The sequence below is a fragment of the Oncorhynchus tshawytscha genome, linkage group LG21 (genome assembly GCF_018296145.1).
Source record: "Oncorhynchus tshawytscha isolate Ot180627B linkage group LG21, Otsh_v2.0, whole genome shotgun sequence".
NCBI classification, from domain to species: Eukaryota; Metazoa; Chordata; class Actinopteri; order Salmoniformes; family Salmonidae; genus Oncorhynchus; species Oncorhynchus tshawytscha.
The window spans coordinates 25,290,228-25,362,316 of NC_056449.1; the positions used below are offsets into that span (position 1 = coordinate 25,290,228).

Sequence of the window (72,089 nt, forward strand, 5' to 3'; positions counted from 1 at the left end):
GATTGCAGCCATAACAAGTTAACACTCTGCTCTCCTGCACCTGACTTCGCCTCCTGTACACACCCCTGCCAATCAAGCTGCTTTCCACTATTAAATATTGAGCCGTTCTGGATCAGACAAGGATTACTTAACTATTTTATCTACAGTAAAGTTTGTTGCAATTTTTAAAGGTATTTCACATTTTTGTTGATCATCCCCCATTTGAAGTAATTTCTCTATTTGCTATAATGTACAATTGTATAATGGTTCCATTTAATTTTAATCATTTTTCCTAAATGTATGATTGTGATATTTACTGTAACCCATGAAACAAACAATAAGATAGCATACCTTCTTAAACATTGTATTTAATGTAGGTTAATTACGTTCAACAGTATTTCTTCAGTTCCAGCAGCGTGATTATAGCTGTAACTCACCAGCATGTACCAGTAGGACTGTGTAGGATCATCAAATCACTTTATCATTAAACATAGTCTGATTCATGTTATTTAAAAAAAAAAATTAAAGTTGATTTATACAATTGTCATCAAAGTTCAACTCTTTGAAATGGACTAATTAAACATACTGCACATGCATTCACACTTAATTTCAGAAATAAAAGAAACAAGAAAGCACAAGCCACACTGTATACATGATTGGTTAGTAACACCCCTTTAAACTAAAGAAAACAAACTAATGTATGTAAAAAAAAAGATTGCTTGTTTCTGTCAGGTTGCAACTTAAAATGGTTGACCGATTGGATGCTCCCCCTGTTCTTTCATTTCTTTCTTCTGGTTCCAGTTGTCTTGGTCATAAAGGTCACTGCAGTGTATTGGGGCCAGTCACCACTGAATCCCTGAGAAGGAACATGGAGAGAAAAATCAGCAATTCCTGAGATGAGTGAATCACTCATCTTAATTATAGAATTGATGTTAATCATTAAGATAGTAGTCACATACTTAAAAAAAATATTAACCCCATCCAGCCACCCCCCCAGCATAACAGTATGGTGCCTGCATAACAGTATGGTGCCGGCATAACAACATGTTGGGAGTGTGTGAGCAAGTTAACACAATGTCAGATGTTACAAATCCCTTTTGGCCTGACAGCTTAAGAGGGGTGGTAACTAGACCCGTAACATAACTCATGGTGAAAAAGAGAGAACGAAATAACCACAGACAACTAAATCACCGTCAAACACTCATGGTTTATTGGAAAACACACGGTAAGCTAGACTAGCCTACTTCACCAACAGCTAACTAGCCCAAAATACAGTGAGTGATCTGACCAGTTCTAACTAGTGTTTTTATACAAAGTATTCCTACGGGTAATGTATGCCCATGGGTGACTTGTCTTGGTTCCCCCTTTTCCCACCATCAAACACCATAACACAAACAATACTCACAGATGGGTACAAAGTGATCTGGAGATGCTAAAACAAACAGAACTACCGAGAGATTGAGACACAAAGAGATCGAGCTTTAGAGGAAACATGGGACAGGGTTTTTAAACCAAGGGACATGGGATGTGATAGGGTAATGGAAATAGGAGGTGTGTCTTCTGATTGATGATTGATTGGTGACTGATTGGGGAGTGATGATTGCCACCTGTGAGGAGAGAAGGAGAGAAAAGAACACAGGATACGCACACACAGCATACCTGTATCCGTAACATCAGAGATACATAAAGATAAACAGGAAATTAGAGCACTTGACTTGTAACCAGCTCACTCTTTGAATAGCTGCTCTGAGCTTATTGTCTCTAGACTGGTTGCTGAGAACACTAATAAATCAAACAAACATTGATTAGACTACAGGAAAATATTCAAACAAGTCAGTCTTTTTCCTAACTAAATTGTGTACGTAGGAAGCATGTTATTTTTAAAACGAAATGGTCCAACTTTGAATAGCCTCCCAACATGATTTGTATAAATATAATTAAATGATTTAATTGTTTAAAATTCAATGTTTCATGTAGTCAAGAAAATGGCAAATTTTAGCACCAGTTATTTAATTATGGCAAAAGTTATTAAATTCCAGCACCAGTTTAATACTCACCGTTTGTTTCCTTTTGACTTGAGTGGATGAAGAACAGTAACACAGCATTCAACATCAATGCTCCACACAGACCAATACCAACTGGAACCAGTGCATTACAGTCCATCCCAACTACAAATACATGGGGAACACAATAACAATACAATGAAAACAGCTTTTTATGATCTAATAACAAAATAATTAACAATAGGAACTTCTTTGTCCATGTCACGATCTTCGTAAGCATACTCAGATCAAACTCAGCGTGATATGGGCTCCACATTTTTTATTATAAGTGAACCGCACAATAAAACAACAAAGAATAAGCTAAACGTGATGTTCTGGAGTGCTCACAGGTACCAATACAAAAACAAGATCCCACAAAACACAGTGGGGAAAGGGCTGCCTAAATATGATCCCAAATCAGAGACAACGATAAACAGCTACCTCTGATTGGAAACCATACCAGGCCAACATAGAAATAAAACAACCTTGATTACTCACCCTAGTCACACCCTGACCTAACCAAAATAGAGAATAAAAAGGCTCTCTATGGTCAGGGCGTGACAGTCCAACCTTTTTAAAGGCTGCATTGTAAGTTCCATATATCTTAGTAGGCATTTTAATTGATTGTTGACCTCAGTTTGTTATTATGGTGCAATGTTAATCAGTTCTAAGGTTACAAGGCTTCTTCCCATCTGATCCTTTACATTAATAGTGTTCATAAAAGTACATTTGGCATCCAGTTTTGTTCCGTTGCCGACCAGGATCTCACCACATGTGGCCACAGCACAGTAGTAAGTCACAGCATCAGAGGGGCTGAGGTTGTTCTTGGAGAGGCTGAAGACACTAGCTATGTGTAGGAGAGGGAGTCTCAGGGCTCTTCTTACACTGTTAATGAATCCTGGATGGGATTCTCCTGATCTGGCTCTGAACCAGCACACACTGTGTTCTCCTGTACAGGTCTCAGAGAGTACTGTACACTGTAGAGTCACAGAGTGTCCTGGATGGACTGGGTCAGACACTGGCCTCTGCACCACGGTATGGTAGTGTGACCTTTGGTGATTCTTACCTAAATGGGATAGATGTTTCGATTCTCTAATATATCACATGCTTCACAAAGATTCTAAGAGTTCAGTTTTGTCAGCTAATTGTATACATTAATGAGGGTTTTTCTTTTGTAATAACACATGTGTATGCTACTACTGGCATTCAAACAATTCACACATCACAGTGGGTACGATGCGAGCTGTGTGAATAACATGTAAATGTACTAATGTTAATAGTATTTAGATACTATGATTACCTTTTAATAGTAAAAGAGTCCCATTGATAAAGTTGACTTCATAGGCTGTTCTCACTGCACAATAGTAAACGGCTTCATCTGTTGGGTCCGTGTTTGTAATAGCAAGTCGATACATCCCATCAGCATCAGCCTTCTCCACATTGAAACGCGAATGGTTAAAGTTCTTGTGCCATACAGTCTGTAGAAAAGGCCCATGGAGTTGGTGGAATAATCCTTTAATTCATTGCCATTTACTCAGCTGGGCCAGGGGCGCTTTAATTAGGTCAGGTGGAAATGTCCGACAGATCTCAACTCCACAAAAGGAGAAAATTGCCATCGCCTGATCTCGCTGCTTTCTCTTCCTTAACTCCATCTGATCCAGAAGTTCTGTGCGTCCATGAAGCCACGTAAGTCCACCGACTATGTTAACTTTCATCTGAATTATCTGTGGCGAGTGGGCCATTCAGTTATTGTTAATAGTTATTGCGGCTTGGAGCGCAGCTTCAAACATATTGTGTAATGTGAATTGTCAATGATCACGGCCCTACGGATCCTCATAGGCCAATTATGCAATCGATATGGTTCATGTGTATTGAAATTAATTATATGTACACACGAAGACAATTGAAAGAGTGAAATGATAAACGTCATTGTTTGCTAACTGATTGACTTTGATCATGGGGATTATAGATTGTATCACCATTCACTGTTTGTAATCTTTCATAATTTATGATAAATAGTTACGAGCCTAAATGACTCGCTGATGATTACTATTGACTTCTTAATGAACTGGACTGTTGCATTCCCTAAATTATGTTAATAATGAATGGTATGATTTGATCTTTGATTATGAATTTGATTGGATACATGTTATTTGTTTCCTTTGTGATGCAGCACAGACTACTCAGTATATATACCACTTTGTTTAAAGGAATTCCTGCCTCAGTCGCATACATTCCTCTGTCACCTGACACGTGACCACCTGTTCACCTTCACTGTCAGTCATCCTACCTGTCCAGCTACCCACACAGATTCCACTAATCTTTCAAGGCATAAAGATACCTGGTGAATAAATGAGTGGAACCGGACTTAATGAAAAATGGTAACATTTAACGTATGGAGCGTTTTTCTAAGATTAGTTTGATTATTTACTCTGCTCATCCATTGAAGGTATTGTAACTGTTCGGGCTTTTATTAACCACCCAGATGAATCAATTATCAAAGTACGCCATAGCCTAATTTTACATGGTATAATAGAAATCAGTAGGCCTACCTCTTTATATTTTTGATACCTACAATTTTCATTATTTGTTGGTCTTGTTAACCTAAAAAGTGAATGTAGCCTACATTAGACATTAGACAATCATTTGAATGTAGCTACGTTGGGCACGTTATGTCACGGTGTAACTAACGTTCCACTTCACATTTAATCTTAAATGCCTACTGCTTGCAAAATGAACATTCAACTATACAAATAATGTTTATTTGCAGGTTAAATGCCTGAATTGCTTCGCCTTACTTTTGTGGTTGTCTGGGCAAGTTTAACCATCCAATTGTTTCGATCTACAGGAGTGCACGTTTCACCATGGCACGGACCGTGGCGATACGTTGGCACATTATAATTATTAGAATATGACAAACATTACTAAATTATTGCATTATATCTGTTCGTGCTTTTACGGGCTACCGGAGACATGAAACCTGCGCAATTGGCCTAAATGGGTAATGGGAACACTTCGATCACATTATTATTATTCGACACTAGTTTTTTTTTTACAAATATAAGGGCTCTGAAAGTGTTACAATTGTAATCAATCAAGAGCGTTGAAATCATACCTTGAAAGAACTGTCTCGCCTATAATGATATCAGAGCTGTATATATAGCACATCAGTCAATCAGCCACTGAAATAGCCGCCTAGCTAACATTTAAATTATTTTCAATCACCATATTTGTCACTTTCGTCCTAAATAGGCCTGTATGTTCACCTACAATTTAATTGATGAATGATTTGTCTGTATTTTATTGCACCGATAAAAAACAACTATTGCGACACAAAAATGGCTAAATGGAAATGCACCGTAGATGACTGGCAATTGTGGAATAACATTTTCTACGTGCGACTTTTCTAAATGTCGTCAAAACAAATCAATGGACAAGTTCATGGAAACTTATTTTTTTTCGAGTAATTTAATATTATTGCAAAATAACAATTATAGTGGCTTAGTCTTCACTAAAGCAGTGTCATTATCAGACCTATATGAATATTAGGTTAATATATCTAATGCATCATTGTTTTCATTATTATAATTATTTACTTCAGTAGGCCTATATGAATTGTCACTCATGGTTGTTCAGCCCATATGCATAAGAGCCAACAGTGACCGTTTTGAAGGTATTTCGTACACTTTGTATTTTGGTGATCAATAAGGAAAAACACCACTCTTGGATTGAGAACTAATTTTAATAAGAACAAACTCTCGGATAGCCTGTAAACACCTTTGGATTATTTGCTGACTATTTATGATGCTCTAGTTTGATTATAACTACAGCTTTTGACTGTCAGAAGTAGGACGCTTTGGCTGTAACACATGGCAAATAGTCATGTGCTATTTATGCAGTTGTGAAAGCCCCATAGTTGGTGCAAGATTGCAATCTTCAGAGGGACCTACTCTGTTTACGCTATTTTACAGGGTAATTTAATTATGTATAGATATAATCCATATAGCCTGTATTCAAACAAACCCAGCATAAAGTGTTTGAACATCATCTGTCATTATGACATGGTCGTTGCCTACTAGAATGCAAGTCTGAACGAGCCTTTTTGAAGTGCAAATGCATTACAGCTATGCTGGAGTGGCAAGGACATATCCCAACATGCACCAGCTGCAGCACAGCCTGCCCAATAGGATACATTTACAGAGACCTCATTCCTTGCTTCAGGTAGAAGTGTCTGAGTATTTATTCCTGTCAACAGTGTTGGGGAGTAACTGATTACATGTACGTATAATACGATTGCAAACAACCTGAAACTGTAATCACTTACTATACCTGCACAAATATTGTAATCCGGTGACTGATACTTTTGAAAAATAGATTATTACTTTTTGGATTATTTTAAAGGCCCAGTGCAGTCAAACTTGATTTCATGTGTGTTATATTTATTTCCACACTATGAGGTTGGAATAATACTGTGAAATTGTGAAAATGATGATAATACCCATTTAGTGTAAGAGCTGTTTGAAAGGACCACCTGCAATGTCAGCCTGTTGTGGAATGGAGTGTTGGCCTGCCTGGTGACATCACTAGGCAATTAGAAAGAGCGCTCCAAACCTCTCTGCCAATAACAGCTAGTTTTCCCCACTCAGACCACTCCCAGACAGTCCTAGCAAACTTATCTTGAGAAATTGCTCTTTGCTAAGAAGCTATTTTAATGTTTTTTAATCAACGATTTTAATTGAAAAGAATCATCGTAAGGTACTTAACAATTACATTTTTCCCAGAAATTATTAGATAATGAGATTAAAACCGCTTCATTGGACCTTTTTTAAATTCAGCTACAGTCATAGGGTGGATAGCTGTAGGTTGGTACACTCTTTTGGGTGGGGAGAGATCATAAATGACTGACCATTCAGCACCGTCTACGAGTGCGTCAAGAGGGTGTTTTTGTGGAGTAGCGCTTGTTGTAAGGTAGCCTATGACCTTTGCGTCAGTAAGTACAAAATATTTTCAAAATAATACCTGGTGAATAAATGAGACTTGAGTGTATGGAGAATATTATTTCATATCCGTTTTGTAGGTTAGGCTACGAGACCATGAAAAATGGTAACATTTAACATATGATCTGGAGCGTTTTCCTAAGATTAGTTTGATTATTTACACTGCTTAACCATTGAAGAAAGTATTGTAACGGTTTCGGCTTATTAACCACCCAGATTAATCAAGTATCAAAATACGCATTAGCCTAATTTTACATGGTATAATAGAAATCAGTAGGCCTACCTCGTATATATTTTTGATACCTACAATTTTCATTATTTGTTGGTCTTGTTAACCTAAAGTGAATGTAGCCTACATTAGACATATTTCCATCGAAACGGGTTTATTCGACAAAAGCAATGTCACAATCATTACAAGGTCTAATAGAAGCGGCAGATACAGGAGAAACTTAAAGATCGGAAAGATTTGTATTCGTTCCACAGGGTGACTTTTTGTTTTGTAGCACTTTCTTTATTGCGACTAACGGAAACGGTGTTTTTCGAAAAAAAATGGTCATTGCCGAATCATTTTGAAGGTAGCTACGTTGGGCACTTTATGCCACGGTGTAACTAACGTTTCACTTCACATTTATTTTTAAATGCCTACTGCTTGCAAAATAAACATTCAACTATGCAAATAATGTGTATTTGCAGGACAAGGATTGTTCAGACTTTCAAGAATGCCTGAATTGCTTCGCCTTACTTTTGTGGTTGTCTGGCAAGTTTAACCATCCAATTGTTTCCGATCTACGGGAGTGCACGTTTCACCATGGCACGGACCATGGCGATACGTTGGCACATTATAATTATGAGAATATTGCAAACATTACTGAATTCTTGCATTATATCTGTTCTGGCTTTTACGGGCTACCGTAGACATGAAACTGCGCAATTGGCCTAAATGGGTAATGGGAACACTTCAATCGCCTCATTATTATTCGACACTATTTTTTTGCTAATATAAGGGCTCTGAAAGTGTTACAATTGTAATCAATCAAGAGCTTTGAAATCATACCTTGAAATAACTCATCTGTAATGATATCAGAGCTGTATATAGCATCAGTCAATCAGCCACTGAAATAGCCACCTAGCTAACATTTAAATTATTTTCAATCACCATATTTGTCACTTTCGTCCTAAATAGGCCTGTATGTTCACCTGCAATTTAATTGATGAATGAATTGTCTATTTTATTGCACCGATAAAAGAGAGCCATTGCGACACAAGATGGTTAAATGGAAATGCACCGTAGCTGGCTGGCAATTGTCGAATATTTTTCTATACGACTTTTCTAAATGTCGTCAAAACAAAATCACTGGACAAGTTCATTGAAACATAGCAAACGACTTTCCTTTTCCGAATATATAGACTACTCTGTCCTTTACTTTTTTTGTACCAGATTGTCGATGTTTCCCCATGCAGGAAATATCATGTGTTAAGTTATTTATTACATTATTGCAAAATAACAATTATGGTGGCTTAGTCTTCGCTAAAGCAGTGCCATTATCAGACCTATATGAATATTAGGTTAATGTATGTAATGCATCATTATATTTTCATTATTGTTATTATTTACTTCAGTAGGCCTATATGGATTGTCAATCATGGTTGTTCAGCCCATATACAAAAGAGCATAAGAGCCTATAGTGACAATTTTGAAGTTAGTTCGTACACTTTGTATTTTGGTGATCAATAAGGCAAAATATCACTCTTGGATTGAAAAATCCTTTAAATAGGAACAAACTCGCAGATAGCCTATTAACACCTTTTGATTATTTGCTGACTATTTATGATGCTCTAGTTTGATTTAACGACAGCGTTTGACTGTCAGAAGTAGGACGCTTTGGCTGTAACACATGTCAAAGCGTCATGTATTCAAACAAATCCAGCATAAAGTGTTTGAACATGATCTTTCATTATGACATGGTCGTTGCCGACTAGAAAGCAAGTTTGAACGAGTCTTTTTGAAGTGCAAATGCGTTACAGCTATGCTGGAGTGGCAAGGACACATCCCAACATGCACCAGCTGCAGCACAGCCTTCCCAATAGGCTACATTTACAGAGACCTCATTACTTGCTTCAGGTAGACGTGGCTGAGTATTTATTCCTGTCAACAGTGTTGGAGTAACTGGTTTAACGTATGTATAATTTGTTTGCAAAAACCCTGAAACTGTAATCAAGTACTTTACCAGCAAAATGAATGTAATCAGGTGATGTATACTTTTGAAAAAATAGATTAATCATTGGATTACTTTAAAAACCCAGTGCATCAACTTGATTCGTCTGTGTTTAATGTACACCGCAGTTCGAAAGTTTGGGGTCACTTAAAGTTCCTTGTTTTTGAAAGACAATGTTTTTTTGTCCATTAAAATAACATCAAATTGATCTGAAATACAGTGTAGACATTGTTAATGTTGTAAATGACTATTGTAGCTGGAAACCACAGATTTGTTATGGAATATCTACATAGGCATACAGGGGCCCATTATCAGCAACCATCACTCCTGTTTCCAATGGAATTTGTGTTAGCTAATCCAAGTTTATTATTTTTAAAGGCTAATTGATCATTAGAAAACCCTTTTTGCAATTATGTTATCACAGCTGAACTGTTATTCTGCTTAAAGAAGCAATAAAACTGGCCTTCTTTAGACTAGTTGAGTATCTGGAGCATCAGCATTTGTGGGTTCGATTACAGGCTCAAAATAGCCAGAAACAAATAACTTTCTTCTGAAACTCGTCAGTCTACTCTTGTTCTGAGAAATGAAGGCTGCCAAGAAACTGAAGATCTCGTACAACCCTATGTAATACTCCCTTCATAGAATTGCGCAAGCTGGCCCTAACCAGACTAGAAAGAAGAGTGGGAGGCCCCGGTGCACAATTGAGCAAGAGGACAAGGACATTAGTGTGTCTAGTTTGAGAACCAGATGCCTCACAAGTCCTCAACTGGCAGCATCATTAAATGGTACCCACAACACCGGTCTCAACGTCAACAGTGAAGAGGCGACTCCGGAATGCTGGCCTTCTAGGCAGCTCGTATAAATGTCGATAAATACAATTGTTGGACATGGAAATATAGATATACCTCTCCTTAATGCAACCGCTGTGTCAGATTTTTAAACTTTACGGAAAAAGCAAACCATAAATCAATAATCTGAGACTGCGCTCAGAAAAAAATAAAATTATCCACTATGTTGGAGTCAACAGAAATCAGAAATAACATTATAAATATTCCCTTACCTTTGATCTTCATCAGAATGCACTGCCAGGAATCCTAATTCCACAATAAATGTTTGTTTGATAATGTCCATTTATGTCCAAGTAGCTACTTTTGTTCGCGCGTTTAGTACACAAATCCAAATGCTCGTGCAGGTCCAGCTGAAAGTCGGACGAAAACTTCAAAGTTATATTACAGGTCGAAGAAACTTGTCAAACTAAGTATAGAATCAATCTTTAGGATGTTGATATCATAAATCTTCAATAATGTTCCAACCGGAGAATTCCATTGTCTGTAGAGAAGCAATGGAACACAGGTCACTATCATGTGAAATGCGCATGACCAGGACCTGGCTCTCTGCCAGATGAGTGACTCAAACAGCTCCCATCCGGCTCCACATTACAGAAGCCTCATTCAAGTTTCTAAAGATGGTTGACATCTAGTGGAAGACTTAGGAAGTGCAACATAATCAATATCCCACTGTGTATTCAATAGGGGCTGGGTTGAAAATCGACCAACCTCAGATTTCCCACTTCCTGTTTGGATTTCTTCTCAGGCTTTTGCCTGCCATATGAGTTGTTATACTCAAACATCGTTCAAACAGTTTTAGAAACTTCAGAGTGGTTTCTAATCAATACTACTAATAATATGCATATATTAGCAACTGTGACTGAGGAGCAGGCCTGTTTACTCTGGGCACCTTTCATCCAAGCTACTCAATACGGGTACTTACGCTCATAGCATAGCATTCAGTAGACCCCCCCCCCCACCCACTGGCTTTCCTCAGAAATTCTACAGGGGTGGTTCTCTCCAGACCAGTTTCTGGATGCCATTGAACGTCGCACACATGCTTCTCTCCCGCACCAGTCCTGCCTATAGCTATTAATGGTATATATGTATCTTGTTACACAATTGGTATGGAATTAACCCAACAGTGCGGGCTATTCCTATATTAGATTCCTCACCCACGGGGGCACCAATATGTCGTGACGTTGTATTAGTTAATGTGACGACTGTTGCTCATCGAATGATTACAAATGTCTAATTACGTGATTAACTGAATCAAGCAGTTATTTACTCATTAACCTGGGGCACCATGGGAAAACTAGTTTTATTGAGTTTCTATTTCCCAAATTAACTCAAAGAATATCAGAATATCGATTTTACAACAGCCGCTAATTAACCAGTTGCCTCTGACAGTCTCGTTCTGAAAGTCGTTTAGCCCGTGAATCTGCACGGACCCGGGTCCCACTAATGAATTCATACCACACCAATCTTAACTGAATATTTATTTACTGAAAGCTAAAATGATGATGATGATGATGATAAAAGATACACATAGACAAAACACATTATAGGCTATTGATTAGAACTTAGTATAACGGGCCAACACACTATGGGGCGTGTTACCCAAAATGGGAATTTCAAAAGAGGGAGGAAAACAAAAAGTACACAAGATAAATGTACATTTGGGTGAATTTGTCAGCTATGCTATTCTAACCCTAGCCTTGCCTCAAACTGTCGCTCTTATGGGTCAGAATACAATGATGTAATTACGTGGTGATCTCCGCTGTGGCTGACAGAAAACCATTGTTCCAAAGTCCCTTTATTTCATGTTTAATTTTCTGAGGCTGGTTCTTCATAGTGACAGGACAAAGGATTTTGTCTATGGCCTGAGATTTACCAGGGGCGTGAGGGGTCATAAAACCCCCACATCTTCAGAACCCTAGATCTCTCCTCTGTTGGGGTTGAGAGAGAATCTGTAGGGTTGTGGTCTCCTGTAACCTGACCTGATCAAGACAGTCATGACAACAGTTTGTGTATCAAGAATGGTCGACCACCACCCAAAGGATATCCAGAAAACTGTGGGAAGCATTGGAGTCAACATGGGCTAGCAATCATGTGGGACGCTTTCGACACCTTGTAAAGTTATTGCCCCAACAAATCGAAGCGGTTCTGAAGGCAAAAGGGAATGCAACTCCATATTAGGAAGGTGTGCCTTATGGTTTGTACACTTAGTGTATAGTAGTATGTTTATAATTCTTACCGGTTCAGTGTAACCATTATTTTCTGGGCCGCCATCTCATCATCAACTGTTTTCTCCCAGAGGATGTCGATGTTGTTGCCAGAATGTTGAATGGGTTTGGTTAAATACATTTGAAGTCAGACGTTTATATACATGTAAAATCAGTTTTTCCACAATTCCTGACATTTAACCCTAGTAAAGATTCCCTGTCGTAGGTCAGTTAATGATCTTTAATAATATTTTAAGAATGAAATGTCAGAATAATTGTAGATTTATTTCAGCTTATTTCTTTCATCACATTCCTAGTGGGTCAGAAGTTTACATACACTCAATTAGTATTTGGTAGCAATGCCTTTAAATTGTTTAACTTGTTATGGCTGCAGTCCCCCTATCGGGATAAGTGTCATCAACAACCGCTAAAATAGCATAGCGCTACATTCAATAAATATTTATATTCATGAAATCACATGTGCAATATAGGAAAACACAGCTTAGCCTTTTGTTAATCCACCTGTCATGTCAGATTTTGAAATTAAACTTAAACGCTTGGATTGCTTTCGCTGTAAAGCATATCGATCGCACGACAAAACATTAAGTACTTAGCATCAGGAAGCTTGGTCACACAAATCAGAAAAGCAATCAAATTAATCGTTTACCTTTGATCTTCGGATGTTTTCACTCACGAGACTCCCAGTAACACAACAAATGTTCCTTTTGTTCCATAAAGATTATTTTTATATCCAAAATACCTCCGTTTGTTACTTTGAGAAATCCACAGGAAAGAGCGGTCACGACAACGCAGACAAATTTTTAACTGTTTCCATAATGTCCACAGAAACATGTCAAACGTTTTTCATAATCAATCCTCAGGTTGTTTTTAAAATATATAATCGATAATATATCAACCGCAAATGTCTTTCACAGTAGGAGAGGGAAAGCAATAGCTGTCCAAATTCTGTTGCGTGAGCAAAACTCATGTGACCATTTTTATTTTTCAAAATAAAAGCCTGAAACTGTCTGAAGACTGACACCTTGAAGAAGCGATAGGTAAAGGAATCTGGTTCATATCCCTTTAAATCCAGCAAAGGGAGGCGTTGGAACATGGAGTTTTCAAAATAGAAGCCATTTCCTGTTTTGATTTTCCTCAGGGTTTCGCCTGTAATATCAGTTCTGTTATACTCACAGACTATTTTGACAGTTTTGGAAACTTTAGTGTTTTCTATCCAATACTAATAATAATATGCATATCTTAGCAACTGAGACAGGAGCTGGCTGTTTACAATGGGCACCTTTTTCATCCAAGCTACTCAATACTGCCCCTGCAGCCATAAAAAGTTAACTTGTGTCAAACATTTCGGGTACCCTTCCACAAGCTTCCCACAATAATTTGGGTGAATTTTGGCCCATTCCTCCTGACAGAGCTGGTGTAACTGAATCAGATTTGTAGGCCTCCTTGCTCGCACATGCTGTTTCAGTTCTGCCCACAAATTTTCTATAGAATTGAGGTCAGGGCTTTGTTATGGCCACTCCAATACCTTGACTTTGTTGTACTTGACTTTGTTGTCTGCTAGCGGGACGCCTATCCTTAAAGTTTTAATTCTGTGTTCCCGGTCCAAAATGACCGCCCCATTACAGCTGTTTATAAAACCATAACACATATTATGACCTAATATTGTGTTAATATTTTTATCAACTTAAGTTCTTGTGAACATTGCACATTTTGAACTTCTATTTGCGGCCTGCAGGCCTCATTGACCTGAGCCCATTCATGATCTTTTTTTTATTACTTAAACGAGTTGTAAGGATTATTTTGACTAACAAATACTCAGATGAAACATATTGTGCTATTTATCACAGACTACTTTGTCAAGTTTAACAAGGACATTTGTTTTGAATCCATTTCACATGTTTAAATAGTGGCACAAAATAACATGTTTTCCCGGGCAAAACTGACAGGTATGATTTTATTAGTAAAGAAAGGACATAGGCCCAAAACTACACATGAGAACTTTACAATTTTACAAAATGAATGTCTGAACACATTAAAGAACAGTAACAATAACAGTATTACTAACAATAACAAAAACATTAACATGTTCCCAATCTGTAAATCAATGGTTACATTTTAAGTATTCTCATGCACATGTTGAACAATACGTGGTGGTTGTTGCATGTGCCTTGCAAATATATGCACTGCATTTATGGTACATAATGCTCGTTTTGACATCTTTTGGTGCACACAGATTGCACCTCTTCCTTTTGCTTCTTCTGTCTCTTGCGGCCATAGATCTTGCTTCTGGCCCTTGTATATCTCTCACCAATCCAGCAGAGGATGGTGTTCGAGGAAGGTGTTGACACCTTTGAATGAGGGCTGCCTCCATGGTTTTCCCCAACTCTTCTAGGAATAGTCTCCCCTTGAAGAATTTCCCCTGCTTCAAGCCTGGATTCACCTCGCTCCACACCACAAACACGTTGTAGACTGATACATCTAGGATATTGAAGAACACCTCCATTGTCCAACATACCGGCATCCTCTTACAAGAATATGTGCCAGTAACCTGCAAAAGTGCAACAATCACTAAATAAAAAATGAGTATGTACAAGTGATACTTCATGTCTTGCATAATAACGTGAGAAATTGCATCAGCGTTTAATTTATCACATCTAAAACATATTTACATATTCAAATGAATAGAATTGACTCCATGTTCACAATTGTTCAATGAGCATTTCACCAAACAACATGTCTTGTTTTTATGGTGCAGAAAAAGCAATCTGGTAGTAGAAAAAAAGTACATGAGAGAAAAAAAAGTTACAGGCCTTATCAAGGTTAATCCAGGACGGCGTTGGGTTTGTCCTCTCTGGTACTCATAGCGGCATCCCTGTGCATTGTTGTCATCAGGAGCACATTCTTATTTTTCTTTGGCCAGTAGGACACGAGTGTATCTGTGAAGGCAAATGTACAGGAAAAACGATCCCTGTCATTGGCAGTGAGTAAGGCAGGAAGCAACGCAGGCTTGTTCCTTCTGACCGTCCCGAACTTGGTAATATATTTTCGGAGCAGCTCCTGACCAAGAGCATATGAGGTGAAGAAAGTGTCACGTGATGTTGTTCCCCTGGAGACGTGCAGTCATTTCCAGGACCACCCGCTTCCCCTGGTTCCTTTCGGGAACACCGTCAACAGATTTCCCAGTGTAAACCTGCATGCTCCAGGCATAACTTGTCCTGGCATCACATGCTGCCCATATCTTTATTCCATATTTAGACAGTTTACTCATGTCCTGTTTGAATGGGCAGCGTTCCCTAAAAGTGACCAGATGCTTTTCCACTGTGATGTCTGGACTTGGGTTATAGATGAGTAGCAGGCTCTCCACCCACTTGTGCCAAACCTCTTTGATCACTGCCAGCTTGTCTTGTTGACGGCGGCCTCGTCTTGTATCACGATTGTCGACGCGAATCACCCGTGACAACACGTGAAATGTCTGGAGTGACATAGTGGCACGAATAATTGCCCGACCAGACTTTGCATCCCATAAACTGGTTGTAGATTTGTTTCTGGATCTGTACGCACCAGCCAAAATCAAGAGACCAATGTATGCTTGTATGTCTGTCCGGTCCACCACCTTATTTATTAAATACCTAAACAATCACACAGAATTACATATACACAGGATGGGGTCATACATTGATTACTAATTAGGTCATGCAAAACGACGTCTCTAGTTGACGGAACAGAAATGACGGCTGGTTACACAAGAAATGGGGTTGGGTGAAATGAAAGTGCGGGAAGACTGAGGAACAAAGGGTTTGGGGCTCTATCAGACCTTGAAGCCATGCTATCGTAAATAACCGTCCATTTGGAAAAGGATAATGCAAGAAATGTTTACTGTGAGCTGCACTTCAATAGGTTGGTCGTAGATGGAAGGCCGGGTTGCCCAGCAGGGCTCTCTTGTCCTCTGAATGTCTGGTGGTAGAGTGGATACATTGTAGTACCGTCGCCGTGTGGTAGAACAAACTTTGTCCGTCCTTTCTAAGCCCATGTTTACAGCTGCTGCTGCTAACTCAACGGCTAGGAAGTATCACTTTAGTGAATAAGAGTTCAAAGTTCATACCAAGTTGCCATATTATATGCTCATGCTATATTCTGGCTAGTATAGTTAATCATCTCTTCAACGTGTCGATCGTCACCTCCACGTTGAAATTCGCCCCTTAACTTTTGGACAGCAGCCCTCACGTCGTCTGGAGCATGATGCTAATTTCGTTAGGTTGTTGTCTCAGTTCTGAGACTACAACCAGCCCTTTTACCATCTGGACAGCCGTCATCGGGAACACAAATGTTACATTTTCGTAAAGGGCTTATGTAGTAGGGAGAGAAGGGCGTGTTTTCATAGCTCACAACTGTCTGATCACATGGGCGGGGCCACTGAGTTGAGGCTAGTTCACTTATGAAAACCAATTCTCTCATTTAGAAGCTAAAATTACATTTCATCTGTTCACAGTTTCATATTTAAATTGCACAACAATTCCATGTTAATCTGATAACTAATGTGTAGACTTTCCAAGAGTTTGTCCTATTATCAGTAAAAATGTCTCAGATGACAACTGATCTGATATCATATTGTTTAATACCAACGCATATTTTAAACTGGTTGGATTACCGAAATATGGTTCTGTTCACAACCCTTTTGATGTTACCCGACTCGCTGTATGTTAACAAAGAGTTTCCAAGAGTCACTCTGTAGTGTAGAGAGGAAAGGGGGAAAGGTATTTATGGAGGGTCATAAACTTCACAAAAAGGCCAACATGACAGGAGTACAAGGGCAAATTGAGTTATTGCACATGTGCACTTCAGAGAGAAGGCGTTCCCTGACGGAAATATGCAAGTACATGCCAGAACATGCCAATAGGATCTCGCTAACTCTTGCTTGGCTCTTGTCCACACCCTTGCTTGTTCTGCACACTATGCTTATTTTTCTCCCATTGGAAACACCGCTTATGAGATAGCAAAGATACTGGTAAGATGACGTTCGTGTCACTTGCTAGCTAGCAAATTTCAGCTTCCACAGTCATGTCAAACAAACATTGCACCTGGAATGACACACAAGCTGCATTTTTGTTTATTTGAGCATTGTTCTATTGGTATTTACTTGGATATGTCCGTAATGATGTTGAGGTCTGACAGCCAGACAGCAAGGCTTATATTAACCCCCTCTGTTACAAAACAAATAGTAGCCTTCAATATAAAGTTGTTTTTGATCAAATAAAAACCTGTCACTTTTGTGCTTTTACCTGTTTTTCGTGATATCCAATTGGTAGTTTCAGTCTTGTCCCATCGTTGCAACTCCCCATACAGTCTCGGGAGAGGCAAAGGTGGAGAGCCATGCGTCCTCCGAAACACGACCCTGCCAAGCCGCACTGCTTCTTGACAAACTGCTCCTTAACCCGGAAGCCAGCCACACCAATGTGTCGAAGGAAACACCGTACACCTGGCGACTGAAGTCTTCTTGCAGGTGCCCGGCCCGCCACAAGGAGTCGCTAGGACAAGGAAATCCGGCCAGACAAACCTTCCCCTAACCTGGACGACTCTGGGCATATTGTACACCACCTCATGGGTCTCCCGGTCACGGCAGGCTGTGACACAGCCTAGGATCGAACCCGGGTCAGTAGTGACACCTCAAGCATTGTGATGCAGTGACTTAGTACCGCTGCACCACTCGGGAGGCCCACTTTGACACTTTCACTGTTGTAATTACAGTTTCAGCTATTATGACATTAGCTCAAATCTAGGTTTTGCCTTTAGATATCGAGAAAATGAACAACAATAACATCATTCAGTTACCATGACCTTTATGAAGTATGAAACCTTTCTGCTTTAAGTGATTTTTGGATTACATAAATGCATCAAGATTTACAAAAACTTACGTTAGCTGATGATCTCCAAAGCTTGTGTTTACCTCAGACCTTATTTGTGGCATTTATCTAAACAATTCATTTCCCTATAGGCTTTGGCTAATGAGCCATGGCGGAGTTAGGGCCTACAATTACTATTGAGCCTCCAGATTGTGTCTATCTGCGTCTCCTCCAGTGCGAGCACGTGCTGCAGTATATAGCTTCATGCAGGCTAGCAACAACCGTTGAATTAGCAGCTCTCTATTTTCATCACGAACAAGAGTGGTAGGCTTTACCAAACAGAACTGAAAGTGTGACCAGACAAGCAGCAAGTTGACAAAACAATGAATGCAGTCAGCTAGATGGCTAACTTTAGCGTCCACCATCATGTGTTTCTCTCTAGCAGTGAACTTCTCTCCAGAGTCCGAGTAGAAAGCAAAGCATATTGTTGATTTGCCCCATCAATCCTGCTGAGAACTTGATAAATTCAGCTTCCCCTCTGAGAATAAACCAGACCTACATTATATCCATTCTATTAATTTACACATTTTCATTCAGATTGGTATAATTGTGACTGTTTATTATTACTGTGCTCAAGTTCACTTTGATGTTCTCTTTAATTTACCAACAGATATATGGAGGATGGGAAGACTGCTTCAGCTACTGATATTGGCTTTGATTCTATTGATCTGCATTTATCTTTTATTTGTAAGTTCTGAAATGGAACCCATGCCAAATGTATAGACAGCTTCAGATGTTAAGAATGGCATGCCATCCACAGGATCATTTTAAACATTTATTTTGTTTTTAATCATTTTGAAGCTATACATTGTTTACAACAGCATTATTGATACAAGATTATACAGTGCATTCTGAAAGTATTCAGATCCTTTCCCCCTTTCCACATTTTGTGACGTTACAGCCTTATTCTAAAATGGATTAAATAAAAATCCTCATGAATCTACACACAATGCCTCATAATATTTTAGAAAATTAATAAAATAAAACACAGAAATACCTTATTTATATACGTATTCAGACCCTTTGCTATGAGACTCGAAATTGAGCTCAGGTGTATCCTGTTTCCGTCGATCACCCTTGATGTTTCTTCAACTTGATTGGAGTCCACCTGTGGTAAAATCAATTGATTGGACATGATTTCGAAAGGCACACACCTGTCTTTATAAGGTCCCACAGTTGACAGTGTATGTCAGAGCAAAAACCAAGCCATGTTGTCGAAGGAATTGTCCGTAGAGCTCCGACAGGATTGTGTCGAGGCAAAGATCTGGGGAAGCCTACAAAAAAATATCTGCAGCATTGAAGGTCCCCAAGAACACAGTGGCATTCATTCTTAAATGGAAGAAGTTTGGAACCATCAAGACTCTTCCTAGAGCTGTCAGCCCGGCCAAACTGAGCAATCGGGGGAGAAGAGCCTTGGTCAGGGAGGTGACCAAGAACCCGATGGTCACTCTGAGAGAGCTCCAGTTCTGCTCCAGTTTTGCAGCACACCACCATTCGGGCCCTTATGATAAATTGGCCAGATGGAAGCCACTCCTCAATAAAAGGCATGACAGCCCGTTTGGAGTTGACTAAAAGGCACCTAAATACTCTCAGACCAGGAGAAACAGATTCTCTGGTCTGATGAAACCAAGATTGAACTCTTTGGCCTGAACGCCAAGCATCACGTCTCGAGGAAACTTGGCACCATCCCTAAGGTGGCAGGTAGCCTAGTGGTTAGAGTGTTGGGCCAGTAACCGAAAGATTTCTGGATTGAATCCCCAAGTTGACAAGGTAAAAATCTGTCATTCTGCCCCTCAAGGCAGTTAACCCACTGTTCCCCGGGAGGCCAACATTGTAAAAAATAATTTGTTCTTAACTGACTTTCCTAGCTAAATAAAGGTTCAATTAAAGCGTGGTGGCAGCATCGTGCGGTGGGGATGTTTTTCAGCTGCAGGGACTGGGAGACTAGTCGGTATTGAGGGAAAGATGAACGGAGCAAAGTAACGAGATCCTTGATGAAAACCTGCTCTAGAGCACTCAGGACCTCAGACTGGGGTGGAGGTTCACCTTCCAACTGGACAATGACCCTCAGCACACAGCCAAAACAACACAGGAGTGGCTTTGGGACAAGTCTCTGAGTGTCCTTGAGGAGCCAGAGCCCGGACTTGAACCCAATTGAACATCTCTGGAGAGAACTGAAAAATATCTGTGCAGCAATGCTCCCCATACAACCTGACAGAGCTTGAGAGAATCTGCAGAGAAGAATGGATAAACTCCCCAAATACAGGTGTGCCAAGCTTCTTGCCTCATACCCAAGAAGACTTGAGGCTGTAATCCCTGCCAAAGGTGCTCCAACAAAAGTACTGAGTAAAAAGTGTCTGAATACTTATGTAAATGTTATATTTCATTTTTTAGTTTTAATATATTTGCTAAAATTTCTAAACCCGTTTTTGCTTTGTCACTGAGGTATTGTCTGTGTAGATTGAGGGGGAAAAAACAATTTAATCAATTTTAGAATAAGGCTGTAACTTGTCAAAATGTGGAAAAGGTCCAGACGTCTGAATACTTCCCGAATGCACAGTGTTAGTGGTTTTGATGGGGTAAGACAGCTATACTAAGCTCGAGGTATTAAGGTACACTATGTGCCTCTAGGCTTTAGTCAATATAATGACTAGGCCAATAGTTTGTTTGGTGATAAACAGATTCTTTCATTGTCTCACTTTAGGTATGTCAATTCAACCAGTGCCTGCTGAATGTGTCACCATCCAATCATCTCAAATACAACCACACTAGCTTCACAAGTTGTAGTGGAATCAACGGGACATTTACACCAACCAATGACTCCTTAATAAGTAAAGAGGAATGGGAATCTCTGCTCAAAGAGCTACAATGGTCATTACCGCCTGTTGTCCTCTTATCCACAGATGAGGCCACAAACCCCACTAAGTGCTCATTCTCTGTTGTCAACCCCAATTCAAACCACACAATTGGAGGGTTTATAGATGTGATTTTGATAGCTAGAGATACTAAAAACAGGATCAAAACCTATGGAGGGGACTTTTTTCAGGCCAAGTTGTTTAACTCAGAACTTAAGGCCAGTACTTATGGAGCTGTAACAGACCACTTTAATGGCACCTACACTGCCCGTCTGGCCCTGCTTTGGCCCGGACCTGCCAAGGTGTCCATCCGCCTAGTACACTCTAGCGAGGCCGTGCAGGTACTGTGTAGGCAAAGGGAACAGGACCCAGATAAGGTCTACTTCCAAGGCTACTTTGAGGAGGGTGGCAAGCAGGAAACTGTGATGTGCAATGCCCAGAGAAGTCCTAGGCTGGTGGGGAATGATGCACAGTGTTGCTGTGAGTACAGAGAGCCAGTCACTGGGGAGACCTGGTTCTGTCGTCGGCCATCTTCCCTGCCTTGCCATGCTTTGACCTACCACAGCATGGGCGGTTACCAGGCAGTACTCTCCAAGGTGGAGATGACCCTTCTAAAGAGGTAGATACAGTGCCTTCAGAAAGTATTTATACCCCTTGACATATTCCACATTGTTTTGTTACAGCTTGAATTGAAAATGGATTTGTTTTCTGACCCATCTACACACAATACCCCATAATGACAAAGTGCATTAGCCTATGTTAGCTCAAATGTTTCGAGTGGGACCAATCAATCCTGTAGATGTTAATGATCATTTGTAATGTGTAATGTATTAGTTTGATTTGCTTGGAAGGTTTCCCATTTGTTGCTGAAAATGACTATGTAGAATTCTCTGTCATCTCAAGAATACAATGTTATGATGTCATTAAATTGTACGTCCCCATTTTGCTCACCACTATACAGTCAGATAACCATGACATAAAATGGGAATGTGTAGGAAATACCTAAATACAACACTATTTTAATTTTGGGGGAAATTTCCCTTATTGGAATTAGGTCAGACCAGCCCACATTCAATCGTTAGTGATTGAAACCATTATAAGATATATATATTTCTGGTGTGAAACATGAAAGTTTCTTGCAGCAAAGATGTTGAAACACATGGCACAGTAGCCAAGTAGTAAACAGTGCTAAGAACAAAATCTCAAAACACTTTTGGTTACAACGTTTGAAATGATTGTAAACTAACAGTTCCTCCTTCTCTGCAGTTCCATGAACATTATTGTACCAGGTGACGATTCAGCTATCGATGTCCAGCAACAGGACACTGAAATCCGTAAGTTGTTCCAAACTACTTCTCCTTTGCTAAACTTATGAACCAACAGCTAAGTCTGACATAGGCCTAGCTAATTGACTGCAACTCACAAGACTTTTGCAGAGACATCCGTGTGTTTCTCACAGCTTTGACTTTCAGAAAAAAAATTATGAAAACATAACCACAATGGTTGCTTCAAGGTGATGCTGTAACGGTTTTCTAGTGGTGATGAAGGAGAGTCGGACCAAACTGCAGCGTGTCGATTACGATCCATGTTTAATACAACAAAGAAAACACGAACACTACACAAAACAATAAACGAAACCGAAACAGCCTCTCTGGTGCAAACTAACAGAGAGTACACATAGGACACTAAGGACAATCACCCACGACAAACTCAAAGAATATGGCTGCCTAAATATGGTTCCCAATCAGAGACAACGATAAGCACCTGCCTCTGATTGAGAACCACTCCAGACAGCCATAGACCTTGCTAGACAACCCACTAAGCTACAATCCCAATACCACCACCAAAACCCCAAGACAAACACACCACAATTACAAAAACCCCATGCCACACCCTGGCCTGACCAAATACATAAAGATAAACACAAAATACTTTGACCAGGGCGTGACAGATGCCAGTACAATTTGTTTTGACGACATTACGCCAAAGTGAAAGCTTGTTTAACAATCATTTGAATTATTTATGTTCATAGATAATACTAAAAACATTTAAATTAATCACATGATTAGTTGTGGGATTATCACAATGAATGTCAAAATGAGGATATATAAAAACATTTCAAATAAATCATATACTTTAGCCTAACGCATATGATTAATTATTAACCCACTTATCTATTGTTCTAACATAGGCCTGAAAGTATTTTTTTCTCTCTCTAGGATCACAAACAAAATGTCGTCCTGGTTTTCACACCTCAGTACCAGCTGGATTCTACTTCCAGGATCACTGGACGTCCCTGGTGTGTGACTCAAAATCCTTTCCCTCAGCTAAACTGATATCTGGATGCCTGAAGGACAAACAGATCCTCATGATGGGTGACTCCACTCTCCGTCAGTGGTTCGACTACCTGGAAGAAACTGTGCCAAGTATGATATAGTTTGTAATCAGTTTATTATGTTAATGTTTGTAGTCAAGTCCATGTGTTCAAATGGGTTTACATGGGTTAATAAAGCTTTGGCCAGGCAATTATGCAACTGGTATTGTTGAATGCAAAGACACCCATGTAAGTCATGGTATACGGCAAAAGTGTAATAATAACTTTTATAACTTCTTTAATGCATATCCCAGCACATTGTTTGTCTGAATTAATATATTTGCATTAAACTTATGATCCTTCTGCAGCATTGAAACGCCTGAACCTTCACACATCAAGCAAATCGGGCCCCTTTGAGGCAGTCGACACCCAGTCCAACACCCGTATTATCTGGCGGGCCCATGGGATACCTATACGGACAAGCAAGACCCCCTGGGCTGACCTTCACTACATCGCCAGCGAGGTGGAGGGTATGGCAGGGGGTGCACACTCTGTAGTCGTCTTCACCATCTGGGCTCATTTCACCACGTACCCACTGGCTATGTACGCACACCGTCTGGTCGTCATCCGTAGGGCTGTGGCGTCGCTCCTAAGACGATCTCCCACTACTCTGGTAGTAATCAAGTCAGCCAACACGGGCTACAAGGATGTGTATGGCAGCGACTGGCTCTCCTGGCAGCTCGACATGGCACTCAGGGAAATATTCAGGGACTTGCCCGTGGTCCTCATCGACGTTTGGCAGATGACCTCCTGCCACTATTCTCCGGACAACATTCACCCGCCCTCTGTGGTGATCCAAAATGAAGTGGATCTCTTCCTGTCCTTTGTTTGTCCACAGTGAAAAATGTTGTAGTCATGCCTGGAATAACATTGTGCCTTACTGTATACAAAATGCTGTCTCCGAAAGGAATCTATAGTATATTGGAAAAGGGATTGTAATGTTGGGAAGAGAATTCCTTTAAAAACTGTTTGCCTTATTCAAAATGAATGTAAAGCTTTACATAACTGGCCTTATTTTAAAATAAAAACTATGAACACTCGTCAACTATGGCAAACCACAGAGCTCAATGTTTTCTTTACAACCATAATCCCCTCAACCTTTATCATTTCTGTTTCTCACACATTTCTGAGAATAGCATAACTATTAATATCCACAGAGAATCGATTCAAGAGAAGCGCTGATACCCAGTGCTCCTGGTTTGATTTTAAGCACTTCATGAGATTTTCATTTAAATAGAATTTGATAGTCTGTAGATTATTATTAGTATGTGAATTTGCTGTTAGATACATTATGTGCAATTGAGAAGGACACATGAGATTTGCAGTTACGTTTATTCTTATATTTTTATCCACAGATTATAGAAAAGCAAGTGACAATCTTTTGTTAGATTGTTATTTACTCAGTACTTTGACGCACCTTTGGCAGCAATTGCAGCCTTGAGTGTTCTTGGGTATGACGCTACAAGCTTGGCACACCTGTATTTGGAGAGTTTCCCATTCTTCTCTGCAGTCCCTCAACTTAAACATAAATATATATTTTGAAAACCTTTCTTTAAAACAAAGTTTCTTTAACTTAAAATAAATATCTTAGCTTGTCTTTCTCAATCATTTTTTCTTCTAAGGAACCATGCATGGACAACATGGACTTGGTGTCTTAAAATAAAGGCAGTTCCTTAGAAGTTTGGCTACAACCATTTTTGATGGTTAAAAGTCTCAGCAGACCCCTTCCTCTGTATGCTAAAAAGAAATTGTTTGTTTAAAGACCCAATATCTATATGGTACAAATACACAAAAGCAGTGGTGTAAAGTACTTAAGGAGTAATGCTTTAAAGTACTACTTAAGTCATTTTTTTGGGAGGATATCTGTACTTTACTATTCATATTTTTGACTACTTTTACGTCACTACATTCCTAAATAAAATCACTTTTTACTCCATACATTTTCCCTGACACCCAAAAGTACTCGTTACATTTTGAATGCTTAGCAGGACCGGAAAATTGTCTAATTCATACACTTATCAAGAGAACATCCCTGCCTCTGATCTGGTGGACTCACTAAGTACATGCTTAGTTAGGTACCTTACAGTTAGGTACCTTTACAGTGATAAAAATTTTGCTAGGACTTTCAAACAGCTCTTACACTAAAAGGGTATTATCATAATTTTCAGTTTCACAGTATTCAAACTCCAGTGTGGAAATATATTTAGAACACAGAAAAATCGCTGGGCCTTTAAATAAATACCATGGTCTTAGCTTGTCTTAACATATTAGATTATAGTGATAGGGGAAATAACCTATACAGTTATGTATCAGAATATTATTTTTGACGATATATCGTTTTGACTATCGCAATATTATTTTTGTGCTGTTGGCTATACCTGCACCAAAACTCCAGTATTTTGCCTTCATAGTTTGTTCTCCATCTTTTTAAATAAGCAGCCATTTTGTTTTCAGCACTTTTATTTCCATTACTGATCAAAACCAATTTTCTCATGGCTCTCACTTGTCCTTCTGCAGAAGACATACTGTATGGTGAGCAATATGTTTTGAACATTGAATCTTAATAAAATCACTATCGAATCGCAAAAAAATATCCAGACATGACCTAAGTATGGTAATCATATCGTATTGGGGCGGCAGGGTAGCCTAGTGGTTAGAGCGTTTGACTAGTAACCGGAAGATCAAATCCCCGAGCTGACAAGGTACAAATCTGTCGTTTTGCCCCTGAACAGGCAGTTAACCCACTATTCCTAGGCCGTCATTGAAAATAAGAATTTGTTCTTAACTGACTTGCCTGGTTAAATAAAGGTAAAATAAAAATTGTGAGGTCTCTGGCAATTCCCACCCCTATTAGAGAACATGGAACATAGATTGCAAAAATTTCTATCATACATGTCAGATTTCAATACTGGCTGATGTCATATTTTGGGAGGATGTCTTCTCTCAAATGAGCCATTGATCATATTTTGGGGATATTCCTACCTTGAAAAATGTGTAATTTAACGTAGTTTCTATTTGTCTGTCTCTTTAGTCCAGGGTGCATTGCATGGTGCCGTTGCCAGAGATATTATAGAAAGGAGATAGGAATCCAATGAATGAAGGAACATATAATGCCACATCCAGTAGACTGTCGACCAATATCGTTCACGTTGTCATTGTGAGTCATAAGGGAGGGGGCCAGAGACAATTACTTGATGCCAACACACCTTTCTAGCTAAGTTAGACGTTGAAGTTATGTTGTGCCTGGTGACGTCTGACTGTTTCATCCTAAAATTGTTGATGCCGACGTGATATCAATATCCCTATCTAAACTTGCAAGTTTTAGTCTCAGGCAGCATCATCTTCAGATTCACCTTTATGCTGTTAGCCCTGTCCACTGGAAAACAATGTATATTGCTGAATGATTCTTTGGTAACGTCTGACTGTTTCATCCTAACAATGTTGGTGCCGACGTGTATAACAATATCAAAAACTACACTCGCCAGTTTTAGTCTCAGCCAGTACCATCTTCAGATAAGCTTTTATGTCGTTAGCCCTGTCCAGTGGAAAACAATGTATGATTGCTGGGTGATTCTTTAGATGTCTAATATTGTGGGTAATGAAGTCGACAATGACTAGGGTTTTCAATTTGTCAGAGCTAATGGTGGGAGGCTTCGGAGGATCAGACCCCGTAGCGGGTAGAGGAGAGACCTGAGAAGGCTTGAGCTCTGACTCCTACTGGATGCTTAGTGGGGAAAACTGGTTAAAAGTTTATATCGGCCGAATTAGCGACACTGGTTGAGCATGCCGCAAGCATTTTGTCATGGAAATTACCACCGGGAACACCTGAAGTCAAATTTAAATTAATCATATTTTTTTTATCAGCAAGCTGGAGAGGTTACAACAACCTTTGCACACTCAGTACAGGTTGATCAGAAGCTCTGTCGGAGCAGTCCCGTTAGTTCTCCGAGGTACTGCTGTAAGAGACAAGTTATATTTGCATGTTTTAGCTTAGTCATTATTCATAATTAATTCATCCTCAATGTTTGGTTCATGCGTGTGACAGACCAATACCTCACAAGGCTTATTCTCTCCATTATGAGACCTTGAAACTGAGACACCCCTTTCAGTTCTCAAAACAATGTTCTGGACGTACTGCCAAATTGCTAATACTGATAGTAAAGATTCCTCCCAGGCATCATCAATCAGTCACTTGCATGAACCTAGAAATTGGTTATTAGAAAAGCACAAACATCAAATTTTCCATAACAATTTATTTCCAGAAGCCATGAGAAAATTGTCCGGCAGCGGGGACTGTGCATGGGGATTAACACTACTACCTATATTTACTGGTGGCACAGATGATGTATCATCCTTTCCTACACTTAAATTGCCCTTGCGTAACGATTGTGTCTGAAGCCGAGCTTGAAACTCGTCTATCCTCAACATAAGGAGATCATTCTCCTGTATATTAAGAGTACAGCGACTGCAATGAGAAGGCATAATGTTGCTTAGGTGTCTTTTTTTTGGAGGGGGGATCTATGTCCAGATAAAGCATCCGGAGTGAAAAAATTGAATTCAAAAAGTTGTGTGAGGAGAAAAACTAAGACCTTGGTAAACTTGTTAAATACACAGTTTGATTAAATAGTTATTAAGAGTGAAGTGGAAACATCTAGGAGCAACAACGGCTCAGCTGCAAAGTGGTAGGCAACACAAGCTCACAGAATTGGACTGCCAATTGCTGAAGTGCTTAGCTCGTAAAATCGTCTGTCCTCGGTTGCTACACTCACTACCGAGTTCCAAACTGCCTCTGAAAGCAACGTCAGCACAATAACTGTTTGTCGGGAGCTTCAGGAAATGGGTTCCCAGGACCGAGCAGTCGCACATAAGCCTAAGATCACCATGCGCAATGCCATGCATCAGCTGGAGTGGTGTAAAGTGCAGTGGAAACACATTCTCTGGAGTGATGAATTGACAAATCTGGGTTTGGTGGATGCCAGAAGAACAGAGAGCCCTGACCTCAACACCATCGCACACCTTTGGGATGAATTGGAAAGCTGACTGCAAGCCAGGCCTAATTGCCCAACATCAGTGCCCAACCTCACTAATGCTCTTGAGGCTAATTGGAAGCAAGTCCCCACAGCAATGTTCCAACATCCAGTGAAAATCCTTCCCAGAAGAGTGCCTGTTATAGCATCAAAGGGTGGACCAACTCCATATTAATGCCCATGATTTTGGAATGTGATGATCGACGAGCAGGTGTCCACGTACACAACATGACCAAAAGTATCTTGATTACATAAGTTTTCAACCCCCTGGTTCAATAATTGTTACAATGACCTTTAGCAGCGATTACAGCTGGATAAGTCTCTAACAGCTTTCCAGACCTGGATTGTTCAACATTGGCCCATTTATTATTTTCAAAATTCTTCAAGATCTGTCAAATTGACTGTAGATCATTGCTGGACAACAATTTTCATGTCTTGCCATAGATTTTCAAGCAGATTTAAGTCTGTAATTCGACCACACAGGAATATTTATGGTCTTCTTGGTGATTCAGTGTAGATTTGGCCCCAAAAATCTGAACTCCTGAGCGGCCACAGTTTCTCGCTTCTACTCATTTTGCCATGGGGCGGATAAGAAAATGAGATGTTTTACAGTTAATTTCCCGAAATTGTAAACATTTTGACATAGGGTGGGGGGAAATGTTTTAAATTTTTAATATTATATCTGAGCAAGCATTGCAGACACAGAAGCATAGTAACAAGTTTAGACAGCTGGTTGCTAAACTAATTTGTTAGCTGACAACAGTAAGTTGAGACCATGACTAAGTTCCTAATATATATAGTACCAGTAAAAAGTTTGGACACACCTACCTGCTGTGACAAGGTAGGGATGGTATACAGAAGATAGCCCTATTTGGTAAAGGACCAAGTCCATATTATTGGAAGTACAACTCAAATAAGCAAAGAGAAAGGACAGTCCATCATTACTTTAAGACATGAAGGACTTTGAAAGTTTCTTCAAGTGCAGTGGCAAAAACCATCAAGTGCTGTGATGAAACTGGCTCTCATGAGGAGCGACACAGGAAAGGAAGACCCAAAGGTACTTATTCTGCAGAGGAAAAGTTTATTGGAGTTACCAGCCTCAGAAATTGCAGCCCAAATTTTGGCTTCACAGAGTTCAAGTAACCATCCAACCTGACAGAGTTTGAGATGATCTGCATAGAATAATTGGAGAAACTCCCCAAATACATGTGTGCCAAGCTCGTAGTGTCATACCCAATTAGACTTGAGGATGTAATCACTACCAAAATGTGCTTCAAGAAAGTACTGAGAAAAGGGTTTGAACACTTATGTTTTGATTAATTTGCAAACATTTCTGTTTTTGGTTTGTCATTATGGGTTATTGTGTGTAGATTGAGGAAGAAAGAAAATGTCATCAATTTTAGAATAAGGCTGTAATCTAACAAAATATGTAAAATGTCAAGTGGTCTGAATACCTTCCGAAGGCACTTTAGTTTTGGACAGTTTTACTTTTATGAGTTCCTGTGACATCTTGTGCAGGGCCTTAGTAATGGCTAACTAACAATACTGCTGGAAAATGTTTTGATTCTCTTAAGGATTCTTGAGCTTGGTTTTGTTTGTGAATATTTCCTTTTAGTGGGATGGCTAAGCAAATGCATTGTTCAGTTTGTGTTAAAAGCATCAAATTTGGCACATTAGGTAGGTTTATCTATCCTGAAAAGATTTAGATATTGGGCCATCACAGATTTGGTACCCAGGGGGCGTTGCAGCCACCTTACAAAAGTGCCACCAGCAGTTTCCTTATAGCGACCATTTTGTTTGAGCTACATTCATGAAAAATATGCTGGGAAGATAACTACTGCCCTTAATGCTTCACACCAAATTTGGTGTAGATCGGTCAAGCAGTTTCTAAGAAACAGACAACATAAAAAAAGGCAACAAATCCATCAAGTATTAGTGGGGTGATTAAATCCTTCACTTTTTGATGAAAGCAACATATTTGACAAATGGGTTGATTTAGTGCAAAATAAGACAAAGTTTCAAGGATATGAGTGAGAGGACTAACTGGTGTCTCCAGGACTCATGGGTATTTGACTAGCTTCTATGATATCAAAGTGGTATTTATTATAATTCTCAACATCTCATCTTTCCAAATACATAGTTATCTTAAATTTACAGCATTTCCATCCATCAGACAACCAAAAATGTGCAAAAGTTGCCCAATTAGCGGGAGGGATGCTCAAGTTTAAAACGGTTGTCTGTCAAAACCGATACAGCACTGAAAGCGCAGAGCCAGTGCTATGACGTCATGTACAGCATGTTACTGTACAGCCACTGCGTTTCAATTTAGGCATTTATCAATGCTCAAATCTGACATTTTAAACCCATACGAGTACGCGTGTGAAGGGCTACGCCGTGCATAGTTTTTGACTGGCGGCAGACAAACTAATTAATTCCTTTTGCTTTTGAATAAATGCCTCCTCCATTTTTGTTGCAGTGCTGCAATGAGTTTGTTATAAACTCAGCAAAAAAAAGAAATGTCCTCTCACTGTCAACTGCGTTAATTTTCAGCAAACTTAATGTGTAAATATTTGTATGAACATAACAAGATTCAACAACTGAGACATAAACTGAACAAGTTCCACAGACATGTGTCTTACAGAAATGGAATAATGTGTCAGTTCTTGCTGTAAGTTGTTACCCCATTCATCCGCCAAGGCACCTGCAAGTTCCCAGACATTTTTTGGGGGAATTGCCCTATCCCTATCCCAGACAATGAGTTAACTTTTGTCTTGAGCATACATCTTCATACACCTTTGTTAATTGCTTGTGTGACAACATTTTACCGGCCTTATTTACAATGTCATTCATAAACATGACACCTTGCTTATACTTCCCCCCCAAAATTGGTCTTTCCTCTATCAGTACAGGAATTTAGCCATATCATTTTCTGTAATATTTGTTCTGTCTGGAGGACGAAATTGGAATTGTAACAAACTCTGTATGGCTTAATTTAAAAAGGAGGATACTTTAAACACGGTTCCATTGTCAACCCACCAGAAATGGTTTGTTTTAATCTGCATAATGGCAAAGAGACCCCTTTTGAACATTGGATGTGCCTCTTTTAGTAGTCTGCTGGAAAGCCAGTTTGGATTTACTGTAGATATAATTTAGGTATAATGGAGGCTTTAAGTGAGAGGTTAATGTCTTAATATTTGATATTTTTAACCCCAGATTAAAAAAACAAAAAAACAAATGCTCATATTACTTGGAAAAAATAATATCCTGGAATCGGTAGAGCAGTGAATAGATATGTAAACTACTAGGAAATTAATCAGGGTAATTATTCCGTAGATGGACAGGTCTTTCCCTCTCCAAGGTTTCAAGATCCTACTGTATCTATTTGACTAAAATCCTATAAAAGTTAATAGTTGCAAAATCGTTAGACTTTTCCAGGATGTACACCAAGCACAACAACTTCACCATCCACCTATTTAATTAGGAGACCACATGGCAATTTAAAGTTTGTATCTTTTAGACACCCATAACGTAAAATAGTACACTTATCACAGTGGAGTTTTAGTCATGTTTTTAGTCAAGTTTCTTTTTTTCGAAAATCTTAATTCCTTTCAAATTAGATGGATAGTATGTGAAATACTTTAGGCACTTCTTTCAAAAGGAGAGCTACCTTTGACAAATAAACTGCATCCTGGAGGAACGCCTGTTTCCTCGTCTCAGCGTCAGCCTCGAAGGCATAGTTGACAGCTTTTGGAAGAGAACGCATTGTATACGTTCCCGAACCACAGTGTACATAAAGTATCAAGAGTACGGTGTCCATATTAGGATAGCCTAAATCTCAGCAGTACCAGGGCATGGTCATTGTGGAGGCTGAAGGTAATGAACTTACTCAGTCTGGGGTTGTGGGATGGCAGCTGTGCTGTGTAAGTAATGCATGCCCGTGCCTTGAAAGTACTATGCAAATGTAGATACAATTATGTTGGGTTTCATTACGGCAGTGTATTGATATTTGTTTATATGTTGTTTCTTGAAAGTCTTACCATTTGTGTTTGTCACAGTGCTCTGTAAGTCCTCTCTGACATTGACTACTGGCCTTGCCCTGTAAACAAATCCAAGTAAATCAAAATGACCAGTGGACATGATGACATGAAAGGTCTAAGGCAATGTATATAAATCCTGATCCTTGGAAACCCACAGGGTGTGAAGGTTATTGTTACAGCCCAGGACTAATATAGGTGATACAACTGAAACTGCTGTAATCATGGGCTTGATTTTGAGTAGTAGAATATACTTGAATCAGGTGTGTTGAAACTAAAGGATATACTCTAAATCCTGTGTGTTCTCTCAGGACTAAGGCATATGGAATTTCGATAATCACCAGGGAACAATAGCATTTTGAACCACAAATCAATGAGGTGACCCTAAATTCATACTCCACAAGGGTTCCAATATCGTCCTCTGATTTCATGGCGCTCTCTCCCTTTACAGCTCCTCCAAAGCTGACCTGGGAGGGCCTGGCCAGTCTGAGAACAAACACATCTCATAAACATTAATTCCTTCACCACATTAAGGTTTGTGTCCCAAATGGCACTCTACTCCCTATGTAATGCACTACTTTTGATAAGGTCCCATAGTGCTCTGGTCAAAAATAGTGCACTAAATATTGAATAGGTTGTCATTTGTGACAGAAACTATATTTTCACGACAGGAGCTCTTCAAATATGTTAGCTAAAAGAGTGGGTTAGGGCAACAGCAGAACAAATACCATGTTCGTACACCCACCCAAATACTTGTAGGTGCAGCTCAAAAACTACTTTGGCCTTTGCTTCACTTGCTTGTATCTTCTGCACACTTGTCCTGCAACCAAAAGACTACTCTGTTAGAATAATCTGTGTGTGACTGGTTTAGAGTATACAAAAGAGACACACTCAAATGTTACATTTATTACCCAGAGCTAATGGGTCCTCTAACAAACATTTATGTGCACTGTTATACTTACGTTTCAAGCTACAAGGTAATATTTACATCAGTTGTGCTCAGAGAGATGCGGGAAGTGGACAATATTACATAGAAAGTAACCTAAGGGACACAAATGTCTCTTACTTACAATGGACAACTATTCAATTGTGGTATCATAGAAAAAATAAATGTCTTAGACATACACAACATGACTACTCACTTCAGCATCTCTTTTGAATGGGTTTCCCAGTTCACAGTCTGTCAGTGTACCATTGTCATTGGGGTTGCACTTCACTAGTCCTTCCTGTAGGGTCAACATATCCAATCAGGGAGCCAGACTTTTGAGTCATATGATAGCAGCTAATAATTTAATGAAACTATAGGCAGTGATGTAAAAATATACACTACATGACCAAAAGTATGTGTACCCCTGCTTGTCGAACATCTCATTCCAATATAATGGACATTAATATGGAGTTGGTCCAAACTTTGCTGCTATAACAGCCCACTCTTCTGGGAAGGCTTTCCACTAGATGTTGGAACATTGCTGCGGAGACTTGCTCCATTCAGCCACAAGAGAATTAGTGAGGTCGGGCACTGATGTTGGGCGATTAGGCCTGGCTCGCAGTCGGCATTCCAATTCATCCCAAAGGTGTTTGATGGGGTTGAGGTCAGGGATCTGTGCAGATCAGTCAAGTTCTTCCACACCGATCTCGACAAACCATTTATGTGTGCTTCGTGCATGGGGGCATTGTCATGCTGAAACAGGAAAGGGCCTTCCCCAAACTGTTGCCACAAAGTTAGAAGCACAGAATCATCTAGAATGTCATTGTATGCTGTGGTGTTAAGATTTTCCTTCACTGGAACTAAGGGGTCTAGCCCGAACCATGAAAAACAGCCGAAGACCATTAGTCTTCCACCAAACTTTACAGTTGGCAGGTAGCATTCTCTTGGCATCTGCCAAACCCAGATTCGTCCATCGGACTACCAGATGGTGAAGCGTGATTCATCTCTCCAGAGAACACGTTTCCAGTGCTTCAAATTCATGGTGATCTTAGGCTTGTGCGCAGCTGTTTGGCCATTGAAACCCATTTCATGAAACACCCGACAAACAGTTATTTCGCTGACGATGCTTCCAGAGGCAGTTTTGAACTTGGTAGTGAGTGTTGCAAGAGACAACAGACTATTTTTACGCGCTGCGCCCTTCAGCACTCGCCAATCCCGTTCTGACAGCTTGTGTGGCCTATCGCTTTGCGGCCGAGCTGTTGTTGCTCCTAGACGTTTCCACTTCACAATAACAACACTTACGGTTGACAGGGGCAGTTCTAGCAGGGCAGAAATTGGACCTGTAAGCAACGGGTGTGGCTGAAATAGCCAAATCCAGTAATTTTAAGTGGTGTCCACATACTTTTGTATATATAATGTACCTATTTATTACCCTGGAACAATTACGGTATTGGTGATGTTTAACTTCAGAAATCAAGAAGATGGGTGGTCATATTTTCATTGATTTTAAAGTATCCTGAATAGAATCGTGGCTAATTAACATTATTTTAACTCCTAAGGCCAGTATACTGTACAATGATTTTACCAAAAATGTATGGAAGGCCAGTGACTTACTGAAATGTGGTTTAAGTATAATGATGAGAATGAAAGAGAGTCAGGAAGTTTGATGATCAGATGACTCTGATGGGCATCATCACCCTCCCTATTGTCACATTGACCTCCAAAGCTATGTCCTTATCTCCAGCAGAGATTACTGGAATACTTCTTTCACTAGAAAGACATGAGCCGTATCATTACCAAAGCACTACATTGAAAACAGCCATATTGAGCAGAGGAGGCTGGTTGGCAGAGATAGGAGGACATGCTTATTCTAATGACTGGAATGAAAAGGTATCAAACACATGGAAACTCTTTGTTTGATATCTTTCCATATATTCTAACCCAGTCTTTACAAAGAGCGTGTCCTCCTATATCTCTACCCACCAGCCACCACTGCATTACAGGGTTCATGTAACCAAATACATAATAAGTTGAATGTAGTCAAGAGGGACTTCTGGGTAAAATCAGAGGCTATCTTTGTGTCTGATTGGGGATCATACTTAGGCAGCCTTTTTCCACCTGTAGAGTGTGGGATCTTGTTTTTGGTACTGTGCTGTTTAGCCCTACTAGATATTTCGTTTTGTATTTGTTGTTTTTTCGGTGTTCATTTAATAAATTAAAATGTACCCCTACCACGCTGCACCTTGGTCCGATCCTTCCATCGATGAACATAACACAAGTATTATTATAGATCAAACATTTGGTGCAGCCCCTATCATGACCCCATCAATAGAGGGCTAAAAAGATACCTGTATCTGGCGTGACCACCATTTGCCTCATGCAGTGTGACACATCTCCTTTACATAGAGTTGATCAGGCTGTTGATTGTGGCCTGCGGAATATTGTCCCACTTCTATTCAATGGTGGTGCGAAGTTTATTTATATTGATGGAAGCTGGAAAACGCTGTCGTACATGACGACCCAGAGCATCCCAAACATGCTCAATGGGGGACATGTCTAGTGAGTATGCAGGTTTCTAAAACGACTTTGGAGGTGCCTTATGGTAGAGAAATCAACATAAAATTCTCTGTCAACAGTTCAGCTGCACATTCCTGCACTCAGCATGCCAATTGCACGCTCCCTCAAAACTTGACATCTGTAGCATTGTGTTGTGTGACAACACTGCCCATTTTAGAGTGGCCTTTTATTGTCCCCAATACAAGGTGCACCTGTATAATGATCATGCCGTTTGATCAGCTTCGTGATATGCCACACCTGTCAGGTGGATGGATTATCTTGTCAAAGGAGAAAGGCTCACTAAGAGGGATACAAACAACATTTGAGACAATGTATCATTTCTACGATTTCTTTTATTTCAGTTCATGAAACATGGGAAATACATGTTGCATTTATATTTTTGTTCAGTATATATACACACAAGTAATTAAAACATCATAGTAGTGGATCTTTCTGTAGTTCATAAAAAGTGATGTACAGTATCTCTATTGGATTGAGACCAGAGGTTTTCTCTGTCTGAAATTAATCAATTGCTAACTGTTGTCGGTCCTGCGTAATTAGGCCATCACAATATTTATTTTTTCTCTGATTTTTTTAGAAGGAAATCACAAAAGCTATCTTCAAGTGAGTTTGGAAGATCTTGACGAGAGAACATTTGTTAAAAATATTTTAATTCTTCATTCAAAATCTCTTTTGGTGAGATAAGGATTTCTCCATCTTTAACATTTTTTCTTTTTTTCTTTTTGATTGCGTTTCTAGTGTTGAAAAGTTTAAGAAAAAATGTGTGAATTTTTTGCCATTCTCCATCCAATTTGCTCTGTTTTTTAGATAAATGAATCCCGATCTTTTCGCATCTAGATTATTCAGTGTTTCAGTAGTACATTCATCAACATCATGGATCCGTAATGTTCGTTTTTCTATTTCTGTTTGTTGTAAATCATTTCTCTGCTGATCTAAACCATTTTTGTTTTAGGGATGAAAACAGAATTGAGTGGCCTCTAAGGCACATTGAAAGGCATCTCATACAATAAGTGGATCCGCTGAACCTGTATTGTGCAGGGAAAATCTGTTATGAATTTCTTTGTTTTTGTTAAGAAAGTACTGTCAGTCAATAAATCCTGATGAAAATGTCCAATATCCTCTTCCTTGTGGAAAGCCTTTCATAGTTATCTGGAGGGATATAAGTTGACACATTCAGTCCTACAATCAATACTTTTTTCACTTTTGGCACCATAGAAAAGGATACCAGAAAATAATAAATCCGGCTAGCTTGATTAAGTCTCCTCCAAGTGTATCTCACAAGATCCATTTTTTTAAGCCTCCAAATATCAGTCAATTCCAAGGTGTCCATAATATTCGTTATTTCTTTGAGCACCAGGGGTGATAGTTAGTAGTATGATTGCCTTTACGGTCTATTGCTGTGCATAAATCTGTGTTGTAGTCCCCTACCATTATAATATAATTATTTGTATACTGGAGACTAATTCGATTATTATAAGTATTTGGTCACACTTTATTTGTATAATCCGGATAGTTCATCTTTAGACGCATCTGTCATATTATCACAAACTATCTGTTGAAAAGCAACTTCTTGCTAGGGTTACAGTTATTTAGGGTTAGGGTAAGGGTGAGTAGATAGTTGAAATGTTACTGATAGTCTGTAGAAAGAAGTTTGGATCATCATTATTGGGTCCATATAGATTTATGAGCCACATCGACGTATCATCAAGTAATATATATTAGGGCAATCCATCTTCCTTGAGGATCTATTTTAATGGATTGCACCTTAAGATCTAAACTGTTTTTCAGTAGGATCATAACACTTTTTTGACAGAAATAGATTTAAATTTTTTTCCTATGCACCCTCGTCAGAAGATATCGAAGGAGTTTCCTGTAAACAATAAATATGGTAATTGTTGTCCTTTAGCCATGTACAAACTGCTATTATTTTCCTATTGTAAGCCAAACCATTGGAATTATAGCTATCTATATTCAAATCACCAATTACCATGATGGGTTATATTTTGAGATACGTACCACTATCCCTATTATTTTGAAATACTTATCCATACCTACCAGGACCACCAGAATCAATGCCTGTCTGTTATCTATGTAGCTGTACCATGATAGAAGCCTGTCTGTAATCTACGTAGCTGTACTGTACCATAATAGATGCCTGTCTTATCCATGTAGCTGTACCTTGACAGATGCCAGGCTAAACATACTGTAGCTCCAACTGACAAAGTAGACCTCCAGTTGTCATCCAATTTCACTCCCATAACCCCCCCCCCCCAGGTAGGGCTGTCATCCCTGTGACTGGAAGACCACACCCATACACATGGGTCCCAAGAAGTCAGGACCCGTTTCTTGAAAAGAGAACAAATTGCCACTTACAGCACAACACCAGGTTAGCAGCAGCAAGAATTTCGAACCCTTTTGCCTAGGTTGTACTAAAACTCTTTTGAATTTCTATTTCTTTTTTTCGAAACTCTTAATTCCTTTCAAATTAGATGGATAGTATGTGTAATACTTTAGGCACTTCTTTCAAAAGGAGAGCTACCTTTGACAAATAAACTGCATCCTGGAGGAACGCCTCTGTTTCCTCGTCTCAGCGTCAGCCTCGAGGGCATAGTTGACAGCTTTTGGAAGAGAACGCATTAAATACGTTCCCGAAGCACAGTGTACATAAAGTATCAAGAGTACGGTGTCCATATTAGGATAGCCTAAATCTCAGCAGTACCAGGGCATGGTCATTGTGGAGGCTGAAGGTAATGAACTTACTCAGTCTGGGGTTGTGGGATGGCAGCTGTGCTGTGTAAGTAATGCATGCCCGTGCCTTGAAAGTACTATGCAAATGTAGATACAATTATGTTGGGTTTCATTACGGCAGTGTATTGATATTTGTTTATATGTTGTTTCTTGAAAGTCTTACCATTTGTGTTTGTCACAGTGCTCTGTAAGTCCTCTCTGACATTGACGACTGGCCTTGCCCTGTAAACAAATCCAAGTAAATCAAAATGACCAGTGGACATGATGACATGAAAGGTCTAAGGCAATGTATATAAATCCTGATCCTTGGAAACCCACAGAGTGTAAAGGTTATTGTTACAGCCCAGGACTAATATAGGTGATACAACTGAAACTGCTGTAATCATGGGCTTGATTTTGAGTAGTAGAATATACTTGAATCAGGTGTGTTGAAACTAAAGGATATACTCTAAATCCTGTGTGTTCCCTCAGGACTAAGGCATATGGAATTTCGATAATCACCAGGGAACAATAGCATTTTGAACCACAAATCAATGAGGTGACCCTAAATTCATACTCCACAAGGGTTCCAATATCGTCCTCTGATTTCATGGCGCTCTCTCCCTTTACAGCTCCTCCAAAGCTGACCTGGGAGGGCCTGGCCAGTCTGAGAACAAACACATCTCATAAACATTAATTCCTTCACCACATTAAGGTTTGTGTCCCAAATGGCACTCTACTCCCTATGTAATGCACTACTTTTGATAAGGTCCCATAGTGCTCTGGTCAAAAATAGTGCACTAAATATTGAATAGGTTGTCATTTGTGAAAGAAACTATATTTTCACGACAGGAGCTCTTCAAATATGTTAGCTAAAAGAGTGGGTTAGGGCAACAGCAGAACAAATACCATGTTCGTACACCCACCCAAATACTTGTAGGTGCAGCTCAAAAACTACTTTGGCCTTTGCTTCACTTGCTTGTATCTTCTGCACACTTGTCCTGCAACCAAAAGACTACTCTGTTAGAATAATCTGTGTGTGACTGGTTTAGAGTATACAAAAGAGACACACTCAAATGTTACATTTATTACCCAGAGCTAATGGGTCCTCTAACAAACATTTAATGTGCACGGTTATACTTACGTTTCAAGCTACAAGGTAATATTTACATCAGTTGTGCTCAGAGAGATGCGGGAAGTGGACAATATTACATAGAAAGTAACCTAAGGGACACAAATGTCTCTTACTTACAATGGACAACTATTCAATTGTGGTATCATAGAAAAAATAAATGTCTTAGACATACACAACATGGCTACTCACTTCAGCATCTCTTTTGAATGGGTTTCCCAGTTCACAGTCTGTCAGTGTACCATTGTCATTGGGGTTGCACTTCACTAGTACTTCCTGTAGGGTCAACATATCCAATCAGGGAGCCAGACTTTTGAGTCATATGATAGCAGCTGATAATTTAATGAAACTATAGGCAGTGATGTAAAAATAAACACTACATGACCAAAAGTATGTGTACGCTTGTCGAACATCTCATTCCAATATAATGGACATTAATATGGAGTTGGTCCAAACTTTGCTGCTATAACAGCCCACTCTTCTGGGAAGGCTTTCCACTAGATGTTGGAACATTGCTGCGGAGACTTGCTCCATTCAGCCACAAGAGAATTAGTGAGGTCGGGCACTGATGTTGGGCGATTAGGCCTGGCTCGCAGTCGGCATTCCAATTCATCCCAAAGGTGTTTGATGGGGTTGAGGTCAGGGATCTGTGCAGATCAGTCAAGTTCTTCCACACCGATCGCGACAAACCATTTATGTGTGCTTCGTGCATGGGGGCATTGTCATGCTGAAACAGGAAAGGGCCTTCCCCAAACTGTTGCCACAAAGTTAGAAGCAGAGAATCATCTAGAATGTCATTGTATGCTGTGGTGTTAAGATTTTCCTTCACTGGAACTAAGGGGTCTAGCCCAAACCATGAAAAACAGCCGAAGACCATTCGTCTTCCACCAAACTTTACAGTTGGCAGGTAGCATTCTCTTGGCATCTGCCAAACCCAGATTCGTCCATCGGACTACCAGATGGTGAAGCGTGATTCATCTCTCCAGAGAACACGTTTCCAGTGCTCCAAATTCATGGTGATCTTAGGCTTGTGCGCAGCTGTTTGGCCATTGAAACCCATTTCATGAAACACCCGACACACAGTTATTTCGCTGATGATGCTTCCAGAGGCAGTTTTGAACTTGGTAGTGAGTGTTGCAAGAGACGACAGACGATTTTTACGCGCTGCGCCCTTCAGCACTCGCCAATCCCGTTCTGACAGCTTGTGTGGCCTATCGCTTCGTGGCCGAGCTGTTGTTGCTCCTAGACGTTTCCACTTCACAATAACAACACTTACAGTTGACAGGGGCAGTTCTAGCAGGGCAGAAATTGGACCTGTAAGCAACGGGTGTGGCTGAAATAGCCAAATCCAGTAATTTTAAGTGGTGTCCACATACTTTTGTATATATAATGTACCTATTTATTACCTTGGAACAATTATGGTATTGGTGATGTTTAACTTCAGAAATCAAGAAGATGGGTGGTCATATTTTCATTGATTTTACAGTATCCTGTATAGAATCGTGGCTAATTAACATTATTTTAACTCCTCAGGCCAGTATACTGTACAATGATTTTACCAAAAATGTATGGAAGGCCAGTGACTTACTGAAATGTGGTTGAAGTATAATGATGAGAATGAAAGAGAGTCAGGGAGTTTGATGATCAGATGACTCTGATGGGCATCATCACCCTCCCTATTGTCACATTGACCTCCAAAGCTATGTCCTCATCTCCAGCAGAGATTACTGGAATACTTCTTTCACTAGAAAGACATGAGCCTTATCATTACCAAAGCACTACATTGACAACAGCCATATTGAGCAGAGGAGGCTGGTTGGCGGAGATAGGAGGACATGCTTATTGCAATGACTGGAATGAAAAGGTATCAAACACATGGAAACTCTTTGTTTGATTTCTTTCCATATATTCTAACCCAGTCTTTACAAAGAGCGTGTCCTCCTATATCTCTACCCACCAGCCACCACTGCATTACAGGGTTCATGTAACCGAATACATAATAAGTTGAATGTAGTCAAGAGGGACTTCTGGGTAACATTCTAATCACACATTTAGTTTCTACCTGGGCAGTGGGGTGAATACATCTTGACCCAGTAGTTTTGGTCTTGAACAGAACCTGTACTGCAGCTCCAAGTTACTTTGGCAAATGTTATCACTCCCACAACCTTTATTTATGAAGATAACCTGAAAAAGTTGAATTTAGTTCTTAAGACTCACAATAACTGTTTCATAACTACTAGGCTTATACCTCCTCTCTCTCACACGTCCTCTCTCACACATCTCCACACACACACAAGTGCAGGCTGGGGACTCTTGCTTTCTGTCTTACTGTCATTCAGTAAGGACACAGAGACAGAGATGGGGATGCTGTGCAGTCTGTCCTTGATATCACCCTTGAACAGATGGAGATGTAGAACGCAATGGAAAGGTGATGATCAAATGTATAGTTGCTGCATCAATCTTACCAAACAAAATCAATGTCAATGCCAAATGGTATTTTCATGATCGAGGAAATAGTGGCTTTACAAACAGTGTGTGTTGTTGTCTTATGACCCATGGCTGTCCCTTGACCCTAGTCTATTTGGAGGAAGACACACTTTGATTTCTTCATGAACCACTGAATTAAGACTACAGTTGTGACGAGATGGAAAAATGCAGAGTTACTACCAATAGCTTCTCTTTGCCCTGCCCTGCTAGCTCCAGGACTCCCTGGGTCTGAAACAGAAACTGCATCCTGGAGGAACGCCTATGTTTCCTCGTCTCAGCATCAGCCTCGAAGGCATAGTTGACAGCTATAGGAAGAGAATGCATCGCATAAGTTCTGGAAGCACAGTGTATATAAAGCGTCAAGAGTACAGTATCCATATTAGGACAGCCTCAATCTCAGCAGTACCAGGGCATGGTCATTTAGGAGGCTGAAGGTAAGGAACTTACTCAGTCTGGGGTTGTAGGATGGCGGCTGTGCTGTGTAGGTAAAGCATGCCCGTGCCTTGAATGTACTATGCAAATGTAGACAATAATATGTTGGGTTCAACATTCATCAAACTTTCTTGAGAGATTTGGGTGGTCATCACTCAGATGCAGGCGTTCCAGTTTAATGTAAAGGCTCCCACCTGTGCTGTCTTTTTGTGGATTCCACCTGAGGAACCATAGTAAAGGTACACTCGACCTACACCATCATAGGGAGCCCCCACAGCAATATCTGTCAAGTAAAAAATAAAGTTACGGTCTGAATTTATGAGGGAGATGGGTCGCTAAGATGTTCCCAAAGCCGAGAGAAAGGTTTAAGTTAAAGTAATGAAGAAACCTCAGCCAACCTTCCTTACTGCTTCCATCACGTGGACTGGGAGATGTTTCGTATTGCGTCAGACAACAACATTGACGAATACGCTGATACGGTGTGCGAGTTCATTAGAACGTGCGTTGAAGATGTCGTTCCCATAGCAACGATTAAAACATTCCCTAACCAGAAACCGTGGATTGATGGCAGCATTCGTGTGAAACTGAAGGCACGAACCACTGCTTTTAATCAGGGCAAGGTGTCTGGTAACATGGCTGAATACAAACAGTGCAGCTATTCCCTCCGCAAGGCTATCAAACAAGCTAAGCGCCAGTACAGAGACAAAGTAGAATCTCAATTCAACGGCTCAGACACAAGAGGTATGTGGCAGGGTCTACAGTCAATCACGGACTACAGGAAGAAACCCAGCCCAGTCACGGACCAGGATGTCTTGCTCCCAGGCAGACTAAATAACTTTTTTGCCCGCTTTGAGGACAATACAGTGCCACTGACACGGCCTGCAACGGAATCATGCGGTCTCTCCTTCACTGCAGCCGAAGTGAGTAAGACATTTAAACGTGTTAACCCTCGCAAGGCTGCAGGCCCAGACGGCATCCCCAGCCGCGCCCTCAGAGCATGCACAGACCAGCTGGCCGGTGTGTTTACGGACATATTCAACCAATCCCTATACCAGTCTGCTGTTCCCACATGCTTCAAGAGGGCCACCATTGTTCCTGTTCCCAAGAAAGCTAAGGTAACTGAGCTAAACGACTACCGCCCCGTAGCACTCACATCCGTCATCATGAAGTGCTTTGAGAGACTAGTCAAGGACCATATCACCTCCACCCTACCTGACACCCTTGACCCACTCCAATTTGCTTACCGCCCAAATAGGTCCACAGACGATGCAATCTCAACCACACTGCACACTGCCCTAACCCATCTGGACAAGAGGAATACCTACGTGAGAATGCTGTTCATCGACTACAGCTCGGCATTCAACACCATAGTACCCTCCAAGCTCGTCATCAAGCTCGAGACCCTGGGTCTCGACCCCGCCCTGTGCAACTGGGTACTGGACTTCCTGACGGGCCGCCCCCAGGTGGTGAGGGTAGGCAACAACATCTCCTCCCCGCTGATCCTCAACACTGGGGCCCCACAAGGGTGCGTTCTGAGCCCCCTCCTGTACTCCCTGTTCACCCACGACTGCGTGGCCATGCACGCCTCCAACTCAATCATCAAGTTTGCGGACGACACAACAGTGGTAGGCTTGATTACCAACAACGACGAGACGGCCTACAGGGAGGAGGTGAGGGCCCTCGGAGTGTGGTGTCAGGAAAATAACCTCACACTCAACGTCAACAAAACTAAGGAGATGATTGTGGACTTCAGGAAACAGCAGAGGGAACACCCCCATCCACATCGATGGAACAGTAGTGGAGAGGGTAGCAAGTTTTAAGTTCCTCGGCATACACATCACAGACAAACTGAATTGGTCCACTCACACAGACAGCATCGTGAGGAAGGCGCAGCAGCGCCTCTTCAACCTCAGGAGGCTGAAGAAAGTCGGCTTGTCACCAAAAGCACTCACAAACTTCTACAGATGCACAATCGAGAGCATCCTGGCGGGCTGTATCACCGCCTGGTATGGCAACTGCACCGCCCTCAACCGTAAGGCTCTCCAGAGGGTAGTGAGGTCTGCACAACGCATCACCGGGGGCAAACTACCTGCCCTCCAGGACACCTACACAACCCGATGCTACAGGAAGGCCATAAAGATCATCAAGGACATCAACCACCCGAGCCACTGCCTGTTCACCCCGCTGTCATCCAGAAGGCGAGGTCAGTACAGGTGCATCAAAGCTGGGACCGAGAGACTGAAAAACAGCTTCTATCTCAAGGCCATCAGACTGTTAAACAGCCACCACCAACATTGAGTGGCTACTGCCAACACACTGTCAATGACACTGACTCTACTCCAGCCACTTTAATCATGGGAATTGATGGGAAATTATGTAAATATATCACTAGCCACTTTAAACAATGCTACCTTATATAATGTTACTTACCCTACATTGTTCATCTCATATGCATACGTTGATACTGTACTCTATATCATCGACTGCATCCTTATGTAATACATGTATCACTAGCCACTTTAACTATGCCACTTGGTTTACATACTTATCTCATATGTATATACTGTACTCGATATCATCTACTGTATCTTGCCTATGCTGCTCTGTACCATCACTCATTTATATATCCTTATGTACATATTCTTTATCCCCTTACACTGTGTATAAGACAGTAGTTTTTTTTTGGAATTGTTAGTTAGATTACTTGCTCGTTATTACTGCATTGTCGGAACTAGAAGCACAAGCATTTCGCTACACTCGCATTAACATCTGCTAACCATGTGTATGTGACAAATAAAATTTGATTTGATTTGATTTGATTTTTATTGACGTCTCCAATGTTCTCAACTGCGAGACCGAACATGGAGTCTTTGTTCCCATCCAGACGGACAGGCTCAATCTTCTCCCACTGTCTTCCCCTTTTGTTGATGTAGATGTACACTGCCCCTCCGACCTCCCCTTCTTTTAAGAAAAACTTGATTGCCCACACAGCAAGGTCATCCCACCTGGAATACCCAAAATACCCGACCAACAGAATTACATACAATACATTAAAGGTCCTCCCACATTAAAGGTCCTCCCACATTAAAGGTCCTCCCACATTAAAGGTCCTCCCACATGGTTCTCCCACATTAAAGGTCCAAGGCAGATGTTTTCATGTCAATATCAAATCATTGTCTTCAGAGTGCCTTCAGAGTGCTTCAGAGTGCCTTCAGAGAGTATTCTAGTCTTCAGAGTGCCTTCAGAGAGTATTATTACCCCTTGACTTATTCCACATTTTGCTGTCTTACAGCCTGAATTCAAAATGTATTAAATAGATGTTTTTCTCACCCATCTACACACAATTCTCCATAATTTACATAAGTATTCACACCCCTGAGTCAATACTTAGTAGATGCACCTTTGGCAGGAATTACAGCTGTGAGTCTTTCTGGGTAAGTGTCTAAGAGCTTTGCAAACCTGGACTGTACAATATTTAAACATCCTTTTTAAAATTCTTCAAGCTCTGTCAAGTTGGTGGATGATCACTGCTGCATTACATCCATTTTCATGTCTTTCCATAGATTTTCATGTCGATTTAAGTCAAAACTGTAACTAGGCAGCTCAAGAATTTTCAATGTCATCTTGGTAAGCAACTTCAGTGTATATTTGGCCTCATGTTTAGGTTATTTTCCGGCTAAACGGTGAATTTGTCTCCCAATGTATGTTAGAAAGCAGACTGAACCAGGTATTCCTCTTAGATTTTCCCTGTGCTGAGCTCTATTCTGTTTCTTTTTATCCTTAAAAACTCACTAGTCATTGCCAATGACAAGCATACCCATAACATGTAGGCTGTCATTGTAAATAAGAATTTGTTTACTAACTGACTTGCCTAGTTAAATGAAGGTAAAATAAAACATTTAAAAGCCACCACCATGCTTAAAAATATGAAGAGTGGTGCTCAGTGATGTGTTGTATTTGCCCCAAACATACGACTTTGTATCCAGGACATAAAGGTAATTTCTTATTTTTGCAGTTTTACTTTAGTGCCTTCTTGCAAACAGGATGCACGTTTTTGAATATTTTTATTCAGTACAACAGGGATCATCAACTAATGGCCGGGGTTCCGGAACAGGCATGATGGGCAAGTAGCCTAGTGGTTAATAGCATTGGAACATTAATCGAAAGTTCACTGGTTTGAATATCCAAGTTGACTAGGTGAAACATTTGTAGATGTGCACTTGAGCAATGCACTTAACTTCTTATGGCTGGGGGCAGTATTGAGTAGCTTGGATGAATAAGGTGCCCAGAGTAAACTGCCTGCTACTCAGGCCCAGTTGCTAATATATGCATATTAGTCGTAGATTTGGACAGAAAACACTCTGAAGTTTCTAAAACTGTTTGAATGATGTCTGTGAGTATAACAGAACTCATATGGCAGGCAAAAACCTGAGAAGAAAATCCAACCAGGAAGTGGGAAATCTGAGGTTTGTAGTTTTTCAAGTCATTGCCTCACGAATATACAGTGTCTATGGGGTCATATTGCACTTCCTAAGGCTTCCACTACATGTCAACAGTCTTTAGAACCTTGTTTGAGGATTCTACTGTGAAGGAGGGGGGAATGAGAGCTGATTGAGTCAGGGGACTACCAGAGTGGCATGAGCTGATCACACACGCTCACGTGAGAGCGACCTGCGTTCCATTGCAATTCTAAAGACAAAGGACTTCTTTGGTTGGAACATTATTGAAGATTTATGTTAAAAACATCCTAAAGATTGATTCTATACATTGTTTGACATGTTTCTACGAACTTTAATACAACTTTTTAAACTTTTCGTCTGAACTTTCGCCTGGACTTACGCACTAACAAAAGGAGGTATTTAGGTGGCTGTTAGCCAGCCTGCCATCTTAGTGGAGTCTGCCACTAGCACAGTCAGTGTAGTCAGCTCAGCTATCCCCATTGAGACCATGTCTGTGCCTCGACCTGGGTTGGGCAAAACTAAACATGGCGGTGTTCGCCTTAGCAATCTCACTAGGATAAAGACCTCCTCCATTCCTGTCATTATTGAAAGAGATCGTGATACCTCACATCTAAAAATAGTGCTATTTAATGTTAGATCCCTTACTTGAAAGGCAATTATAGTCAATGAACTAATCACTGATCATAATCTTGTTGTGATTGGCCTGACTGAAACATGGCTTCAGCCTGATGAATTTACTGTGTTAAATGAGGCCTCACCTCCTGGTTACACTAGTGACCATATCCCCCATGCATCCCGCAAAGGCGGAGGTGTTGCTAACATTTACGATAACAAATTTCAATTTACAAAAAAAACAAAACGTTTTCGTCTTTTGAGCTTCTAGTCATGAAATCTCTGCAGCCTACTCAATCACTTTTTATAGCTACTGTTTACAGGCCTCCTGGGCCATATACAGCGTTCCTCATTGAGTTCCCCGAATTCCTATCGGACCTTGTAGTCATAGCAGATAATATTCTAATTTTTGGTGACTTTAATATTCACATGGAAAAGTCCACAGACCCACTCCAAAAGGCTTTCGGAGCCATCATCGACTCAGTGGGTTTTGTCCAACATGTCTCTGGACCTACTCACTGTCACAGTCATATTCTGGACCTAGTTTTGTCCCATGGAATAAATGTTGTGGATCTTAATGTTTTTCCTCAGAATTTTGGACTATCGGACCACCATTTTATTACGTTTGCAATTGCAACAAATAATCTGCTCAGACCCCAACCAAGGAGCATCAAAAGGCGTGTTATAAATTCACAGACAACACAAAGATTCCTTGATGTCCTTCCAGATTCCCTCTGCCTACCCAAGGACGTCAGAGGACAAAAATCAGTTAAAGAAAAACTAACAGGTCTGTGAGAGCCAGAATTCTTACTGGTTGGTAGGTGATCAAATACTTATGTCATGCAATAAAATGCAAATTAATTACTTAAAAATTATACAATGTGATTTTCTGAATTTTTGTTTTAGATTTTAGATTCCGTCTCTCACAGTTGAAGTGTACCTATGATAAAAATTACAGACCTCTACATGCTTTGTAAGTAGGAAAACCTGCAAAATCGGCAGTGTATCAAATACTTGTTCTCCCCACAGTATATATAAATATATATATATATATATATATATATATATGTATGTGTAGATGCATATATAAACAAAAAAAACAGAACTTGGGGGGCCGCGGGCCTCCAGTTGGGGTACCCTGCTGTAAAGGCTTCGTTCCTTTCACTCTGTCATTTAGGTTAGTATTGTGGACTAACTACAATGTTGTTGATTCATCCTCAGTTGTCTCCTATCACAGACATTAAACTCTGGAACTGTTTTAAAGTCACCTTTGGCCTTATGGTGAAGTCCCTCAGCGGTTTCATTCTTCTCCGGCAACTGAGTTAGGAAGGACGCCTGTGTCTTTGTAGTGACTGGTTGTATTGATACACCATCCAAAGTGTAATAAATAACTTTACCATGCTATTCAATGTCTGTTTGTTTTTTACCAATAGGTGCCTTTCTTTGTGAGCCATTGGAAAGCCTCCCTGTCTTTGTGGTTGATTCTTTTTTTGAAATTCACTGCTCGACTGAGGGACCATAGAGATAATTGTATGTGTGGGGTTATCTAGCTGTCATTCAATAATTATGTTAAACCCTATTATGTTACCTGTTAAGCAAATGTATAACAAAGTGGTTGAATGCTCAAGACATTTTAAACTTCTTTTTTTTAACATAAAAAATAAATAAATCCACTTTGACATTATGGGTTATTGTGTGTAGGCCAGTGACAATTGAAAAAAAAATCTGAAATGAATCAAATCAAATTGTATTGGTCACATACACATGGTTAGCAGATGTTATTGCGAGTGCAGCGAAATGCTTGTGCTTCTAGTTCTGACAGTGCAGCAATATCTAACAATTCCACAACAACTACCTGATACACACAATCAAAGTAAAGGAACGGAATAAGACTATATACATATATGGATGAGCAATGACCGAGCGGCATAGGCAAGATGCAATAGATGGTATAAAATACAGTATATACATATGAGATGAGTAATGCAAGATATGTGAACTTATTAAAGTGACTAGTGATCCATTTATTAAAGTGGCCAATGATTTCAAGTCTTTATCTAGGCAGCAGCCTCACTGTGTTAGTGATGGCTGTTTAACAGTCTGTTGGCCTTGAGATAGAAGCTATTTCAGTCTCTTTAACAGCAAACTGGGATAGGGAGAGATTGAACATGTCTGTAGACACACCAGCCAGCTGGTCTGCACATGCTCTGAGGACGCGTCTAGGGATGCCGTCTGGGCTGGCAGCCTTGCGAGGGTTAACACACGTTTAAATGTCTTACTCATGTCGGCCACGGAGAAGGAGAGCCCACAGTCCTTGGTAGCGGGCCGTGTCGGTGGCACTTTATTATCCTCAAAGCGGGCACAGAAGGTGTTTCGTTTGTCTGGAAGCATTTTAAATTCAGGACCTTGTACAGCACACAATGTGGAAAAAGTGAATGGCTGTGAATACACTTTCTGAAGGAACTGTAAGTATCTTACTGTAATTGTTTTCAAATGAAAATGGATTAAAAGAAACAAAAATAGCTTCTTAGCAAAGAGCAATTTCTCAAGCAAGAATTTGGGAAGACGGAGTGGTCTGAGAGGGGAGAGAAATATGAAAACTAGCTGTTATTGGCAGAAAAGTTTGGAACTATCTTTCTTAATGGTCTATCAACCAATTTACCCACATGGTGATGACAGGTGATGTCACTAAGCAGGCCAAAACTCCATCCTAAAAAAACAGCCTGAAATTTCAGGTTGTCTTTTCAAACAGCTCTTACACTAAAAAGGCATTATCATAATTTTCTCAATATTATTCCAACCTCGTAGTGTGGAAAGATATTGTATATTAAACACAGAAAAATCTCATTTTTGACTGAACTGGTTCATTAACAAGACCTATACAAAGCGTGCATCACAATAATATCTCCTCTCCTGAAATGTGCACAAACTGCCTAGTTTGAAAACTACAGTTTTTTTTCAAAGCTGTGCGGTGCTCCAACCAACAATGTAGGAAAAATACATCAGAATGTTGTAAATTGATGTAAAATTCACATGCATCTCTACAATAAAATATTCAAACTAAAAACAACATTTTCACTGCTGGTCTGAGTTGTATCAATCAACCAATCAATCAATGTTATTTTATAAAACCCTTTTTACATCAGCAGTTGTCACAGTGCTTTACAGTTATCCGGCCTAGACCCCAAAGAGCAAGCAAAGCAGACGTGAAAACAGAGAGGCCAGGAAAAACTCCCTAAAAGGAAGGAACTGAGGGGGAAACCTAGAGAGGAACCAGGCTCAGAGAGGTGGCCCATTCTCTTCTGGTTGTACCGGCTAGAGATTAAGAGTAGCCATTAAGGCTAGTTTGTTTCTCAGTTCATATTGTGTACTTATATAAGACAGATGGGTAATCAGACAGGATAGAGGACACACAAATACGTTTATATATGACAAGCAAGATCAGATAATAGTATGTATGGGACACTGTTAATAATTTCTTATAAGAGGTCAACTCACAGTTTCTTTCTAATGACATTACAATTGATACAGCATCAGGAAGGAACATTTTACATGATGGTGCTCTGGTAGTCTTTCACCAGATGCCGCTGTTTCACCAGTTTAGAACATAATTATCTTACCAGTCTCACAGTCAAAACGTAGGTCAATGTGGTGAATCTTATAATTATGAACCACATCGATGTTTTCACTCAGTTGTAATCTATTCATACTGCTAATATGCTGTAGTCTATTGGTCATGGTTTATGCAACCAATTTTATTTATCTTGTTAGCCTTCACTGTTTTATCTCATTAAACAATTAAATCATCAAATATGCCCTTACTAACATGAGCTAATGTTTCATTCTGTTTTATCAAATCTAATTTGATTTATTTGTCACATACACATGGTTAGCAGATGTTAATGCGAGTGTAGCGAAATGCTTGTGCCTCTAGTTCCGACAATGCAGTAATAACCAACGAGTAATCTAACCTAACAATTTCACAACAACTACCTTATACACACAAGTGTAAAGGAATCAGCTGGAAAAGTAGAGAGGCTTGACCCCTCAAAATTCAAATAAATAAATTGAAACTTGAAAAGAAAGGTACAAGTGAATCCAGTTAACCATATTCTACATGCATATTGCACTTTGTGCATGCACTCAAATTACTATGTTTGCCTAAACTGTACTCAGTATTGTCAAAACTAACAGTAGAGTGGACTACTGGGGAGAATCAAACTCCCTCTTCAGCCAATACCTTGTAGTCAAATATATCCTATTGTTTGAGAATAACAGCAAGCATATGGAGTTATAGTGAAGTTCTTATTCATAACAGGTAGAAGTAGCTAAATCAGTGGATATAGCGAAACGGGTGAGGGGGTCACATTCAGGGGAATAAGACCAAGAGTTTCCATTTGTGTTTGGCTAGAATAAGGAGGGAGGGCTTCCAGAACGATTGGGCTGTGACATTTTCCACTGCGGTCTTTTAGCCATCCGCAATGAAACCAACAAACACAAAACATGTCCAGAGACAAACAATGATGCCTGGAAACTTGAACATCAGTGTGGTTTTGGTGTTAGAGGTGTGAATTCTAGAGGCTACTCTTGCTGTAACAGACTCACTCTCACACCAGGTGCACTGTGGGTGGAAAATATCATAGAGACATTCTCACATGAGTTTGAGACCAGCTAACAAACAACAATTATGTGCCATTGTATATAATTTGCTGGATTTATATTTTGTTGAGAGCTCCACATGATGTTGACTGTACTTGTGTGTTTCTATGAGGCAAAATACAAGTGCATATCATTCACGTATTCTGCAGAGTAGCAGCAAGACCTTTGGAACCTATCGGGACTCAATAAAGACATTCAGGTTCACCCACTGGGTCAGTTCAACGAGTACTTTTGATTTACATTTGGTTGAGCTGTCAACGAACTGTGAATTCAACATGAAATCAACAACAAATGTAACCATGTCATTGGATTTAGGTTAAAAGTTGGTTGAAAAAAATATGAACCCCCCCCTCATATTATCATAAACTATGAGTGTCTTTAACAATGTTGGCAATAATGACTTGATTTCAGAAAATTACGTTCTTTCACAGCATATTCTATGTTAGTTCATGATCATTTTAATCATCATCATCAGTATCATCATGTTCCTCATCCTCATCAATATCATCATGATTATCTAAAAAGCCTCTGCTCTCTGTGCTTCAATCTTTTCTACCTGAAGATGAACGACAAGCCAGAAATAATTGAAGACATCAAAAGTCCCATATTTTATAACACTATCCAACAATAATTGAATAGGGTGCAATTTTGGACGCACAAAGGACTGGCACTTTGAAAAGAGTTTTGTTGTACAGGGAGCCTGTCTCTACATCCGGTAAGTCATAGAAACAGCTCTGTCTGAAAATAGGTCACATCAACGTGGTGAGTCTCAGAGAGTTACTGATTAACCCAATCACACTCCCTCAGCAGACATGTCATCCTGGCCAAGCAGCTGAAGCTGAGGGGGGCTTTTCAGTGTTCAGTGTTTCTGTAACAGCCTCCCTGTGTAAATGTTCCATACTTAGGGCAAGCACACTGCAGATATCAGTTGAAAAGCACATCTTGAGTGTAAGACATGTCATTCCAATGTCATATACATCAACGAACAGGTATGTATAGGAAACTCATGACCAGTTTTTCATATGTTGCATTGAACACTGTAAAAGCATGCCTTCAAGTAAAAACATTAGACTTACATTAGATCACGGCTTGTTGAGGGTAAATGTTAGACATGTACTAAGTGAGAACAAGGCTCACTCCAAACTTTATTCAATGTCTGTGAAGCTGGCCCTACAACTCTCAAGTTAACAGGTTTGCTAAAATTAGCTTGTTTGTCAAAGTCTCTCACAGCCATAACATAGATGTGCATCTTGTGGCTACACACACAGGCAGTGAAGACAGGTCTGTAGTGAGTAAACAGCTCAGAGGTCTGTCCAAAGTGCAGAGATGGACCACCACAACCTACACCTACGAGCTAAACCACTGTGAACCGGCTCACCACTTGACAAGCGTGGGCGTGTAAAACATGCCAGCAACACTGCTGCAAAACAAAAGAGCAAAAGTATATTGAAATGGCCAGCAAGGTTTGACTCATATTGACTGGTCCTTATGACTGTTGATGAACACATGCATGCATGCACAAACACACATATGTAGGTATACACACATTCGAAAAATGCACACATTCCTTTATTTAGATAAATAACAAAGGAAATGTTACAAAGCCCTACAGATCATTACAGATGCTTGGTCATACAGTCCACATGAGTCATGTTCGTGTTCTCTTCTGTACAGGGTTGGGGAGTAACTGATTATATGTCAAAACGGGTAAATGTTATTGGTTATGTTACAACCCAAAAAATTGTAATCAGATTATAGATACTTTTAAAAACAAGATGATTACTTCTTGGATTACCTTTAAATTCCTAAATGTTCAGATGTTTGCAAAAAATTACTTAAACCTTTCTGTTTTCTCAATGACATTCAATTCAGCATTGAAAAAAGTTAACATGTGTTCCAACTGAGCGAGTCTGACCACAAGTCAGAGACCAATATGATGACACACTAAGTGCGTTTGATGGATCCGTTTTGTCTTCTTCTCAAAGCCTCCTAAAGGGGAAAGTAATCCAAAGGTGACGTAAAGTAATCCAATTAAATGACTGAGATTAGAAATGAAGGGGATGATGACGCAATTTCATTTGACTGGCTATCCTGAGATGAACTCAGAGTTGACCAAAGTTACCTCGCTAACTCCTCAAACCTGCTTTGTAGGATACCCCTCAGTGATGGTGTGACCCCTTTGTTACTGTTTAAACTGCATATTTCCACTTTAAACGAAACATACAACCTTGGAACATGCTTGACACGCACACACGCTTACACACAAACACACAGGTCTACACACCAACAGCAAACATACAGGGACACACACATGCATGATCAGTCTCACTGATACCAATGTGTACCTACTTACACAAAAATACCAGCACTTGGGTATACACACAGAGAGACACTTATTCCCATCTTGCACACTCCATCACTTACTCCCATACTGTCACACCCTGATCGGTTTCACCAGTCTTTGTGATTGTCTCCACCTCCCTCCAGGTGTCCCCCATCTTCCCCATTATCCCCTGTGTATTTATACATGTGTTCCCGGTTTGTCTGATGCCAGTTAGTTTTGTTTCGTCAAGCCTACCAGCGTTTTCCCCTCTTTTCCTATCTCTCGATTTGTTCCTGTTTTCTAGTTTTCCCGGTGTTTACCTTTTCTGCCTGCCCTGACCCTGAGCCTGCCTGCCATCCTGTACCTTTGCCACAGCTATCTGGATTACTGACCTCTGCCTATCCTGACGCTGATTCTGCCTGCTGTCCTGTTCCATTGCCCCACCTATCTGGATTACTGTCCCCTGCCTGTCTTTGACCTGTCTTTTGCCTGCCCCTGTTGGATTAATAAACAGTTGTTACTTCGACGTTGTCTGCATCTGGGTCTTACCTGAAACGTGTTACATACACAGTCTCACAAACAGCCTGACACATGACAGTGACATGGTCTAAGGCACTGCTTCTCAGTGCAAGAGGCATCACTGGTTCGAATCCAGGCGTCACTGGGTCGCATCACTGGTTCAAATCCAGGCTGCATGTCTTCTGGTTGTGATTGGGAGTCCCACAGGGCGATGCACAATTGGACCAGTGTCGTCCAGGTTTGTCCGGGGTAGACTGTCATTGCGTATAAGAATTTGTTCTAAACTGACTTGCCTGATTAAATGAAATAAAAATTGGGCTGTGTATAATTTGCCCAGCGTCGATAGGGATTGGTCAGTGTAGACCGTCACTGTATATAAGAATTTGTTCTTATTAAATAAAGCTAACTATAGTCACACAGGGCTAACTCTAGTCACATAGGGCTAACTCTAGTCACATAGGGCTAACTCTAGGCATAAAGGTCTTAACTATAATCGTATAGGGCTACTCTACTATAGTCTATAGTAGAGTTTAACTATAGTCATATAAGGCTAACTATAGTCATGTAAGGCTAACTATAGTCATGCAGGGCTAACTCTAGTCACATAGGGCTAACTCTAGTCACATAGGGCTAACTCTATTCATATTGGGCTAACTATAGTCATATAGGGTTGTAGTCATAGAGTAGTAGCTTACTATAGTCATACAGGGCTAACTCTAGTCACATAGGGCTATGCTAGTCATATAGGGCTAGTCATATAGGGCTACTCTAGTCATATTGGGCTAACTATAGTCATATAGGGCTAACTATAGTCATATAGGGTTGTAGTCATAGAGTAGTAGCTTACTCTAGTCATACAGGGCTAACTCTAGTCATATAGGACTATTCTAGTCATATAGGGACTGTCTATAGTCATATAGGGCTAACTGTAGTCATACAGGGCTACTCTAGTCATACAGGGCTAACTATAGTCATATAGGGCTAACTATAGTCATAAAGGGCTAACTATAGTCATTTAGGGCTACTCTAGTCATATAGGGACAAACTACTAAGGGCTACCGAATGGCGCAGTGGTCTAAGGCACCGCACCTCAGTGCTTGAGGTATCACTACATACACCTTTGTTAGATTCCAGGCCGTATCACAGCCGGCCGTGATTGGGAGTCCCGTAGGGCGGTGCATAATTGGCCCAGCATCGGGGTTAGGGGTTAGAGTTTGGCCGGGGTAGACCGTCATTGTAAAAAATAATTTGTTCTTAACTGACTTTCCTAGTAAAACAAAGGTTTTAAAAAATTATACAAAAATATTATTAGGTCTGCTGTTCTCTAGTGGGAGGTCAAGCAGGCCTGGGTAATAGATCTGCTGTTCTTTAACATTATTTCAAATAGCAGTGTTTTTTACGCAAAGTTGACTTATTTATATCAGGGTTATGTTGGCTCATTACTTAATAAAGAACCTAAATAACTTTAATGAAAGGAGTGCTGTAAATGTTTGAATAACTAGATACACAATTTCAAATTTTGACTGCTACTGTATATACAGGACATACGGTAACACCGAGTTAATGTATATACAGGACATATGGTACCACCTAGTTATATACAGGGCATACTACCACAGGAGTTTGATGGCAACTTCTTTGTGGAGGATGGGCTTGTGGTAATGGCTGGAGTAGAATGAGTTGAATGGTTTCAAAACCATCAAACACATGGTTCCAGGTTTCCACGTGTTTGATGCCATTCCACTCACTCCGTTCCAGCCATTATTATTAGCCATCCTCCCCTCAGCAGCCTCCTGTGGAAACATTGCATGTGATGTTGTCTTTGTGGCCTCCGATACAAAATCTTTAATTAAACAACTTATTCACATTTGAATCAATATTGTAAGTTACCTGTGTGTATTACCAGATAAGTACTAGGCATATCCTGAACTACAGCAGAAGAGTTTAACAATAGCTAGTAACAAAAACCCAATCCATCATGTTGGGACTAATACTACTTGTTCAACTGAGTACAACAAACCATTTTATGTTTCAGCAGTTAATTTTTTGAATGCCAATGCAAATGAAGTATTCATATTCAGATAAAACCTGAGAACAATCTCTCTGTATGGCAGATTGACTAGTCTATTTTTTGCTACACTAGTTTGGAGCATTACTGGTACCTCCTCCCCTTGATGGGCGGAGCTAAAGGCTATGACATTAATAACACTTTGCTATCTTCATTTAGGGGTGGGTCAGGACTCTCTCACTCCATTTGTAACTGACTATCAGTATGGATTCTTTCTTGTATACTGTAACCCTTTTCCATTCCCCTACTCTGAGGGGAGGTGATTGAGTTGAGGCTAGTTTGAGGTTGAGGCTCTGTGAAATAAAGCCAGGGCTTTAGTGTTTTGACCTAGCTGGTTATTTATTTTTAAATTCACAAAAAATGTATCATTATTATATGTTTTGATAAATTGATCAATATATTCCCTTCTTTGAACCTCTTTTATACATATTGGTTTAATACCAGTTGTGTTTCATGTTGGGTTAATACCAGTTGTGTTTCACGTTGGGTTAATACCAGTTGTGTTTCACGTTGGGTTAATACCAGTTGTGTTTCACATTGGGTTAATACCAGTTGTGTTTCACATTGGGTTAATACCAGTTGTGTTTCACATTGGGTTAATACCAGTTGTGTTTCACATTGGGTTAATACCAGTTGTGTTTCACATTGGGTTAATACCAGTTGTGTTTCACGTTGGGTTAACACCAGTTGTGTTTCATTGTGGAACAAAGGGCTTCAGTCTAATCTATGTAACTGGGGAGGCTCTTTTGATGTTGTCAACAGGATGCATCAATATCGAGATGGCTGTGCTATTACACTGGTTCCTTCTCCTCCACATCTGTTTCACTCAAACAGCCACCCACACAGCTCTACAGCACCGCCCCTTAGCTGTACAACCATTTACTTTCTCATCCAAACAGCAAGAATGAAAAAAGAGCTTCAGCAGAAGACAATATGTTTGTCTTGTACCACGTGGTCTGAATCTCAGGGTCTCTAGTCTTAAATCATGAGTTTGACAAAAGTAGAGCACTTTCGGTACAAAGCTAAACGTGTGATGATGATGGTGTTGACGATGATGATGATTCATCTCGTGATTCAAAACAAATCATCATCAAACTTTTAGATGTTTACTGAAACTGCTCTATTTTGTTAACTGCTGACATGCACAATTGTTTGGGACTGTATCCAGTGGACTATCAAAACATTTAAAACATTTTGGGGGAGAAACATATCCCTTTAAGAAAAACTATAGCTTTTCTTCCATTGAGTGAATTAATGTTCTGCTTGATCATGATTTTTATACATGTTTTATTAAATGTGTGATATTCTCATATTTTCAAATTCTCTGTGTTGAAGGGGCACTGACTTACAAATGTAAGTATTATTAATGTTACATTTTAGAATGATGATGCTAAGTTCACTGGCTAAGTTCCTCTGCACATGAACAAAGTTCAGTCCCAGTCTGAGTACCTGACATCAGAGTACACAGTCTCCTGTGGTGTCTCTCTTCTTTCTTCCTCTTTTAGTTTTCCTCTTAGAGAAATTCAATGCAGCATAATTCAACGTATCTCCATCTTGATCCTAAGGAGGAACATATTTTAGAAACACAGTAGCACCATGATTATTACAAATAAATACTTCTCAGTTACATGCTTTTCATATTACATCTTCAAACTATAAAGGTTATGTTCACAGAAATACTAAAAGTTTCTATGAGACAGCAGGCCACATATTGGTTGGAAAATACTTTATAATAATTACTGTCTCGTTATTAATCACAGACTCGTTTTCAAGGGTTATCATGAGCTATGTAGTGGAGTCATTGACGAATTTCACCCTGAAATTGGAATTGACCCATTTCACAATGTAAATATACCTGTTCTCCCCTTAATCCATCATGTCTTCCTCCCTGACAGGCATCTACTGCTTCAATAGAAAACAAACAATAAATCAAATAAAGCGTCGCTGTCTGATGAAAACCTCTTATCTCCAAAACAGAAACTTGTCAGGAAATGGGAAAAACATGTGAAAGGTTTTAAAAATTGTACATTGGCAAAAATGGAGTTACAAGGTTGTCATCAGACAGGGACGAAAGACAAGATAAATCTCCATAGCAATTCAAAACTACTGTAACTTCAGGGTAGCAAAAGTTATCTTGCATATTTTCGTAATTGTATTGCTTACCTTGACAATTTTCACAGACTTGTTTTTACTTCTGGTGCAGGCAAGGAAGATGATCCCAATCCCACACAACACCAACGCCACTGCCAAAACAACAACAACCACTACCATAGCCTTTTCTGGAACAATGATACATATGAATGTCATGAAGTATCTATCATCATTTTTATCCAAGAAAAATGTATTGGCTTACGTTAATGTATTGGCAATATAAATGAATGATTAGGCCTACAGATGTAAGATCTTAATTTTATCACTCTTATGTTAATAAGAATTTTACTGCACAGCAGGAAATGCGAACTTGTAGTGCTTTGAGTTTTCTGAAGGATTCTAAAGTTTGTAATTTCCATTTTGAAATTGCAGATTTAATTTGCCATAACCAAAAAATGTATCAACCCCTACAAAATCGTCTATTAATCATATCCAGAGTTCATGTTGCTGAAGGATTATTTTCCTGTTTTAGAAAACTGGCTCAAATTAAGATTCTACATCTGTACACTTTAATTCAACTGATTCTACCTGACTCATTGCATTTCGTGTCAGTGGCCATGTCCAATTTTGTTCCAACAGGATCTCACCACATGTGGCCATAGCACAGTAGTAAGTCCCAGCATCAGAGGGGCTGAGGTTGTTCTTGGAGAGGCTGTAGACACAGCTCTGTGTCGGAGAGGGAGTCTCAGGGCTCTTCTCACACTCATCACTCCTGTTCCCAGGGGTGTAAATGGCACCTGGATGGGATTCTCCTGATCTCGCTCTGAACCAGTACACACTGTGTTCTCCTATACAGATCTCAGAGAGTACTGAACACTGCAGAGTCACATTATCTCCTGGGTGAAATGGGTCAGACATTGGCTGCTGTACCACAGTCTTGTAATCTGACCTCTGGTGATTCTTACCTAAATGCTACATTTATAGTTTCATATGAATCAGTCTGAAACAAAACTTTCCAAAATGCACATGAATGTTAAAACCACACAGACACATAGAAAACATGTGAAGACGTAAGAACCCTGAACAAAAAAAAGGGCATTAACATCTTCATTACCTTCTATTACTAAAAAAGTCCCATTGATCAAGTTCACTTCATAGTCTGTCCTACTTGCGCAATAGTAAATAGTTTCTTCCATTGGTTCCATCTTTGGGATTGTAAGACGGTATATCCCGTCAGCTTCAGCCCTCTCCACATTGAGTTGTGAATTGTTAAATTCCTTGTACAGTACAGGCCTGGGCTGAAATTTATGCATTCTTGCAACAACTTGAGGGATTTCCCCTGTTATTTGCTTAAACCAGAACATGTTTCCCTCATTGTATACTTGATTTGAGAAAACACAGTACAGAGTCACTGGGTCACCAATTTGAACCCGCTGAACTTGAATATGCCGCGGAACATTGTTGCATTTTGTCACATCTAAAATTGCAAAACAGATAGAAAAGTTTAGGTTAATCAGAAGAACTAGGCCTGATGGACTGACGAAAGCTCAACCACATTATGGTTAGACAAGTCTAGGTAGGAATTACAAAACTTACATATTGTACTAAATAATACCACAACAACCCAGATTCTGATCATCGTGGTGTGTAGCACCAACTTCAGGTTAGTCCTCTGACTAGATAAACACTTGAAATAAGTATGTACCAATATGCAGTTCTGAAGTCAAAGACCAACCTGATAGGCTGGTGTAAAAAATACAATACTTCCTGTTACATTTCCGAACTAGCAACAGTGTTTTTGGTTACCCAAACCCCTGCAGTTTTTCATTTAGGCCACTATTCTGTTATTTGCTAAAGTTGTGTCACTTTTCAATGTTTCTATTATATAGACACCTGCAACTCTTTCCGGAAGTTCTTTACAAGAGGGTAATGTCAAATAGGCTTCATTGCTATTTGTACAGCTTTCAGATAATGTTATGCCAAAGGAAGTCACTGCTGATAGTTTTGTGAAGAGGAATAGCCAACAAAAAGTTCTCAAAGTTCTGAGCTCATTGTACAGGTAATATAATAATCATGATGGCACAACATCAACTCTAATATTATCTTTTGTTAGAAATTACACCTAGTTAAAGGTAATTGTCTTCCAACGATACCTATGTATTAACCTGGTGGTTACATAGACAGGTAGAGTGTAAGTACAGCAATGATACACGTGTTACAGAGATCCTACCCGACAAACTGGATAGCATAGGACAGTGCTATTCTACTCCAGGCCTTTATGGTCAAGGAATAGCTGCTTTAGTGGCTTTAGAACGAGGTCAAGGAAAGATCAAGGCCACAATTCAATTATTATATAAAAGGGCTTCACTCAGAATATTTATCAATAACTTACAATGGTGCAGTATATACTGAGGATATAGTGGCCCAACAACATAACAAATGAAGAGCTGTGAATGAAGAAGAAGAAAGAGGTCATCATCAGTCTGAGGAGAAGAAAATGGAGATCACTCAGGATCACTCAGGAAAGACATAATACACATAACAAGACAAGCGCTGGGCTATGAAATAAACAGACCAAAAACCAACTAGAGATGCTCCACTCTACAGGAACTGAATAAAACATCACCTGACAAGAGGCAAAAGGCCTCGCAGAGAAAAGAGGGAGGTGGAGAGCCATGGTTGACGCCCTAGCTTAGGACCCTAGGACTGAACACCTCCCTTTGCAACTGGATCCTGGACTTCCTGACGGGCCAACCCCAGCTGGTGAGGGTATGTATCATCTCCTTTGTCACGCTGACCCTCAACACGGGTGCCCCACAGGGGTGTGTGCATGGTCCCCTCCTGTACTCCCTGTTCACCAACGACTGCATGACCACTCACAACTCCACCACCATCATCAAGATTGCTGACGACACGAGGGTGGTAGGTCTGATCACAGACGACGATGAGGCAGCCTATAAGGAGGGGGTCAGAGACCTGGCAGTGTAGTGCCAGGACAACAACCTATCCCTCAATGTCAGCAAGACAAAGGAGCTGATCGTGGACTACAGGAAACGGAAGGCCGAGCACTCACAAATCAACTTTGACAGGGCTGTCGAGAGGTTCAAGTTCCTCGGTGTCCACATGACTAAGGAATTAACATGGTCCACACACACCAACGTCATCTGAGCGCAACATATGTTTGTTGTTGAACGTTGCTGAAATACTAAAAGCTGAAAGCTGGACGAGAGGCCTTGGTTTATTGTTTTTGTAAAGCTGTGTGTTTTTATATACTTTTTCTACTCTTTTCAAGTAGCAAACCTACACAAGCTACTGGGGAATCCATGCCTGCTAACTTTTTATTTTCCTTCCACCCCAGTAGCCGGACACAGCTCTGGTCTGGTGGAAGTGTCGCTGCCATGTCGGCTCTCCATTGCCGACTGGCCAGTGCTCAGCAGGGTTCCATCCTTGAAGAGACAGAACAGAGGAGATCGGAACTGTTCTCGACCCAACCAACCAGCCATGGAGATACGTCACTCACCATGGAAGTCGAAGGAAGTGTTCTATGGCAACAGGAGTCTCCTTGGAGATGGTGAGGCTGGACCTGACACAGACCAGAAATGGCTTGTCTGCCCTGTATTCAGAGGTTCCGGTGCCTTCTTCCTCGGGGGCTTCGGATTCAAGATTGGATCTGGAGGTACTTGTGTCTTTGTCCTCTGTTCTGTCTCAATCAATCAAATATATTTATAAAGCCCTTCTTACATCAGCTGATGTCACAAAGTGATGTACAGAAACCCAGCCTAAAACCCAAAACAACAAGCAATGCAGGTGTAGAAGCACAGTGGCTAGGATAAACTCCCTAGAAAGGCCAGAACCTAGGAAGAAACCTAGAGAGGAACCAGGCTATGAGGGGTGGCCAGTCCTCTTCTGGCTGTGCCGGGTGGAGATTATAACAGAACATGGCCAAAATGTTCAAATGTTCATAGATGACCAGCAGGGTCAAATAATAATAATCACAGTGGTTGTCGAGGGTACAACAGGTCAGCACCTCAGGAGTAAATGTCAGTTGGATTTTCATAGCCGATCTTTCAGATTATCTCTACAGCTCCTGCTGTCCCTAGAGAGTTGAAAACAGCAGGTCTGGGACAGGTAGCACATACGGGGAACAGGTCAGGGTTCCGTAGCCGCAGGCAGAACAGTTGAAAATGGAGCAGCAGCACGGCCAGGTGGACTGGGGACAGCAAGGAGTCATCAGGCCAGGTAGTCCTGAGGCATGGTCCTAGGGCTCAGGCCCTCCGAAAGAGAGAAAGAAAGATCCTCGGCGCTCCCACCATCATCAGCCCACGAGGCTGCCTGTATTGGTCACATCTTTACTAATGCTGCAGAAATTTGCTTTAAAGCAGTATACAAATTCATAGGATGTAGTGATCACAATATAATTGCCATATCTAGAAAAACCAAAGTTCCAAAGCCTGGGCCTAATTTAGTTTATAAGAGGTCATACAATAAGTTTTGTTGTGAATATTTTTATTCATATGTTGATGATGTAGAGAATATTTGCTGGTCTGTGGTGTGTAATGAGGAGCAACCAGAAACAGCACTTTACACATGTATGAAATTGCTTATTCCAGTTATTAATAAGCACAAACCCATTAAGAAAATGACTGTGAAAACTGTTAAATCTCCTTGGACTGATAAGGAATTGAAAAATTGTATGTTTGAGAGGGATGGGGCAAAAGGTATGGCAAATAAGTCTGGCAGTCCAACTGATTGGCAAACATACAGCAAATTAAGAAATCATGTGACTAAACTAAATAAAAACAAAGAGAAACTATGAAATAAAGATAAAGGATATAAAGAATGATAGTAAGGAGGGGGCGGAGCTAGCATGTTGGAGTGAACGGCTGTGCGTGAGAGGCTCCTGCAACTTTTTTGCGAAATAATCTAATTTAAACTGCTTTATGACACTTTTTTACAACAAACGTTTCTTTCTAATACAAGATCGTAACTTTTTATATGAAAATGCCGAGTAATAAGCGACCAAAGGACAATAAGTCCACAGCGGAGGCCTACTCCCCACTAAACAACGAGACAGACATGGCGGGAGGCACATGCAACAACGTGACACTTACTTTGGGAGAGCTACGTGTTGCTATAGCTGAGGATCTTAAGGCCACTATTGCTGAACTGGACACCAAAATCGAGACCATCATTCGAACGGTCGCTTCGCATGGCCAGAGTATTGTGGACCTTGAGAAAGCTTCTGAATTCAACGCTGGTAGGATCGACGAGTTAGAGAAGCTATGCACGTCATTGCAGGATACTGTGCAGAGCCTTTCTGTGAAAGTGGTGGACCTGGAGGGCCGATCCAGACGTAATAACCTTTGCGTTGTTGGTCTGGCAGAGGGGGTAGAGGCGGGCACTCGCCCCACCGACTTCTTCGCCAAGCTATTGAAGGATGCAATGGGATCGGATGTTTTGGATTCGGATCCCCAGCTGGACCGCGCACATCGCTCCCTTGTCCCAGTGCCTGGACCGGGCCAACGTCCTCGCCCAGTAATCATCTGTTGTCACAGTTTCAAGACCAAGGATCTTATCCTGCGTGAAGCTCGAATGAGGGGCAACCTGTCACATAAAGGGCATCCATTCCGTGTATATGAGGATTATGCGCCCGATGTGGCAAAGCATCGCGCCGACTACAGAGATGTCATGACCAAACTCTACAAACTCCATCTTCGCCCAGCCTTACTCTTCCCTGCAAGACTAAGAATTATCCCGCCTTCCGGTGAGAAGATTTGGCTCTCCTCGGTTTTGGATGCAGAGAAGTTTATCCGGGGATATACACCAATCCCCCGTACAGGTTAGAGTGCCTTGTTATTGCGTGTTAGGGTCTGCTCATGGACTCGAATCCATACTATACCATATTGGGTGAAAACGTATTAAACGGGCTCAACAAGGGCTACGGAACATGTAAGACGCTGAGCCAATGAATGGCGGTCAGAGCTCTCATTTAACGTTAAATTCACTTTCATCCCGGCTGTGCTCAGAGCGATGCATATTTTTTACTTCCAGGTTTGATCACTGACACCTTCGGACGGATATACTTATATTCCCCCACTTTTGTTTTGTTTCGTTATTTATTTTACAATCCTTACATTATTCTTACTACCATACCATTTATTGATTGCTTGCAGGGGACTCGGGGTGATGGTTGGGAGGGGGCAGACACCTGGTTAGCAAGTTGATGTTTTGTGCCATTCTGCCTTTGTTTAGCCGTGGGCCTCTCTCCCGACTAGAGTCCCACAAGCCCTCTGCAGTTCTTATATCTGTGTAGGTGTGCGTACATATAATTACTATTTGTACTTTATTACTATTTTCTCTTTGCATTTTAGTATTATGTATGTGTATATTTTAAATCAGTGTAGATTGTTATTCTGGGGTATGAATGTTTGTATGTGTATATGTGCATATGGATGTATATACATATTCTTTAAATATATATTTTTATATATGATTTTTTTGTGTGGGTATGTATACATACATGTATATGTGTGTGTATGTGTGTATGCATGTGTGTATGTTTATATATGTATATATAGGTATGTGTATGTATATGTGCGTATGTATGTGTATGTGTGTGTATGTATATATATGTGTATGTGTGTGTGTATATGTGTGTATGTGTGTGTGTATGTATATGTGTATATGTGTATGTATATATATGTATATGTATATATGTATGTATGTATGTGTGTATGTATATGTATGTATATATGTACGTATGTGTGTATGTATGTATATGTGTGTGTATGTGTATGTATGTATGTGTATATGTATGTGTGTATGTATGTGTGTATGTATATATATATATATATATATATATGTATGTATATGTGTATGTGTATGTGTATGTGTATGTATATGTATATATATATATATATGTATTTTTATTTATTTTTTATTAAACATATTTTTTTTATGGGGGGAACGTTTAATTGAACAAATCATTGTTCCGATCTCCTGACCCACAGTATGTAAAGGTTCGGCTGACTATGTCGATTGCGGATGGTTTATTTTTTGACCGGCAGTGCTTAGCAATATAATCTTGAGGCTATATCTTGCTTATCTCTGGGATTGACCCAGGATGACGCTTAAATGCGCAATATGTTTAAGTTGCAACTTATTCGGTTTAGGTTTATTAGATGCTAACTGAACACTTAACTCGCGGGAGCCTCCTAAGTTCATATGTTAGTAGAAGTTCTAGGATAGTGAGAGGTGAACGTATAGTTGGGATTTTATTTTTGTTTTACCTCTTGTTCGAGGCCGCGCTGTGCTTTTTTGGCATCGGCCAGACAATGTGTTTATTATTTTTATTTTTCCTTTTTTTTCTCTTCTGTTTGTACATGCCTGTTAAATGTGGATTGATGGGGGTAAGTGTTGGGGAAATTAGGGAACAGGGTGGGAAGTAAAGGTGCTTGCAGGGGGGAGGGGTGGGTTGGATACTGCTCGGGTGTAGGTGCTACATATGCTGATCGTGATGGTTTGGTGCGCTTTCTTACCTTTTTATCAAGTTACATGGTATGCAGGCCACCATAGGAACTACAAACGAGAGGAGGGCGGGGCTTACATTCACTTCCTGGAATGTCAAGGGTTTAAACGAACCAATTAAGAGGGCCCACTTGAAAGCACTCTCGTCTGATATTATATTTTTGCAAGAAACCCATCTGAAGAATAACTCTCATAGCAGACTTAAGTGTAGGTGGGTGGGGCAAGTGTATCACTCTAACTTCTCTGCCAAAACGAGAGGCACAGCGATTCTGGTACGGAAAGGAATTCCCTTTCTACATAAAACCACTATTGCGGATAAAGAGGGTCGGTATGTGATCGCAATAGGAGAAATCCACTCTACCTCAGTAACTCTACTAAATATCTATGGGCCAAACATTGACAACCCCTCTTTTTTCAAAAGAGTCCTTGCCCTGATTCCAGATATCTCCCATACTAACCTGGTCATTGATGGGGACCTTAACTGTGTGCTAGACCAATATTTGGATAGATCCTCTACCCGGCGAACCCCTACCTCCTATTCAAGCGAATTCTTGAATACCTACATAAAAAAAATCGAACTTATTTGATATATGGAGGATCGCTAACCCTACGGGTAGGGAATACTCCTTTTACTCTCATGTTCACAAGGTTTACACTCGAATTGACTACTTTTTGTTGGATGCTAGACTACTCCCCTATACCTGTAATGTGATGTATCATGATATTATAATCTCGGACCACAGTCCACTCACCTTCTCCCTGAGATTGGGTGACATTGTACCAAACGAGAGGGTCTGGAGGTTGAATCCTCAGCTCCTCACAGAACCAACATTCTGTGAATATCTTAAAGACCAAATTACATTTTTCTTTGATACCAACGACAACACAGCGACCTCCCCAGCATTATTGTGGGAAACACTGAAGGTTTATCTGAGAGGCTGTATCATCTCCTTTCAGGCTGCCAGGAGTAGTCAAAACAGAGGAAAACTGGAAGAACTGGAGGGACAAATTCACTTACTGGATAGGGAGAATGCTAGCCACCCATCTATGGAGAAACATAAAAAAATTACCTCTTTAAAATTTGAATATAATCAGATTCTCTCAGCTAAAATTGCTAAATCTTTTCTCTATGCCAAACAAAAATATTTTGAGTTTGGTGACAAACCACACAAATTACTCACCAGACAACTTCGAAAAAATGTGAGTGACCGAATGATTCACAGGGTTAAATCTGCATCTGGGGAATTACTCTCTTCCCCCAAAGACATCAATGACAGATTCCGGCAGTTTTATGAGACTCTATATACATCTAAAGCGGATCCAAATCAAATTTTATTTGTCACATACACATGGTTAGCAGATGTTAATGCGAGTGTAGCGAAATGCTTGTGCTTCTAGTGCTTCCTAACCCCTTAATTATGCAAACATTTTTGGAGGACTGTAATCCTCCTGCCCTGAACCAGGAAGATTCTAACTTCCTGAATAAGGAAATATCTCTTGATGAAATTCGAGAAACAATTAAATCTCTAAAGAGTGGCAAGACCCCGGGCCCAGATGGATACCCTGGTGAATTCTATAAAACATTCAGCAACATGCTCTCTCCCTACCTGCACAAAATGTTGGTTCAGGCCAATGAGGATGGAGCTCTCCCTTCTACTTTGGACGAAGCGTTCATTACAGTTATACATAAGAAGGGTAAAGATCCACAAGAGGTAGGGTCATACAGACCAATATCTCTCCTTAATACAGACCAAAAGATTTTAGCAAAAACTCTGGCTAACAGGCTTAGCACTTTAATTGGCAAATTGGTCCATTCGGATCAGACCGTCTTTATCCCTAACAGAAACTCATTCTTCAATCTCAGGCGCCACTTCAATATTATGTATTCTCAGAGGTTACCCAACGTGGACCTTGCCGTCATATCTCTTGACGCCGAAAAGGCCTTTGACCAAGTTGAGTGGCACTATCTATTCAAGGTCCTACAGAAATTTAATATTGGAGATAGGTTCATAAATTGGATCCAGCTTTTATATAGGAACCCCTGTGCCAGAATACTCACTAACCAATCATTGTCGCCCAGATTTAACCTCAACAGGGGGACAAGGCAGGGTTGTGCGCTGTCGCCTATGCTCTTCGCCCTAATTATCGAACCGCTCGCTCAGACGATTAGATCTCATGCAGCAATACACGGCTATAATACTAAAGATACTCTAAATAAGATCTCCCTATACGCAGATGACATCCTCCTCTATGTAACAGAACCCCAGGCTAGTATCCCAGCTATTCTTGATGTGATCAATTTGTTTGGTACCTTCTCGGGATACAGAATAAATTGGAACAAGAGTGAATTAATGCCCATACGGTCGCAAAATACCTCCTGGCAAGAACATCCTCTTCAGTTAAAAATTTACCTACCTAGGAATTGTAGTTACCAAACAATACTCCTTACTATTTAAAGAGAATTTCCCTCTCTGATACAAAAACTCAAAGCAAACATACTATTTTGGAGAACTCTCCCAATTTCTCTGCTCGGAAGAATTAATGCCATTAAAATGGTCTTCCTCCCACAACTGCTCTACCTATATCAGAACATCCCAGTATTCATACCTAAATCCTTTCATAAACAACTGGACTCAATTATCAATCCTTTCATCTGGGATTATAAAACACACAGGATAGGTAAAAAACACCTCTGTAAATCCAAGATGGAAGGAGGATTGTCTCTCCCAAATTTTATATTTTATTACTGGGCCGCTAACCTCCGCGTTGTTACGTTTCTGTTGGATGACGTACTTCCGGCATCCAGCTGGCTTGGTATGGAGCGTGAGGAGTGTCACCCCTTCTCTATTGGCGCTGTGATTTTGTCGCCTGTCAATCTGGAGATGTCACTTTATTGTAACAATCCTATTATACATAGCACAGTCCGAATCTGGAAGCAAATTAAAGTCCACTTTGAGCTTAGACCAATGTCATTCATGCTCCCTGTCGCCAGGAATCCCTCCTTTGCCCCTTCTAACCTTGATAACACCTTTGAGCGATGGGGAGAGTTGGGGATAAGTACCATAGGGGATTTATACATAGAAGGGACCTTTGCTTCCTTTGAGTTGCTGAGGGAAACTTATAATCTTCCCAGAAGTAATTTTTTCAGATACCTACAAATTAGAGACTACGTTAGAAAACACCTCCCAACATTTGGGAATGCTAAACCTTCCATGTTTGACGGATGCATAAAAATATGCCCCACCTCAGATAAACTGATATCGCGTCTATATGATGCTTTTCAATCTGTTAGCACACCTTCTACAGATGCCATCAAGGCAAAATGGGAGGAAGAACTAGGGACTGACATCTCGGTGGCAGACTGGGAAGACAGCTTGGAGTATATCCACACATGCTCCATTAATTCCAGACATCGTCTCATACAATTCAAGGTATTACACAGATTACACTATTCCAAAACTAAACTGCATAGGATATTTCCTGACACATCCCCTACATGTGATAAATGTCAGGCTACGCAGGGTACACTACTCCACTGCTTTGCCCTATGCTCTAGCTTGCATGGTTATTGGTGTGGAATTTTTGGGATCCTCTCTGAAGTTTTGGAGACTTCAATAGATCCAGACCCGCTTCTGATAATCCTGGGAGTATCTGAGTCCCTAAACGGATTAACCAACCCCCCAAAACAACTAATCTCGTACGGTCTCATCTCTGCAAAAAAACTAATCTTGTTGTTTTGGAAAAGGAGGGAAGCGCCCTCTACCAAATTATGGCTCAGTGAACTGGCAAACACTGTACACTTAGAAAGAATTAGATATATTCGGAACAATAAATGATTAACATTTGATCAAATCTGGCAGCCTTTCCTCTCCTACTTGGACGAGTCGGCGCTGTGAATTTGTACTTATTAACGCACTCTCAATTGTAATATTTTGATCTACCTTTGGGCAGCATGTGCTGGCCCTGCCACCCGAGCAGTTGGGAGGGGGGGGATAGGGGGAATAAGCAGGGGGTAGGGGGACATCTTCCCTCTTTCTTTCTACGTGTCCTTGTTTTGTATGTCGTGTTTTGTATTATTTGTTCTGCACCCAGAACTCTGGGTCTTGTTGTTCCTGTATGCTCTTTTATGTTTAGATAAGAATTGTATACCTGTCTTGTATACCTATACACCATTCTTGTGTGTGTTTAATACAAATATTTGAAAAAAAATAAATAAATAATGATAGTAAGAAGCTTTGGAGCACCATAAATGAAATTTTCGGAACAAAAGCCAACTCGGCTCCATCATACATTGAATCAGATGGCTCATTCATCACAAAACCAACTAATATTGCCAACTACTTTGATTACTTTTTCATTGGCAAGATAAGCAAACTTAGGGATGCCATGCCAGCAACAAACGCTGACACTACACATCCAAGTATATCTGACCAAATTATGAAAGACAAGAATTGTACTTATGAATTCCATAATGTTAGTGTGGAAGAGGTGGAAAAAAGTATTGTTGTCTATCTTCAAAGACAATCCACCGGGGTCTGACAATCTGGAGGGAAAATTACTGAAGAAAAAAGTGGATGATATTGCCACTCCAATTTGCCAGATCTTCAATTTAAGCCTACTAGAAAGTGTGTGCCCTCAGGCCTGGAGGGAAGCTAAAGTAATTTAGCTACCCAAGAATAGTAAAGCCCCCTTTACTGGCTCAAATAGCTGACCAATCCGCCTGTTACCAACCCTTAGTAAACCTCTGGAAAAAAATGGTGTTTGACCAGATACAATGCTATTTCACAGTTAACAAATTTACAACAGACTTTCAGCATGCTTATAGGGAAGGACATTCAACAAGCATTCAACAAGCACAGTACTTACACACATGACTAATGATTGGCTGAGAGAAATTGATGATAAAATGATTGTGGTGGCTGTCTTGTTAGACTTCATGCAGCTTTTGACATTATCGATCATAGTCTGCTACTGGAAAAACATATGTGTTATGGCGTTACACCCCCTGCTATAATGTGGATAAATAGTTACTTGTCTAACAGAACACAGA

At 40.3% G+C, this 72,089-nt stretch overlaps 1 protein-coding gene and 3 long non-coding RNA genes across 8 annotated transcripts; 1 reads left to right on the plus strand and 3 right to left on the minus strand.

The window, feature by feature from the left end:
• Nucleotides 1-329: 329 nt before the first annotated feature.
• Nucleotides 330-1,576, minus strand: LOC112220846. Its single transcript, XR_002948936.2, has 2 exons — nucleotides 1,385-1,576; nucleotides 330-835 (listed from the first exon to the last, which is right to left on the minus strand). It is a non-coding gene; the product is annotated as an uncharacterized LOC112220846 (long non-coding RNA).
• Nucleotides 1,577-3,624: 2,048 nt separating this feature from the next.
• On the plus strand, nucleotides 3,625-24,481 carry LOC112221127 (NXPE family member 3-like). 5 transcript variants are annotated; one of them, XM_024383257.2, is made up of 6 exons: nucleotides 3,625-3,707; nucleotides 18,818-18,894; nucleotides 20,912-21,681; nucleotides 22,329-22,396; nucleotides 23,282-23,488; nucleotides 23,745-24,481. In XM_024383257.2, exons 1-6 carry the CDS (start codon nucleotides 3,698-3,700, stop codon nucleotides 24,275-24,277), a joined length of 1,665 nt encoding a protein of 554 aa, XP_024239025.1. In that variant the 5' UTR covers nucleotides 3,625-3,697; the 3' UTR covers nucleotides 24,278-24,481. The 5 variants fall into 5 exon arrangements, with proteins under 5 accessions (XP_024239025.1, XP_024239028.1, XP_024238524.1 ...); XM_024383260.2 differs by lacking the exon at nucleotides 3,625-3,707 and adding an exon at nucleotides 6,699-6,776; XM_024382756.2 differs by lacking the exon at nucleotides 3,625-3,707 and adding an exon at nucleotides 6,891-7,011.
• An 8,410-nt stretch (nucleotides 24,482-32,891) lies between these two features.
• LOC112243348 lies at nucleotides 32,892-33,719 on the minus strand. The gene is made up of 4 exons (XR_002952572.2): nucleotides 33,640-33,719; nucleotides 33,460-33,539; nucleotides 33,243-33,317; nucleotides 32,892-32,983 (listed from the first exon to the last, which is right to left on the minus strand). It is a non-coding gene; the product is annotated as an uncharacterized LOC112243348 (long non-coding RNA).
• A 5,585-nt stretch (nucleotides 33,720-39,304) lies between these two features.
• LOC112221128 lies at nucleotides 39,305-41,523 on the minus strand. The gene is made up of 5 exons (XR_006079573.1): nucleotides 41,450-41,523; nucleotides 40,054-40,137; nucleotides 39,874-39,953; nucleotides 39,656-39,730; nucleotides 39,305-39,396 (listed from the first exon to the last, which is right to left on the minus strand). It is a non-coding gene; the product is annotated as an uncharacterized LOC112221128 (long non-coding RNA).
• Nucleotides 41,524-72,089: the final 30,566 nt, after the last annotated feature.

Excerpts from the sequence above, each read along its gene's own strand:
- LOC112221127 (XM_024383257.2), top strand. Across the intron at positions 18,895-20,911 it reads TCTGCATTTATCTTTTATTT|GTATGTCAATTCAACCAGTG; the intron begins GTAAGTTCTGAA and ends GTCTCACTTTAG. Across the intron at positions 21,682-22,328 it reads GAGATGACCCTTCTAAAGAG|TTCCATGAACATTATTGTAC; the intron begins GTAGATACAGTG and ends CCTTCTCTGCAG.